The 72,089-nt window shown below is 43.7% G+C and overlaps 1 protein-coding gene across 5 annotated transcripts; it reads left to right on the top strand.

Annotated features, from left to right (window-relative positions):
• The first annotated feature begins 13,279 nt into the window (after positions 1–13,279).
• On the top strand, positions 13,280–71,011 carry LOC147423725 (uncharacterized). Of its 5 annotated transcripts, XM_086500984.1 has the most exons (15): positions 13,496–13,581; positions 13,720–13,810; positions 13,913–14,035; positions 15,138–15,265; positions 15,546–15,693; positions 15,779–15,891; positions 15,983–16,066; positions 16,192–16,240; positions 16,327–16,418; positions 67,097–67,196; positions 67,277–67,392; positions 67,576–69,014; positions 69,098–69,235; positions 69,307–69,944; positions 70,030–71,011. In XM_086500984.1, the coding sequence occupies exons 3-15, from the start codon at positions 13,934–13,936 to the stop codon at positions 70,123–70,125; spliced, it is 3,243 nt and encodes a 1,080-aa protein (XP_086357110.1). In that variant the 5' UTR covers positions 13,496–13,581; positions 13,720–13,810; positions 13,913–13,933; the 3' UTR covers positions 70,126–71,011. The 5 variants fall into 5 exon arrangements, with proteins under 5 accessions (XP_086357111.1, XP_086357109.1, XP_086357108.1 ...); XM_086500985.1 differs by lacking the exon at positions 13,720–13,810 and having other exon boundaries at positions 13,280–13,581; XM_086500983.1 differs by lacking the exon at positions 13,720–13,810 and having other exon boundaries at positions 13,444–13,576.
• The last annotated feature ends 1,078 nt before the right edge of the window (positions 71,012–72,089 follow it).

The following is a 72,089-nucleotide window of genomic DNA, read 5'->3' as shown; positions in this document are numbered from 1 at the left end:
CCACAAGTTCGTTCCTTTGCCTCATAATCTCCTCTTGTTGTTGGTGAGAGTTGATAAGGATGCTTATTAAAAGGTGAACTAACTGGTAGAACTTCTATGGAATGATTATCGTGTTCCCTTTTGGGAGGTAGCTCCCTATAAATTCATCTATAAACACGTCTTGAAACTCATCTAGGAAACTAGATAATCCTAAATCCTCTTTGCTTTCATTTTTAACTTCATTAGGAACGCGTGCATCTTTCTTAGACTCCTTGACAAAAACCATGCAAGAAAGAGAGCTTTTCATGAATTTGTCTAAAGTTTGAGTTTGCACAAGAGGTATAGGTGTTGCCCGCACTATTCGTGTCAAGTGCAACATCCTTGCCTCTAAAAGAAAAGAGGACTTTTCTCTCAAGAAACTTCATAGTGGCAGTCATGCAATCAAACCATGGCGCCCTTAGGGTAACATCTCCATGCTTGAGTGGAGAGATGAAGAAATCTTCTTTCTGCACATGGAAACTTAGCTTCCCAATCAACAGAGTGATTGGGCCTCTTGCCCTTTGAAAGCTCCTGCTTGTACCACATCTCCCATCTCGAAGTCATGAGTTCCTAGCATGGTAGCTAGCTCAACAAAAATGAACTCGTGGGTAGAGCCATGATCAAACAGTATGAAAGCGTCATGCTCTCTTACTTTTTCCCAAGCCTAAGAGAGTGGTGCTCCTTTGCAATGGCCTTCTTCTTTTAGGGCTTCCACCATATATGAAAGGAGAGAGTTTTCTTCAGGAGAAACACAAGAGAAGACTATAGGTTGTGCCGGGCTGATTTATTTACACACTTACACATTAAAACATTAAAAATCATGCACATAATTGAAAGAGATTACCACAATCAAGATTGACAACTCGATGAGGACTGAATTTGCTTGGAACCGCCCCCCCTCCAAAAGGTCTCTGTATTGTAATTCTCTATCCAAGAGAGCTTTGATTACAACACAACTTGTGCTCTTGCAGAGATTTCATTAAACCAAAAAGATGGTGTTCTTCAAGATTCCATGGTATAACCCTCCTTCCTAAGCTCTAAACACCCCAACGAGGAGAAAGAACTGCAAGGTAAGAGGTCGATGAGAGTGAAGAAGTACTTTTTAAGCAAGAGAATTTGTATTCCATATACGCTTACTCAAGGGAAATCTCTTAGCATAGATTATCATAATAGAGTAGTAGAGATGAAGAAGAAGAAGCTTTCACTTGCTTGGATTTGTAGCCATAGCCAAGTGCTTGAGCATAATGATCTCCTCTTGAGCTCCAATCAGAGAGGGAGAGAGACAGAAAGGGATTGCTTTGCTAACTTGGGCACTTGAGAGAGTGTGTGAGAGGATTAAGAGAGTAAAAATCCCAACGAGCCCCTCCTTATATGCTCATGCAAATTTACATCCAGTCTTCAATTGGAATGCATATCACTTGGCCAATGACAAGTGAACACTCCATAGTGAAACTCATGCATGATCACACACTTGTCCACACTTGCTATGCATGAAAAAACACGCCCCTCCTTCTCTAAGACTTTTCTTGGAAAGTGTACACACCACCCATACTCACACATACACACACACTTGTTGAGTTCACACAAAGCAAGTATGTGCTACCTTGGACATGTGGCCTAGCCAAACTTAGTAAAGAAGGAGTAGAGTCAAATTTATAAATGAAGAAGGGATGATCTAACCTTAGACTTTACCTTTTCCATTTCATTTTTTAAAAATGATAAACTTACCCTTTAATGAATTAGCTTGGTGCAACACCTTTGCACAAACCTTGGAGGCTTATGAAGCTGACCCGGGCTACATCCTACCTGCTAATTTAGGACCTGCTAAATTAGGATGAACTTTGGTTTAAAAAAAACTCCCTTGGGCTTTAAATCTTCACCTCCTGTGCAAACCCTTAGCACAGTGCTTTGGACGTGCCACCAAGCTGCTCCCAAAACCTCATAAATTTAGACATACTAATTTGTTGCATGCTAGAAGTTTACCCTAAAGCTTCCTAGACTTCATACTTGGAGTCTAAAGAGTTATTCTAATGACTTGACTGTACAAGAGGTATAGGGAGGATTCTCATCTCAACTTATGCCCGTTAGCTCTCTCAAAGTCAATGCATGCCGTTGTATAGGCTGTAGTGGTGTGCGAAGGCATATATCCCTGCTAGAATCAACATGTGTAATTCAAAGTAATTTCTAACCTTTTAAAAGTGTTTTCCATCTTCATTTGGCCACTTAAGTCCATAAAAAAATTAAAAGAGAACAAGTGAAATTGATTAATTGCTTACGGATCAGCTTGGTCAAAGGCTTGGGACCAAAAGGAGAGAAGTCCATAAAAGAGCAAAGGTTCCCAAGCATTCAGATAGTTTAAACATTGGTTTCTCACCTAAGCTTTCACCTAGATATTGTGGTCAATTATGAAATTGGTGAACATGCTTATAAACTTGATCTACCAGCACATTCCAGAGTTCACCTTGTTTTTCATCTTAGTCGTCTAAAGAAACGGTTAGGGCAATCTGATAATGTCATTGACTTAGACGTTTTAGTTCACATGATTGAGCCACCCGCGAGCTAGAAAGGATTCTAGATCACCATCAGTTGCGAACAATTGATCATGTTCACGAACAAGTCTCGTCAAGTGGAAAGACAAACCTGAAGAGGGTGCCGCTTAGAAAAACATTAATGTGCTTAAGTAGCAATTTAGTGCTTTTATTTTTATTTATTTTTAGAACAAAATCTCTTTTCCGAGGGAGGAGTAATGTCATGACAAGGGTAGGGGGGGGGGGGGGGGGGGGGGGGGATGGAGCCAATTCAAGGGTTCCCTAAGGAAGACCAGGGGTATATAAAGGGATACCATTGGGTGGAGAAGCTAGACTCAGACCCCCTCTTGCCCATTAGTTTAGCATGTCAATAAGTTAGACTTGACTGCACACGCAATGAAACTGAGATACTGCACTGTTTGCAATTTATTTTATCCATGGCCATTGAGGGCTCTTTGTCGTAAGTGTTTGCACAACAATTTAAAAGTCAATGTTGGTTTGTAAAATTTTGCAAAGGAGATTAGCATGGTACCTATTGTGAAGCCAAATGCAAGAAAAGTGGTTTGTAGTTGAAATGCACTTTTTCGCCCCCATGCTTACCACTCTAGTATATCTTCTATTGCACATAGTTGATTAGGTGGAAATAGTAGGGACTGTGCATTCAAGATGGAAGTTCTTCCTAAAGTGCTTTATGAAGATGCTAAAGGGATTCATGCATCAAAGGGCATGCCCAAAGGAAAGGATGGCCCAAGGTTGGTTGGTTTTAGAGTCTTTACTGTAGATTGGAGAGTAGCTCTAAATGTTTGAGCATAGAGACGACACGCTACGATGGACAATGGATAATGAGTGTCTGACTAGAGTTGTTATGGTGGGCCCATGCACAAAAAAGAGAATGAACATGGAGCTAAAGGAAAAATTAAATTGATTTTGTATGGAGAAGTGGCGTACTCGATACAAGCTACACGACATGCTTTTAGAAGGGGAAAAAAACCATCTATGCACTATCCAAGTGAGCTTGACACGATGTTTTCTTTCATGAATCTAAGATGCCTACACAATGCTTTGATGAGGGCCAAACAAGAAGGTGAACAAGTGACAGGTGAGAATGGGAGTTTTCTCGAGGTTTCAACCCTTAGGTAACTCTTGAATCTATGACTCTTACAAGGGTTTGTCTTGGCTACTTGGCTATTTATCTTGTAAACCTCTTAACATAGTATGTCACACATAACAGCTTGGTCTAAAGGTCAACACTTCAGGGTTGAGCATGTTGACACAAAGCGATGCACATTTGTGGGCTCATGGCCAAATTCAGACAGGCTAGTCGACAAACATTGTCAAATGTGAATCCATTGTCACAAAAATTTTGTGTTTTGAGACGTTGCAATAAATATTGAGGGTGGATTACAGAGGGTTAGATATGGAGATATTTGATGTGAAATGGTTTAATGTGAACATGAAGGGCTACACTGCAACGATGCGTAGATGATGGAAATCGGCGGGTTTGCTTGAGGTGGACTCAAAGGAAATGTTATTTGGAACACAATTGTCCCTCTTGAGCACTATGAACAAGTATGTCAATTTCATTGGCTACAAGTAATCATGAAAATTGATTACAATTAATCTCATAAATAGACAACGTTCTTTGCACGCGATTTTCTATCCTAAGACTTCGAAGCCAAAATGGTGGTATGTCATTCAGGTTTCCCTGTGAAGTGCACGAGTCTACAAGGGCTACAATCTCCTAATCGTGATGCAAAAGGAAAACACAAACATTGCTAGACACCCAAGAAAGGATGCTTGAAGCAAAAGTTGTATATACAATCGTGATAGAAAATGTAGAGGGGAGCAATGTTGATGACCTCTTGGATGAGGGTGTGGATGTATTTCTAGGGGAGAGTTCTTTATAGATATAGAGATTTACGTTGAATTGTGGCTAGATGAGATGAAGGCTTCTTGAAGCCAGTTCATTGAATTTCAACATATTTGCTCTCGTTACAACTCAACATATTTTAGTGCAATGAAAGCAATTTTCTACTTGTTTTTTAATGAGCATTAAGTTCAATTTTTTAAGTCCAATCATTGATCAAGTTGATTGTAATGTGAAATTTAGCTGGTTGTTTACTCAAAGTTCACTTTGTTGACCATGTAGGCTAGAGTTATCATCCACTTTGCTTGTTTCTCTCTTGTACGATTTCTTTAGTACATCCAATTACACACATGGGGACACCTCGTTCATGAGAAAACCTAGATGCTTGGTATGACACTCTCTCTTGAGAGCATCGTGCATACCTAGAGTTTAGGTAGGCACCCTTGTAGTCATCCCCTATCGAGGAGCACATCATCGCAATGCTCTAAAGTTTTGGTGTTTAGTCAATGCCAACATGAGACATCATGGATATGCCACTCTATCGATGGTGGAGGTTGTCAGGACACGGGTCCTACGGGCAGGGCCCTACCCTAAGGGGGGTCACGGACCCCGGCCACGAGCCAGCTAGCAATGTGGAAAGGGGATCCTAGGGCTAAGAGCCTATATATACGGGCGGTTGGGTGGAGGATCCAGGTCTCTAGCTCCTGGGGTTCTTTCATTGGTATCAGAGCTTGGTGAAGATCGTGGCCAAGCTATGTTTAGCATGAATTTTTTTTGCATGCATGGCGTCGAGGCCATGGAGAGGAAGAGGAGCAGAACTGTCGGGGAAGAGCCGCGGGTACCGGCTCTTAGGCCGAAGGGGAGATGGCGGGCGACCGGCTCAGAATTGACTGGAGGTGGTCTTGATGGCTTTGCAGGGCAGTTCTCAGAGTTTTTCGTTGCTGCAGCTCCTTGTGCTGAGGCCCGTAGCCCTCGCCATGCCCTTCTCTTCCATCGGCGCACTCACGCTACTCAGCCCTCCATGCCTTCACTTGGTTTCACATGGTGAAGCCTTAGGGCTTCACAAACCAATTAACCCTAAGAGGCCGTGCCCACAGTCGAGCTCTAAGGGCTTTGGGAGCAAAGCTTCGCAAGCTGCAAGCGGCAAGGCCGCCTGCTTCCGAACCATAAAGTCACAAGGCTCCACAAGCCGGTATGATTTCATCGCAACGCAGTGCCGCACAACTCCAATTCGACCCGGCACGACTTGAAAACTAAGCACAGCTGCACAACTCCATGCCGGCAAGGCTGAAGGGTACAAGCAAGCAAGGCTGGTTAAATAGGCACGGCCGCACGGCTTTAAGAAATCCGGCAAGGTGTTAAGCTTCGAGCCGGCAACGTTTCAAAGCGTGGCAGAGCCGCACAACTTTGAGTTTGAGCACGACTCAAGCCGGATTTTGATTTTGTTGGTTCTTTGAGCACGGCTCCAGCGGGATTTCTATTTTTGTTGGTTCTTTTGCACAGATCGCAAGGTAACTCAACTAAAGTTTTGTTTCTTTCCCAGTTTGATGCTCGTTGCATGATGCTTTGCTATAAGCTAGCAAAGATGAGACGTACTTGTTTCATGTTTCTTTTCAAGAGAGAAGAAAACGGCAGGTATATATAGTCTTTGGTCAATGTTTATGCTACCTTGGGAATATCTTTTTTGCACAATGATCTATACCATGCATGCATGACAGGAAGGCCCTTATAGAGCGGCCCAGACCTTGTATGCTTGATGAGGGTAAGCCTCTAGATGCATGAAGTGGATAGTCCCTTGTGTTTGCAAATACTTGGTCAAGTCAATCATGACACATGGCTAGGAGCTTGTGGTCTATGCAAAGCATAAGCAAATGTTTGAGCTTTAGTAGATGCTTGCTATGGGCGGTATGCATGGCATACTCATTCATAGCTTGTACCATGCATTAATGCATGCACCACATGTGGAGCATGTTTGGTGGCTTGCAAGATGCAAAGCCTATACATATTTCGACAAGAAAGGCTTGTCAATATGTGAAGCTAGGCTATGAGCCAAGCTTGGCTAGCCACGGGCTTTGAGATGATAAGTTAGGAGTTTCTCTCATGAAGTCTCAGAACTTCACTGAAGCTCCCTACGTATACACAAACTTTGCAGAAGACTACAAGTATAGTGTAGACAAGAAGTTCTAGCATCAACAAGGATGGGCATTTATTTTGTCCCTTTATTTGGAGATATACTATGGATTTGGCGAGGTCGTCGTCCACTCATGGTTTCATATCTATACAAGCATCAACAAGGATGGGCATTTATTTTGTCCCTTTATTTGGAGATATACTATGGATTTGGCGAGGTCGTCGTCCACTCATGGTTTCATATCTATACAAGCATCACATGCACGGCATGTTGGTGTTTCTTGATACACGACTAGAGCTGCGAGATTGTTGTCCATCCCTACATTAGTGCAAGGCACAAACAAGATTCGATAAGCACGGCTTATGTTACTTGAAACTAGGTTATCAGTCAACTTTTGATTTGATCAACCTCTGAGTTTCTCACATAACAAGCTATGAGAGCTTATGCAAATGGTATTGATTTGTATAGTGTGTATGAGCCAGAGTAAGCTATGAGCTTGCACTATTACAAAACTTTCTTCCCGTGCATCTTCTGCAACTTATGGTCCATAATTTCAAGGAAATGTGGACACCTACGGAAATCTAACCGCAAGCAAGACCTATGGCCAAGATGGTCGATTTGCATGTTAATCCTTGTGATGCACAAGCTGCACAAACATTTTAAAGAGAAGACTATGGCAAAGATAGCTGTATTGTCCTTCTCTCAGTGGCCAGGAGGCTGTGAGTGTGTATGGAATGGAAGCCATACACCAACTGCTTACAGAGTAAACATTTATTCGACACGGCTTGGCTAGGGGCTAGGAGCGTCCAATTATTTCTCTCTGGTTGCAAATTCTATTGCATAGGAGAAATGTCTAAACCATTCTTGGTTTTGATGACAACATTTATGCACTATACGAATAGTGATTTTTCTAGGGCATGGCCCTATGCAATTGTATCCGATGATACAATCCAGCCGTTCTCTTTGTATGACAAAGTGGAATCTTCTCTAATAGCAGCTATGAGCCTTGAGTTCAAGAGCATTCTTTTTACTACAGAGTATGTGATTGGATTCTCTTTATTGGCCAAGTCTATACATTTGTATAGTAGTCATGCTGCTGCGTTCAAGCTCTGGATTGCTCCGGGTTTTCACAAAGCAAAGTTACCTGCGAGGACATACCCTCCGAAGCCGAGACATGCACGGCTCTGGATTGCTCCGGGCTTCTACAAGGCAAAGTTCACGATTATTTCTTGGGGGCTTGAGATTGCTCAAGCTTGCCCTTGGAAGATTGTACGAGCCTACACGGCAAAAGCGGTAAGGGATGCATGGCGGCAAGGCCGTAAACAAACCACTCGAGCCCGCCGAAACGCAAACAAGCAAGGCTACAAGTAACACTAACCCGCCGGTGTTGAGAGCTTGCATGCTCCGTGCACCGAACATGTGGATTTTTCTTCGACGGGAGGAAGGCTCTGAGCCTCGCCAAGATACACTTTTTATTTTGCATGCATGTTATCAATTTTGCATGTAAGATTTTTTGTATGGTATTCTTAATGATTCCTCAAACATGGTTTGTGTCCATGACCATGCATACGGGTGCCATGTATGTATTCATGTCTTTCTCTTTACATAACGATGTAAGTGTTAGAATGGCGGTTGTTCGAGATGGCCGAGGAGGCATCAAGCAAGTTTTTGTTTTCATGTTTTCAAATGGCTTGATTTTAAGCCTAATTCCACTACAATGATGGAGTTCCATGCACAGCATGAGGATATGCTTATGTTTTCTTCTGGCATTCATTTTGCCTACTCAAGTCCTTGGTAAAGTATGTGCCAAGTTTTTGCTTCCGCAAAGCGTAAATTTTTGCTCAAGACAGTGTAAGTTTTTACTCCGAGCAACTGTAAGTTTTTGCTGATGGAGATTGTCAGTTTTTTATTCCAAAGACTGTAAGTTTGTAGGCTACCTGTTGGCGGTGTTTAAGATGTAAACTTACTACAAGATTTCTCTGCCATATACTTCGGTTGTGAGCCAAGTTGTCAGGATCATGGCTAGGCAAGGCCTTCCATGCTAAGTTCGATACGAATCAACAAGAAAACCACGGCTTTGACGTCTCCCTAATTGGGATGTCCATCCAAACTTGTGTGACCAAGCATGTTGTCACACATCGCACCATGCGAGATGGATTTGGTGTAGTTGGCTACGAGTCATAGTTGTCACCTTATGAGATATGCATGGCACACACCCATCTGGAGCTACCGGGTGTGTTCATGACTTGCACAAGGCAAGCATTGACTGCCTACTTGCTTCTCCACAAGTAGACGGAACCCTCGGCAAGCACGGCTTGTCCGATGAGAAGCTAGGATGTTTACCTAGAGTCGTTAACGACGAGTTTTCCTCGTGATCAATTAACAGCTTCTCTCCTGAAGGTTTAATTGTTCACTTTCAAGATAAGTGTCTACCCACATAAGTGTAGGACACACGGGATTGGAAGCTACTTTAAAGATCACGATATTCTCTTCCAAGGCTGGTCTCTCCATCTCTCCACCATTGACTATCTTATTATGGAGCATTGGCATTTATTTTGCCCAGTCTTATTGGCGATATGATCATGATTTTTTCTCTGGCATTTAAGATTGCCTACTCATGTTTTACTCGCTCATTTATGATTGAGCTTATTTGGATCAACAGATTCTTGGCATTTATCTTGCCTTATGATCCTTTTTTTTATGCACGGCATCTCCTACAATTACGACGATTTAGTTACGTCCTGCTGTCGTATTCTCCCTACGAGGATAAAGATTCCACCCTAAAACCCAAAGCAACCAAATTCACGGAATTTGGAGGGAAAAAAGTTTGTCCAACCACGTATGTATTCACGGGAATCCTCAAATGAAATAACAGTTGTTTCACTCTGTTTACCAGATTCACGGAATCTGACGGGGCAAAGGTTGTCTGAGATAGAGAAATTCACGGAATTTGAGTGTGGAGAAAGTTATGGGGTCCTCTCACTCTTGTCGCAGAGTGTTCAAGTATCCTCCGCACACAGTAGTTGATTGAGCTTTGCAGTTCAAATACTCAGGGATGTTGCACACTGCCATCCCTCTGGAGACATATTCATACGATGTTTATGTGAGACTCCGGGACTGACACTGGCGCCCTTTTCTTTAATGATGTGTCGCGACAAAGTCCCATCGTGCTGGTCAATCCGTTTTTGGACCATTATAGCACAAGGTATCAAGAACAATGTTCATGGCCAGAAACTGTCGGATACGTGGACTTGTTACAGTAACAAGTAAGTACAACTTTTTATGGAGGGTTGTAGTTCCATTTGTGTGTTTCACAGGCTAGGATACGTGCTTGTTGATGCATGCCCACTAGGTGTATGGGCCCTAGTGGTCAACAAGTTCTTATCTAAGGCGGCATGGAAATACCTTAGTTACGTGTTTTTTGTTTCACGGATGAAACATCTTTTTCACACGCGAGAAAGTCTCCTTATGCTAAGAGCATACTGACTTTGGTATCTAAATATTAGTATTATTCTAACAGATACGCTACAAGCAAAGTCTACTGCTATGAGCAATATGTTGTTAGAGAGCATACATCATCCAAGCATACTCTGCTATGGCTATGATAATGATTGTCCACTCCCAGATGTGTTAAGAAGCACACACTGGAAGATATGCTAAGGAGCTTTACTACGAGATATCCATATGCTAAAGAGCATAACTAAGAGACTACAGGTCTGCTAGGAGCATAGCTGACCAGATGTGCTGAGAGCACATACCCTACGAGGTGCTACGAGCATAGATGCCCTTATGAAGGTTAAGCAATTGTTCTAGATGACTTGTGAGGATTCAGTCTCCCACTAGTTTTCGAGGACGAAAACTCTTCCAAAGGGGGGAGTAATGTCAGGACACGGGTCCTACGGGCAGGGCCCTACCCTAAGGGGGGTCACGGACCCCGGCCACGGGCCAGCTAGCAATGTGGAAAGGGGATCCTAGGGCTAAGAGCCTATAAATACGGGCGGTTGGGTGGAGGATCCAGGTCTCTAGCTCCTGGGGTTCTTTCAGAGGTAGATGCCATGGAGATAGTGCCACCAATGCCATGTCCCCACCATGCAGTTGCAAAGGTCCCATACCCTTATCGTCCCTCGCAAACTCCACACTTGCCACAACTTCGCCCTTCGCTAAACGATTTGCACGGCCATCATATACCCCTTAAGTGAGTGCCACTCTTGTAAAGCCCACTCCACAATAGACACCTTAGGAGACCCCATGCTAAGACATCTAATGCAAACCCCTCACTGCTTTCGCAGAGAGCGACCAAAGGGTCGTTCTTATAGTATACATCTACACATGAGACATCATGGGGTAGATGAGGATGTGAAAGCTATGCTTACTTTTCTTGCAAGAGCTGTGCAACCTAACCTTCATGCACAACATTATGAAGAAATGGAGGCAAATTGTCAATTCAAAGTAGGAGCAAGTGATTTCCATCCTCCATGGTGAGTTTCTCATGCCTTTCCCCGCTTACCGCTTCTCCACCAAGGAGATGATGAAGAGGATGTGGGGCTTCATGTCGCACAAGCATTCAGATGCTTGATAGGCCTTCAAAGAGGGATTGGGCAAGCCAAGTTGCCTTGACAAAGAAGATTGTAAGTTTATCAAGGAAGAGGGCCGCAATTATTGTAGCCTATGGTACGAGCAGAGAGATGCTACGTGGGCGCAAGTGGAGGCAAGGTCTTTGCATCACTTTGAGAGAGGCAGTTGGTCTACACTCGAGGAGGAGTTTGTAGGTATTACTCCATAAACTACTTTGTTGAAGGTTTGTGAAAATTTTAATTACTCAATTTAATATTTAGCTTGCACTCCATTACTAGAAGGGAGCATCGAAGCTGAAGCTAGTGTATGGCAGGAAGAAAGGCTTGCATCCGTTTATCAAGAAGTTGACATTACTTCATCTTTTAACGTAGCTTATATTTTGGTTGTTTCTTTGTAGTCGTTGTTGTTTCCTAACTATTGTTTGTCAACGCTTGTTGATTTGGAGTCTCCATTATGGAAGGAGTGCCCCGAGATGAGCTGACATTGCTTGAGTAGTACGCAATGCAGTTATATGCAAAATTTATATGGCCATGCACATATTTGGGACTACATTATCTCCCATTTTGCAATCAATTACCTTTTTTTGTTCAATGTACATATGGTTTTGTACATTATGAGGCGCTCTATGCACTTGATATATTGTATAAAGCATCAATTTTGCCCGTACAATTTCAAAGTAATAAAGTATACGATTTGTTTCAAATTAATGAAGTATACGAGTTAATTAAAATCTCATTCTTGTAATCTCACTCATTTGCACTTTTAAGTTATGCTTTGTGAGCATTTAAATTCGAGATGTAGTCTTTGTTAGAAAACTTGAGGAGGCATGGCCTCAATTAGAAGGCTCTGCTACCACCAATAAATTTTCTCAAAATATGATCAATATGACTGTCGGTAATTATGGTTTTGTAGTGTCGATATTACCATTGCTTTACACTTAGTAAATACCAATGGTTATTTTGGCGCTAATAGTGACAATAGGGGCATAAAATGCTTTCACACTTAGTATATACCGATGGTTATTCTGATGCTAATAGTGACAATAGCGCTAATAGAAAATGAAAGAGTCGCCATTTCTGTTAATAACATGAAGAGCCTTGTCGTGCGTATGACAAAGTCTATAAATTGAGAGAGATATTGAGAGAAAGAGAAGAAGAAGAAGAAGAAGAGAATTTTTAATGTCGTACGAAACTATCCACACACACACACACGCACAGAGAGAGAGAGAGAGAGAGAGAGAGAGAGAGAGAGAGAGAGAGAGAGAGAGAGAGAGAGAGAGAGAGAGAGAGAGAGAGAGAGAGAGAGAGAGAGAGAGAGAGAGAGAGAAGAAGAAGAAGAAGAAGAAGAAGAGTAGAAGAAGAAGAAGAAGAAGAAGAAGAGAGTTTTAACGTTGTAGGAAACTATCCCAAGAGATCTTAAAGATCTAGCCGTTGAGGAGAGTTGAACTCAAGACATGCTATTCAATGTGTGTCTGAGAGAGAGGAAGAGTTACAATGTTTCTTTATGAAAAGCAAGGCAATGCTAACCACTGATTTACATGAGATATAATAAGCCATCTATTGACACCTTTATTTTGCATGTATATTGATCTCTTTCATCTCAAAGTACCATCACTTGCCATATCCTTTCTCACTACCCTTTGGTAGACCTCTTTTATTTCTCCATTCATTTAAGTATCTTTGCTCTTAGAATCTTCTCGCAAAAGAAAATCTTTCATATAGATGCAATTGTAGGGTGCCTTTCCAATTATGTAAAGCAATCTACTTATTAGGTGTGCTACTTAAACCAACTATGCTCCTTGCAAAGGTTGTTGACGTTTATGAATCCAGCCTAAGGTCCATGTTATATATCATGTATGCACCACTATTGAACTTGTTAAAATTCTCTCTGTCTTTGTCTATGCTTAATGAAGCTAGGTTGAGATGTTCAATTCTCTCTCCCTCCCTTTCTTACACGTTCTTAAAAGCTCGGCTTGTTTCATCTTTACGTATGTGTCCCGACACGTTTGACGCGAGGGGTGGCGGATTCAAGTTCTCTAAGAACACCTTTGTGGTATACAATGGACATCGTTTACCTCTCTGGGGTTTGCAACTTAAGTAGTTGAGGGCAGTGGGAGGTTTTGAAGTAAAATTTGCAGATTTCCGCCATAGCCGGGCACCTTCTCTTTCTCTTTTCTTATCCTTTCTTCCTCTCATTATTTGTATTTTTTTTCTGCGTCGGCGATCCCCTCTCCCTCCTCTTGTGCTCTGCGTGCTTTCTGTCCAGCCCTCCTTCGTACCAAATCTCGCTCGGCAGATTCTCACGATCGGGAGTTCGTGAGCGCGTTCGCGCTCTCTCACACACACACACGCGCGCGCGCGCACACAGGAAAGAAGAAAGACTTGCCAACACCCAGGCGACTGCTTCGGAGCAATCGATCAAGCAGGAGACAGCCCCGTTTCAGCAGCCGTGCTTCAGGTGAGGTAAGCTGAATGCAGAAAAAGATAGCGACACAAGGGAGAGAGTGTGTTTCTGTGAGAACGAGAGCGGAGACTTGCCGCTTTGATTAACATCCTTTTTTTTTTCGATCGATCCTTCGGCTTCTTGAAAACACTTTGCAGTCCATCGACTTGGTGATCTCGTCGTTGGGCAGCCTTGCGATCTTCTTGCTTTCTGCCCTAGAGACTCTGCTACCCGTATATCTCTCTGCATGTGAGATACTCACGTGTCTGGGAGATTCAAGCTTTGCCTTCTTATTCATTTGTATTTCAAGAACGGGTGTATCTGTCACTGATGGCTGCGTTTTTTAGACAGCTTTTCAAGACATCACCAATCATGGAGGAGATGGGTGAAGATTGGGAGAACTGCTGTCCTTTGTGCATGGAAGAAATGGACTCTACAGATAGACAGCTTAAACCCTGCCGATGTGGGTACCAGGTTGGTCACTTTGCTTATTCCCTGACAAAGGGTTCCTCATGCAGTGCATTGTGTTCGTGTTAAATAATCTGCCTGTTGCTCTGGGTCTAAGCGGATTTGGTTAAATAATCGTGTTTTTATTGCATCAATTTTGCTTGTGCTTTCTCATCCGTTGTCGATGATTATCTCGTTTAATCTTGTTGATTACACTCTCGAACCTTTTGACACCAGTTTGATTAGATTTTAAGAGTTGTATTTAATCAGCAAGAGATGCAGTTAACAAGACGGTTCTATTCCTTAGTGTCAATTGTCTCGTGGGTTCATACATCGCATTGCAACTGAGAAAAGACCTTGTGTTTCTATTAACTGTTGGGATCAAGAGAACATACAGGGCAGGGATAGTCTTAGCAGCATTGCTGGTCACATCTATTAGGTGGCAGGAATGCCAAACTGGCAAGTAGTGCAAGAAGCATGATGGAGGAGCAGTGCAGCTAGGTGGTCTTGATAGGCAACCTGTTTTGCGATCTGCAGTGTGATTTGCACATGAGATCAATGCTAGCGGTCAGTGATTGGAGCTGCGAATGTTTTGGAAATGGTCATATACGATAGATATTTGCACTAAGTAACTAGCTGAACACTAGCAATCAAGTTGAAGTTGGGTCCGGTAACTTCTATATTCTCAAGGTTTCTCTCTTCCTTCATTTATCAGCCTTCAAAGATATTCAAATTTTGGAAAGTGTAGTGCGGTAAAGCTAGTCAGTCTTCAACTTCTATTCTTTTAGTGTATGTGCAAAATTTCCAACAGTCGAGCTTCTCTGTGAGGATGTTTCAACTTTTTTTGGAGAGGAAATATTTTTTGGCTATGCATAGTGCATTTAATCCAAGGAAAATGCCATCACGTGGAAAACCTCTGTCAACAAGACAATAGTGTTCAGCAGTTTTGTAGCCAGGAATGGCATATTAGCAGAAGCTTATGTTTTTTTCTGGTCGTCTGATTGAGTGTCCAAGGCTTCAGAACTGGCAAATGGATTAATCTTGTTATGTGCTTTAAAGTCTATGAGATGTGTAACTTTTTTTTACACTTGAGAGATTATATCAAAATAACCTGTTTGATAATCCACAGATTTGCGTCTGGTGCTGGAACCACATAATGGAAATGGCAGAGAAAGACAGCACAGAAGGACGGTGTCCTGCTTGCCGGACACCTTATGATAAGGAGAAGATAGTGTCAACTGCAGTCAGTTGTGACAGGTGTAGCTTCGAATCGAGTGCATTTATTGAGCTTAAATTTCCTGCTTTTACTAGTGCTGAATTGTCTTTGCCTCATTGTTTCTCTCAAGTTATGCATTCTCTCTTCACTGTATAGGCTTAATGTGCGAGTTATTTTCACTTGTGTCCAAACGAGGCTACCTATATGTACGTGTATGCCTACACATGCAATGCGTGTGAATAATTTAGATTGCCTGGCCACACCTGCTTTCTGATGCTTTGCACATCAAGTACCAACCTTATTTTCTCTTTTTCTTTGTAGACTCGGTGATATCAATGAGAAGAAACAGAAGCTTGGTAAGGCTAAGACTAAGGCTGCGGAGGGAAGGAAGAATTTAAGTAATGTTCGAGTGATTCAAAGAAATCTTGTTTATGTTGTTGGAATACCTGCAGCTTTGGCAGATGAAGAGGTAGGTGCCAGTCTTCCATAAAGCTCTTAATCGTCCACTTGAATTTAGCCTGCAGGTCTAAATTTCTTTTGGTTCCATACCTTAGACACTGGAGCGGAAAGAGTATTTTGGCCAATACGGAAAGATTCTCAAGATCTCAGTCTCCAAGACTGGGAGCCATAGTTCTCAGCATTCATCTGCAGGGTCCAGTGTTAGCGTGTAAGAATTGGTTAGCTTGCAATTTGTACAAAATCAATGTAGCTGTTGCAACTCTTTTATTCAGAGTGTTTTTTGTCGTTTATCTATGCAGGTATGTGACATATGTCAAGGAGGAAGATGCTATGCGGTGCATCCAGTCTGTAAACGGCTATGTCTTGGATGGAAAAGTGCTTAAGTAATCCTTCCTTTTTTGCATCTCTCTTAGTTTTTCGTCTATTCTATGTCTCTTAGCTGAGAGCCATAGGGCTACTTTACTTAATTCTATTTAAAGTACTCATGGAATCCAAAGTTGCATTGCAGGGCTTGCTTTGGAACAACAAAGTATTGCAACGCCTGGTTAAAGCACATGGTAAGGCTCGTCTTTTTAGGGTGATACTTGCTTGTTTGCCTTTTGCCTGCCTATCTCATGCAAGTCATTAATGGTGCTGTTTGCAGCCATGCAACAATCCTGATTGCTTATATCTTCATGATGAGGGCACACGGGAAGACAGTTTCACCAAAGAGGAGATGCTTGCAAAGTATGGAAGGTACAAAGTTGGATTACTATTTACTGAACCAGAACAAAGTTTTCTCACCGCACACACTCACATGATGGGTTTCGTAACTACCTTATATCGCACGATCATGTTCTCTCTCTCTCTCTCTCTCTCTCTCTCTCTCTCTCTCTACCTTATATCCAGACGCCCATGATTGCGAAGGACTACACAAAATTGACGGAGGCTACATCAAAGGATTCGGATCACTTTGGCCCGACATGCACGATGCCCTGTTAGACTGCTACCATGGAGGAGATCGATGAGATCCGCCAGCGGGTGCTGGATCTCTTGTGATTTCGCTAGACAAAATGGCAAAATAAAAATACTATGAAATCCTAAACTGGTAGGTGTGAACTAAGCAGCTAGCAACTCCTTGAACCAGATAAGAGGCATTGTTGGCACAAGTAATAGTATTCCCATGAGGGATAAACTCAAGAGAGGTAAAAAAATCACGATGTGAGATAATGTGCTTTGTAGCACCATTGTCAAAATACCACACATGTGAATCTGTAGCAACTAACATGCATGGATCATGGGCAGCAGGATCATAAGTACACTATGCACTAAAAGCCCACTTTGCATCTACGTCAGCATCACAATCTTCTTTCAGAGAGGACTCTAGAATTCAGTAAGGGCTACATGCAGGTTGGAACTTATGTGTAGTGATGTTTGTGGGCCTATGCAAACCTCCATCCTTAGGCAATTACCTATACTTTGTTAATTACTCCAGGCATGCATGGGTGTATCCGCATAAAGCTAAGTCCGAAGTGTTCATGTGCTTCAAGAAGTTTTTGGCTATGATTGGATATGTCTCTAGATGTACTATGGGCACCCTTCGTTCACATCGAGGGGAAAGTATATGTCTCATGAGTTTAATGCATTCTTGGCTAATCGTGGGATAAAACACCAATGTACAATGTTGTATATACCTTAGCAAAATGGCGTTACTGAAAGAAAAAACAAGTCGGTTATGGAGATGGCACTGTGACTTTGTATCAGATCCACCACATTGTAACGTTCTGGTCTCATAGGTCACTTTGGCCTTTTGAAGACGTTAATATAATATTTCATTTCGTTTCATTTTTCTCTCTCTCTCGCCGCCCTTTTCTTTGGGACATCAGTGGAGATGCCACATTTATACATTGATTGGTCTCGTAGGCCCATTTGTTCTCTAGAAGATATTAATGAAATTTTTTTTGCTCTCTCTCTCTCTGTGATAGATGTCTAGGTACCACATTATGCCAAATTGTCCCCTCTGAACGAAGTGATGCCTTAGTTTTATGGTTAAGCTATGTCTGATTAAAGAGGATGCTTATGATCGATTGATGTGTATTGTTGCACGGGCTGAGTGTGATTTGCATGTAGAGAGTGGGCACTATGAATGTAGAGTGTTCTCTATGATTAGATTGCTAAGAGAACTTCTTAGAGCATTTGAAGGAACCATGTGAAGGTGCGAGACACCCTTTTTGGATTGAAGTTAGGATAGAACTTCTATTCTGCAATTTTTAGGATACACACAAAAATTCTACCATGCCTTTTGCAATTATATTCCTTGAGCAAAAAGTAATGTAGGCATTGATAGAGATTATTATAAGTAAGAGAAAAGTAAACTGTTAGATTGATTGTGACGGGTTTTAGGGTTAGGGTTTTTGCGTCGAGGTTATAAACGCATCTGATTAATACGTCCGTTCGGCCAGTCGTAGATTCGCTCTCCTTAGAACGGTGGTCCATGCCAATCTCTACATCAAAGCCATAATTTTCTGTTCTGTGATAGTTTCTCTATGCATCCGTGTGTGGCCTTGGGCCTTTAAATATGAGCCTTTGGGGCCCTCTTTGGTAGTCTAGAGCGCACAGATTGCAGAGGAGGTGCTCCCTGGCCAGAATTTTTTGTCCTGTGACAGTTTCTGTAAGGTGCAGCGGCAGTGAATTTTGAACTTTGCTCAAGATGAGTGCTCCGAACTGCGCTCAAGGTTCCTTTCACTTACGGAAGGGAGAGCCTTCCGTTCCTTTAGTGAGAGAGTGCAAATGGTCACAAAGTGAAAGAACTCCGTGAATGAAGGTGCTGAGACTGAGAGATAGAGAGGAGAATACGACACCAAAATGTTGTCAAACCCTCCTCCAAGTGCTCCACTCTCTATGGCGAGAGGTCTATGCTATGGATTGCACAAATCTCGTACTATGGTCAAATGCAATGGACTTGCTGACAATGTCGACGACGACGAGAGGGGATTAAATCTGCAAATCTGCTATCTGCTGAAATCCGACTCTATGACGGCGATGATGACGACGCGTTGATGAGGCGCTGAAAACGCGGATGTTGAAATCTGCGAATAGTGGGCTGAATCTGCAAACGCTGGTTGATTTAACCATGCGGCAAGGATCTACTGCGGGAAGGTGAGATCTATGAGGTTGGGGACTTGATCTGTGGTGTCTAAGTGCTGAGAACTGAAAATGCTATTGCTAGGGATGGTTTTGTCCTCAGGAATCTGCAAAACGTTGATGTAGATCTGCAATTGCAAAAATGCTAGGCTGATCTGTGGTTTGCAAAAACGCCAGGGCTGATCTATTGTTTGCAAAATGCCAGGGCTGATGTGATGAAAAACGCTAGACTGGTCTTGAGCCAAAACGTTGGTCTTGCTCTGGTGTTGGCTGGAAACGCTAGGCCTCCTGCCGGTCTTTCTGAGAAGGTGCCTGTGAGTTTGTGAACTCCTGCTGCCTCTTCTGCCAGAAAGTGCTAGCGCTAGTTTTCTTATTTAGTCACTTGCAAGATTTGCCCTACCCAGTTTCCCAACAAAGTCACTTATTAATAATAAGTGAAAAATGGCTAAAATAGGGAAAATGGGTTCTATGCACTGTAAAATGCTCATGATGGCTATTGACTGTAATTCTGCTGATCATGTTGTGTGTAACCAGTGTAACAGACTTGGACACTCCAAGTCGAAAATCTATCCCGACACCACAAATAATCACTTCAAACAGTTCACAGTTCACAATTGATTCGACACTGGTCTGATGGAGTTTCGTTCCTAGAGATATTGGCCCCATAGACTGGCGCCCCTTTCGGTATTTTTTTTTATATTAATCTACATCTCAAAGTACAAGCGAGCCTTCGGGTCTCACTCTCAGACTCTGTGTCCAGATGCTCTGCAGAGCGGGAGTCTCAAAGACCAATTTAAAGAGTTGTAAGGGATGCCAAAAGCAAAGCCCCAAAAGCTGTTTCAAAAAGCCTCTTAAAAAAGATTATAAAGCTTTCTCTCTCACAAGCCCTCTTTTAGGGAATTGAAGTAATGCCCAAAAGCTACTAAAGCTTTTGCGTAGGATTTTCTCCTACGTAGACAAAAGTAGCTAGAAAAGCAAACTGCCGTGTACTGCTACAACGTTATCAGGCCCATGAGATGCGTCGCAAATCACGGAGGTCCATACATGTAAGCACGACGTCCGAACTGTAGGCCACGTCAGCAGTGTCACGTCACATTCTGTCCGTAATTTCCGGGACTGCTGCCAGGGGGTGTGTGTGCGCGAGTACTAGACAGCCACGTCACCAGTTTGTGACATACCCTCCTCTTGAGAGCATTGTAATTGCCCTCGATTACGCCTGCAAAACAGACATAAGTCATAAATTGTCTAAGCAGACACTGACTGTTAGTATCGACGCACTAGGAACACACATCTAGCACATGTACCAATCGATAGTCACATCACAGGACATCACTAGACAGCACATGACATCACATGACAAATCACATTCAACATTCATTCTGATCTTAGACCATGATTTATCAGCAATGCAGTTAGCAATTGCATCTAGATCCACTTAGGACCTTATAGATGCCCGATTGACTAACCCCTATTGCAACCATGTCTATTCGAGATCATTCAGACCAAAATGCTGCAGTCATTTCGCCTATCAGTTCCTGCACTTAAAAACAAGTCAAGAACAAATTAGTTTCATATTCGGGAATTCCAATTCATAAAGTCATATAGCAGAATATCGTCAGCTCTCAGTATCCCTGAAGCTCAAAGAGAGTCGAGACATCAGTGACTCTAGTATTCTAAAAATCAAGGCATCTATTGACAAAGGAGTGGACTAACTCCCCTCTTGTGCAACCCACTGCACCAGATATTCGGCCAAGCTGAATTCGGGGTTTCATTTGGGGTAGACTATGCTAAACCAAAAGCTTCAAGGTAAAGGTTCACAATCTGAGGAGTATCTGCTAGGTCCTCCTCCTCCATCCACTTCGCATCCAATGCAGGAAAGTTCTTGAATTTAACCAAGAACCGCCTTTGTACTTTTACCCTTATTCTTTTTGTCTATACGTGCCAAAATCTGTTTAGGAACAAGGATCTCCTCGTTTTCTTCCACTTCGGGTTGCTCATTAGGCTCCCCATCTTCGGGCACATCACCTTTAAAAGGTTTCAAAAGACTCACATGAAATGCATTGTGAATCCTCCAAGTGTCAGGCTGTAACAAACTGCTGACGTATCAAAGCCTAAAGAATGGAGCCAACTTACAGATGTGGCCGAGGGGCCTAAACTGTCACAAAGTGATGACGTGGTTGCTTGAGAGCAGAAACCCTAACCCTAATTTATGCCAATAACCCTAATTGTTGAAACCCTAATTTTGGAAACCCTAACCCTAAAACTGCAAAAACCCTAACCCTAACTCTAAGAGCAGCAGTCGAAAATTGCGTTGGTTGATGTCCTGGTAGGTTGTACGGATTTTCGTGATTTACGTTGGCAGTTTTGGCATTGCTTTTTGGAGCAGAAGCTTTTGAGTTTTAAAGGCTTTTTATTGTAACTACTTTTCAGGCCAAGGGCCTTTAAATATGAGGCTAGGGCTCATTCTCTGGCACGCTTCCTAGAGAAGGTGCAGAGTTTGGAGTACCGGCTTGTACTGTGTTGATGCAATATAAAAAAATACCGAAAGGGGCGCCAAGGTTTGGGGCCAATACTCTCTGGGGTGGAATTCAACCACTCCGTGTCGCGTGTCGTCTCTCTCTATTTCAGTTCAGTTGTTATTTGAAGTGCTAAAAGTCTGTTCAATCTGTTCTTTTCTATTGGCACGTGGTGCTCGTCCTGTGACAGTGGTATTAGAGTATCAGGCGTGCGCTAATCTGAAAGCATACCGGTCCTACAAAAGAGCAAACAGAGCTATTGGACTTCTATTGGAGGGATCTTCGCCCTCCAACCCGGACTTATTAGCCACTCCCACCCTTACTTCATCGCGCATCGGGCGCGCTCCCGTCTTCACCGCTCAGGTCTTACAGGGCATAAGCCATTAAGATCACTTGCAAAGAAGGATCCCATATTTGTTTCGAGTCACTGTTTTTCTCAAAAGCAGTGCTATGCAGATGTTGATGTCTATAGCTACCAAGCCGTACACTCCAAGTACTTGGCAAGCTTTTAAGATTTTTTTTTTTTGGTCCGAAGTTATATGGTTTCTAACATCTTCCTTCGGAGTGTAACTTCTGGTAAAGTGGAGTATCCTGAAATGCTTGCCATGGAAACCCTAGCAGATTATAACTTGAAATTTCTCGACATCTCTCAGTAGATGTCTCTTCACGAGCAGATGACCTTGGAGGTTTGGTGTGATTGCTATCTCTTGGGACTACCATCTCCGCCAAAGAAACACTGTCTGTCCAAGAGCTGATGGACCATGATGTGCTCGGCTACGACCTCATGGAAGGAACTTAACCCTAATTTTTGGTGCAGGTTTCAAGATGGAAAGTCAATCGACTTTTCGAGCTCGACTGATGTAGAGATTGCTTTTTAAGTTTGAGTTCTGTTTGATCTTGTTTGGTGATCCTGTTTGGAATTTATTTGAAATGGATGGTATCTGTTTTGAACCTGTTTTGGTGCTTATTTGAATTGTTTGACTCTGGTTTGATACTGGTTTCAATGATTGGTGATTTTACTCCCGAGTGGAGAAGTGAGAAATACTGCTTTGGTATTGTTTGAACCTCAGAACGACGCAGGCAGATGCCTGGGGAGCGTTTCGTTGTATGTTTTAAAACCTCGGAACGACGCAACCAATGCCTGCGGAGCGTTTGGTTGTACAGTCTGAGTTCATGGCCCAGACCTTTTTAGGTTATTTGCGGGGGGAGTGATAGGTAGTCGTTGAGTAGCTTCATACCTCAGATCGTTTGTCTCGGGGGAGTGCTCAGCGGCGTTGTTTGTTGTGTCTTGTAACATGCATATGTAAGCATTTGTGTTGCATTGTGATGTGTCAATTGCTGAATATTCCTAATTGGATGAGATTGCCTGGGTATGTAATTTTTTAGTGCATCAAGACACCCGTGGAAGATCAGTACGGTGTGGGTGTGATGGTTAATTTTACTACGCCGGAATATCAAGAGTTTTGATCTGGACGAAAGGAGAAGCTAACTCCTTGATCAAAAGAGCAAAAAGGAGAAGCCAACTCCTTGATCAAAACAGCCAAAAGGAGAAGCTAACTCCTTAATAAAAAGAGCAAACTGATTGTCTCTCGGAAATTTTTGAGCTAACTTGTTGTTTTGCAGATATGCTGTGATCGCGGACGATTACTCTCTTTCAAGAAGGGGAGATTAACAAACTGCTGACGTGTCAAAGCCTACAGAATGGAGCCAACTTACAGATGTGGTCGAGGGGCCTAAACTGTCACAAAGTGATGATGTGGCTGCTTGAGAGCAAAACCCCTAACCCCGATTTCTGCCAAAAACCCTAACTGTTGAAACCCTAATCTTGGAAGCCCTAGTCCTAAAAATGCAAAAACCCTAACTCTAACCCTAAGATCATCAAGGAGATTTTCGAAAATTGTGTTGGCTGATGACGTGGCAAGCTGTACGAATTTTCGTGATTTACGCTTGCAGCTTTTGACATTGCTTTTTGGACCAGGAGCTTTTGAGTTTTAAAGGCTTTTTATTGTAACTCCTTTTCAAGCCAAGGGTCTTTAAAGATGAGGCTAGGGCTCATTCTCTGGCTCGCTTCCTGGAGAAGGTGTAGAGTTTGGAGTACCGGCTTGTATTGTGTTGATGGAATATAAAGAAATACCGAAAGGGGCGCCAAGGTTTGGGGCCAATACTCTTTGGGGTGGAATTCAGCCACTCCGTGTCGCGTGTCGTCTCTCTCTCTCTATTTCAATTCAATTGTTATTTGAAGTGCTAAAAGTCTATTCAGTCTGTTCTTTTCTATTGGCACGTGGTGCCCGTCCTGTGACACATGCAGTTTCAGTCGGAAGGAGACATCATTGATCTTTTCAAAGATTTGGAAAGGTCCGTAGTATTGCATACTAAGCTTTGGAAAAAGCCTCTCCTTTCCCTTTTTCTTTCTCAAGTGTGCCTTCTCAAAACGTAAGAGCACCCAATCATCCTTCTTTAATTTCAAATCGCGTCGATGGCGATCTACTGCTTTTTTTATCTTTCTTGAGTTTTCTGCAAGCCTTGCAGACCTTGGCAAAAGCCTTGTCTAAGTCGCGCGTGTACTCATGAGCTTCAAAAATCTTATCTTTCGTGCTTAGGAAGGGTGGAACCTTCGCAGCACCTTCAATAATCTCAAATGGCGCCTTCCGCGTCGAAGAGTGTATTGTGTTGTTGTAGGCAAATTCCACCAAAGGTAGATACTTTTCTCATCGAGTCTTCTAATCCGACATATAAGACTTCAATAAATCTAAAACCATTGAATTGAAATTCTCAGATTGCTCGTCAGTCTGCGGGTGGAAAGAAGACGAGAACTGCCATCGTGTGCCAATGTTCTCCCAAATTGCCTCCCAAAACAAACTGGTGAATCTGGGGTCCCTCTCGGAGACAATCGTCTCAGGCATGCCATGTAATCTGAAAATCTGGGCCACAAACAGTTTCGCTAAGTGATCTGGCTTGATTGTTTTCTTCACTGGAATGAAATGAGCCTGCTTGCTAGATCTGTCAATAACAGTCCAGATACCATCGTGACCACTCTGTGTTCTCCGGAGATAAAAAATGAAATTTATTGCAGTACTTTCCGAGGGGCGGGTGGGTATGGGCAAAGGGTGCAACAATCTTTGTGTTTTATGCCTGTCAAATTTGACCTCCTGGCATACCAAGCAACTGCGCACAAACTCGTGCACATCGTTCTTGAGTCTCGGCCAAAAGAAGTATCTCTCTACCCCTTTCATGGTGGTAGCTATGCCGCGGTGACCCGTAAAAGGCGGACAGTGGCATTCAGTCATAACCTTTTTCCTCAATGGCTGTGTAACGTACAACATGGTTTTATTTATCAAGTAGCCATCCCGAATGGAATATCCCGCTATTGTCTCCCCATCCCGTATCCGTGTGAAAACGTCTGCAAAATCGGTATCCGTGGCATATTGATCGACCATATCCTCGAAACTCTTATGATGTATCGCGGAAATATCCAGAATCAACGGCTTCCGAGACAAAACATCTGCCACCAAGTTCTTCTGTCCCTGCACATGGACAATCTGGAAGTGAAACTGTCACAAGATGTTCGCCAACCGCATGTGCTTTTCCGATAGTTGCTTCTATGACAAGAAGTAGCGTAAACTGATGGTCTGTAAAGACAGTAAAATCCGCTCCGTGTAGGTAGTGCCGCCACTGAGTAAGAGCATGGATAACCGCCAAAAGCTCTTTCTCATAAATCTGTGCTGCAATTTTGGCTTTGAGAACAATTGGCTCTCGTAAGCAATGACATGGCCTTCTTGCGTTAAGATTGCACCCAAACTACGACCACAAGCATCACAATATACTTCAAATGACTTCTGCAGGTCCGGCAAAGTCAAAACTGGTCTCGTAGTCGATTTCTCTTTCAAAGATTGAAAGACAGTCACCTCTGTGGGTCCCCACGAGAAAGGGACTCCTTTCTGTGTCAAGATATGCAAAGGGGAAGCAACCTTTGCAAACTTTTGAATGAACCGCTTGTAGTACGAACACAATCCCAAGAAGCTTTTAACTTCATGGACATTCTTCAAATCGGGCCAATCACGGATAGTCTCGATCTTGGCCGGATCCATCTGCACTCCTGCTGCTGACACAATGTGTCCCAAAAAGAATATTTCTGGTAGGAAAAATTCACTTTTCTTTGCATTAATCACTAACTTGTGATCTCGTAATGCCTGAAAGACTTGAAGTAGATGATCTCTATGTTCTGCCTCATCCTTGGAGAAAACAATGATGTCGAGTGCCAACAAATAGCCTGTACTTTCGAAAAATCATGTCCGTCATCCAATTAAATGTTGCAGGAGCATTGGTTATGCCAAAAGGCATCACCAAAAACTCAAATAACCCAAAAGTCGTCCGAAAGGCCGTCTTATAGACATCTCCTGTCGTGATTCGGATGTGATGATATCCACTTTTCAACTCGATCCTGCTAAAGCACGAGGATCCTTGTTCTAGGAATCGGAAATCTGTTCTTGATGGTGATTTTGTTGAGAGCTCTATAATCGATGCATATTCTCCAAGATCCGTCTTTCTTCAAAACCAACAACACTGGAGAGCAATACGGTGAAGTACTAGGCTGGACAAGACCCCTTTCCAAGAGGTCTTTCACTTGGTTCATAATCTCTTCGTTCTGGGCTCGGCTCACACGATAAGGTGGCCGGTTCGGTGGTGTGCTTCCATGTATCAGATCAATGGTATGATCTTCAGTGCGAGCGGGTGATAACTCACGTGGCAAGCCCTCTGAGAAGCAATCAACATGAGAGTGGAGAAAATCTTGGCGTTCTTTATCAAGTTCAGACATATTTGTCCTATTCTCATCACTCAACTCTTTCATAAAGATCGAGTAAACAAACAGACTGGATTTCATTAACTTTGGAATGGCCGAAGCCGATACAATAGTGACAAACTCGTCCTGAAGTTTAATGTCAAGTACAATGGTACTGCCCTTCTTTGTGGTCAATGTCGCTTTGCTCGCCCGATAGTCGGCCACGGCGTTGTTCTTGTGGTACCAAGGAATTCCCAAGAGAACATCACAACCTTCCAAAGGCATTATGTAAAAGTCCTCATGGTCGCTTTCCTCGCCCGATAGTCGATCATGGCGTTGTTCTTGTGGTACCAAGGAATTCCCAAGAGAACATCACAACCTTCCAAAGGCATTATGTAAAAGTCCTCATGCCCCAAATACCCCTGACAATGCAACCGAAGTTTGCCCATGACAAGTGTAATAGCTACGTCCGTGTCGGGTGCCGCTAGAACTGCCTCCGCAAGTGGTCCCATCCGATCGGGAGTGATCTTGAGCCGCGCCGCCAATTCCGGTGAAATGAAGTTGGCCTTGGCTCCTCCATCAAAGACGATAAGGACTTCTTGGTCTTTCACTTTGCCCCAAGCTCGGCAAAGTTTTGTACTCTCGTCCAACGTGCTGGGATTGATACCCATGTAATCTGGAACCAGTCTTGTTTTTATCTTGTCTTTTTTTCCACGTTCCTCAGCTGTTCTCGAACTCTCAGGCCTTTCGTCGTCCTTGTCGTTTTGTTCTTTCGGTGCCTTTTTTACGGCACTTCACGAGATACGTCCAGTTTCCCCGCATCCAAAGCACTTCCCTTCCTTGATGAAGCGAGCTCTCTTCTGAGGAGTGAGTTTGGGTCGTGCATCCTTCTTTTTTGGGTTGCTCTTCCTCTTTCTACTTTCATTTGTCGAAGTTTGTTCGGCTCTTTGCGTCATGATCTCATCGGTGGGGTAGGTCAAACTGCCTGAGTGAATGGCAAAACCCCGTTTCGCATGACTCATCAACTCCTGAATGGAAGCTGACTTTTGTTTCAAGCAATGATCTCGGATCTTTGTAGGAAGACCCAAGGTAAACCGCTCAATCTGTTCCTTGAACGAGATCTTCTTAATTGAAGAGGCGGCTAGAAAAGAGCTCCAGAATCTTTCGCAATAAGCGTCCACTGTATCCTTCTTGGTCATCCGAAGATGGTTCCAAGCAGTTTGTATGTCGCGTTCATACTCTTGAGTTAGCCATGAAGAAATAAAAAGCCTCTTGAATTTGAGTCATTTAGCTGGCGCAATCTTGTTTAATAGAAGCGTGGACTACCAAGTTTGAGCATTCTCCTTAAGTAAGATGCAACTCTCCGAATCTTAGAGTGCTCTTAGTAACGCCCTCCCTCGAAACCGATGTCAAACTGCTGTACAAAAGACACAGACACAGCCTTCGAAGCATCTCTATAACCAGAAAACGTGTCAAATTTAATTGACTGTCCACCTTCCTTAAACTCTCGAACTTTCTTGCTTTTGTCTTCCAGAAAGTCATACTAGTTGGCTTTGTAAAAGTTCTCTTCTTTGCATAAAAGCTGCTGTCATCAGAGTTCGAACTATCTGTAGATGAGTCCTCAATAGAACTGTCAACCACGGGGCGAGATTTAGACTTCTTTGCCTTTTTCTTTCCCCTTCCGAAGCGTTGCTTTTTGCTTCGCTTTTTACCTTTTCTGTCTTCTCACTCGAGTCAGATGAGCTAGAAGAACTGTCAGAAGAAGAAGAAGAATTGGGTACTCCTTCAAATCGAACATGCTTCTTCTGTTTCTTTGCCTTTTCAAAAGTAGACTGACGATCCAGATAACCCGGGAAGTCAGTGCTTTTCTTTTGTTTTTTGTCGTGCTTTTTAACTTTGTTCTGCGCGTCAAAAAGTTGAGCAATTCGTGCATCAACCACCTTTTCTAATTCTCTCTGTGTATACGTATTTCTTGGGAGTAGGAGGTTTCTTGAGAGCGGGTTTGGGGGGTGGCTTTGTGGTTTTCCACTGCGTGTGCACCTCTTTGAAAGAAGTCTGGCTCATTCCAATTTCGGGTCCTTGGCAAAATTAAGCATCATCTTTGTTGCATCAACGATCAATTGTCGACGCTCCGCGTGAGTAGGCCGAGGCGGGCCGTTCTCCTTGCCTGAATCGTTGTTGTGATCCCTTTCCGCAATTCGGATGTAGAGGGAGTCGACTGACCTTGTCGGAAGCCATAGGTGTTGCGTAAAAAGATCGGATTTCCCGTATGAGAGAAATCGGCCACGCTCTGATACCATTGTAACAGACTTGGACACTCCAAGTCGAGAATCTACCGCGACACCACAAATAATCACTTCAAACAATTCACATTTCACAATTGATTCGACATTGGCCCAACGGAGTTTCGTGCCTAGAGATATTGGCCCCAAAGACTGGCGCCCCTTTCGGTATTTCTTTTTATATTAATCTGCAACTCAAAGTACAAGCGAGCCTTTGAGTCTCATTCTCAGACTCTGCGCCCAGATGCTCTGCAGAGTGGGAGCCCAAAAGACCAATTTAAAGAGTTTACAAGGGATGCCAAAAGCAAAGCCCCAAAAGCTGTTTCAAAAAGCCTCTTCAAAAAAAATATAAAGCTGTCTCTCTCACAAGCCCTCTCTAAGGGAATTAAAGTAATGCCCAAAAGCTACTAAAGCTTTTGCGTAGGATTTTCTCCTGTGTAGACAAAAGCAGCCAGAAAAGCAAACTGTCGTTATTGCTGCCACATCATCAAGCCCGTGAGATGCGCCGCAAATCGCGGAGGTCCGTACATGTCAGCACGACGTCCGTACTGTAAGCCGCGTCAGCAGTGCCACGTCACATTCTGCCCGTAATTTCCGGGCTAGTGTCGAATCAATTGTGAATTGTTTGAAGTGATTATTTGTGGTGTCGCGGTAGATTCTCGACTTGGAGTGTCCAAGTCTCTTACAACCAGAGGATATGCAACTACTCTTAAGTGTCTGGACATGCACGGCCTGCGAATAGACTCTTAAAGGTGCCAGAACACTTCCTAAGCTTGTTCTTCCTAAGCTTACCTTAACCCTAGACCTGAAGTAGCTTGTCCACATGCACATAGGGTTAGATGTGCACGTGTTGCTAATTGGACTATTTTCTTATTTTTAATGATTAAATCTCTTTTTTAGGATATTTTCTTATGTGCACTAAGAACTGTTAAAAAGATTGTAGCTACAGGAACTGCCATCAGGAACGGACAACTCTGATGTGTCCTTTGATGGGTGACGGTAAACATCGCGAAGGAGTTTCCGTAAGTTCGCTGGAAAGGGCTTGGTTACGAGTGCCTTTGATGCGTCACATGATGGGTGACGGGTGTATCAGTAAGGGGGCATCCCGTAGGCTAAGGACGAAATCCGAACTGAGTAAGAAAATACGCGTAAGAACGCAAGCACAAGAATAAAGATGGCTTCAATGAAGCTTTTTACGAAAAGCAAGAACAATCGCGGGAGGACAGATGTTTTCCCGCGAGGAGTCTGTGTCTGCATTGCATCTGTGTCGTGTCCTGCACCCGGGGACGCCTGGAATGTGTTTGTATAGCATTGTTTTCACTAACTAAGTGAGTTTTTAAAGTTTGAACAGGTTCACACTTTATTTTATTAAAGTGGCGGGTCACTTTTAAGTGACCAGGCTTTTATTAATAAAATAAAGCAAGCAAGGCCCTTAAAAAAAAAGCCAGTGCTAAAACCTACACAAGGGGGTTGAATTACGATCTCTCTCTCCTCTCTCTAAAAAACACGATTTTCTCTCTCCTCTCTCTAGGAGTGCCAAGCTCTGCTTTTGGACCCCTATTCCTGTCGGGTGTCAGACCCTATAGAAAGGGTAGCCAGCGTTTCAGTTTACAGGAGCCGGAAGCAACAGGAAGTGCAAGCGCTGGGATTCTGGAGCAGAGATTAGCGACGGAATTTGCAAGTGCTCGCGTGACGACTGAGTACGGAGGTTGATTCTCCGAGCAAGGAGCGACAGGTATAATGTGTTGATACGCATTGAGAATTGCTGCTTTGTGTGGTTTGATTTGCAGAATCTCCCGTCTCACGAGAAGTACGGCTTCACGCCTAAGTCCCTTACGGGAAAGTACGGCTTCGCGCCTAAGTCCCTCACGGGAAGGAACGGCCTTGTGCCCAAGCCCTTTACGGGAAAGCACGACATTCGGGTCTAAGACTACAGAACGGAGAGGTTTCCTCGGGTTCTCGTGCTTGTATAAGAATTCTCCCTGAATAAAAGAATACTCTTAACAGGGGGGGGGGGGGGGGGGGGGGGGACCAGCCCATCTTCTGGTCCCCAATACTGTGTCGATCTTCTCCCTTCTCTCATGTTTTCAAAGAATTATAATTTTCAGATTTTCTAAGTGCTTGTGTACGCTCCCGTTTTGTGACAGTGGTATTAGAGCTCGGACTCCTCTTTTCTGCAAAGAAGGACGATTCCGGGAAGAACCATGTCGAGGCAAGGGAGAAGCGTTGAAGAGGAGCTTCAACAAGTGCAAGCTCAGCTTGCGGAGTTGCAACAAATCTTACTGTTGCAAGACATCCAAAAGCTTTTGGGCGGAATGAAGAAAACGAATGGAACTGATGCAGCCAAGCATCCAGACAACCGTGTTGGCGTGAGACCACAGGAGGCAAGAGAAGAAGAATGTGCCGAGGTGCACAAAGGATCTACGGATCGGAATGAACGGCCTACTTCAAGGAAAGGCAAGGAAAAAGCGCTCTCTTTGCTAGACGAGAGTAAGGACATCTCTATCTCATCTCCATCTTACCCTCCTGATTATACTTCTACTTCTCGATCATCTCGTCATAAGAAGGAAGCCGCTACTATTGCCACTACCCTACATCAACCTACAGATAAACCTCGATTCAAGAAGCATGGTCGCAAGTCTCAACATCGCATGAGAGTCTTCAAATCAGGCGACAAGGACATCAAGTTCGAAACCTACAACGGACGGAGAGACGTCTCCAAAGCACTGTCCTTCATCAGACAGTTTGAAGTCGCCTTTACCAATGGGCACTTCACAGTAATATCCAAATTATGCCATGTGGGGATGCACCTCAAGGAAACGGCAAGTAATTGGTGGTTAGCCAAGATTCTGGAAGGTTCTCAGGCCAGAACTTGGGAGAGCTTCAAATCTGAATTTTATGAACAATTTCTCCGCCTGACTTCGAGCAGGACATACGGAAGGAATGGGACTGGCTTGCCCAGAAGGAACAGGAAAGAGTAACGACCTATGTGGACAAGTATTGGTCGGTTCTTCTGAAGGTCACTCCCTTCATGAAGATTGCCGACGAGGAAAAGAAACGAAAGTTCGAAGTGGGTCTCTAACCGCAGCTTCGAAAGAGTATGAAGGTGTATCCGCATGATACTCTTCAGAGGATGATGGAGTCAGCAATCATTGCTGAGGATTTGCACTCAACTGGGACGCCCAGAAAGATGGAGCATAGCACTTACCGTGCAAGACAAAGAGGGGTCTACGATGACCAAGGGGGCCAAGGAAGAAAACGTCCTCCATCTAGAGATGATGATCATTCTAAGAAGCCAGAGGGCACTGGCAAGCGAACTAAGTACCTTTCTCCTACTCAACTTCAAACTTTCAGAGAGGAAGGAAGATGCTTCTACTGTGGCGAGAAAGGACATATGAAACGTGACTGCCCGCTAAAGCAGCAACGACAAGAGCAAGCCTGTACGAGGCAAGAGAAAGCAAGGAAGGAACCCGCACCACCAAGCTCGAACTCCATTCGAGATGTTCAAGGAAACACAGAAATAGAGAAAGGGAAGCGTCAACTTCTGAAGGGTTGGGGGTCTTTGAACAACGAGCGAGTACTGATTCTTTATGATCCAGGATCCACGGATAACTTCATCTCCCTGGATACTGCGGAACGTTTGTGCCTCACATCGGCTCAGCTTGGCACATCGGTTACATCCGGATCGGCATTCGAGGGGTTGACAACCAATGCAACTCCCGTGCAAGGACAGCTCAATCTTCGGATTGGTGAGTACAAGGACCGCGAATCATTTTTGATGGCACCTATCGAGGGATGTGATATCATCTTGGGTATGCCATGGCACTTTCACATGACACCTATTCCCGATTATGTGGAAAAGACCCTCACTTTTGATCATGGGGATAAAGATTTAAGCTGATGCAGGAGATTGGCAGTTCCCAATTGTAAGCCATATCTCCATTAAGAAAGAAATGAAGAAGTGTGTTTCTGCTTACTTTATTTTTGCAAAGGATAAAACTAGTAGGGACTCTCTCTCTAGTTTGGAAATTAAGCGTCTTCAATTTATTGAAAAGTACAAGGATTGTTTCACGGAAACACTTCTTGATGAACTCCCTGCGGTACGCTCGGAAGATCACCACATAGATCTCATACCGGGTAGCTCGCCTCCCAATCAACCCCCTTATCGGGTAAGTCTTGTTCAGCAAGAGGAAATTTTGAAGCAAGTCAACGAGCTTCTAGAGAAAGGGTTAGTACGGCCAAGTGCTTCACCCTACTGCTCTCCAGTTCTACTGGTGCAGAAGAAAGATGGCACGTTTCGAATGTGCATAGACTATCGGTCTTTAAACAAGATCACAATCAAGAATCGCTTTCCGATCCCTTGGATTGATGATATACTTGATAAGTTGCAGGGTGCAAGTGTCTTTAGTCGCATAGACTTAAAGAGTGGGTATCATCAGATACGGATCGCCCCTGAGGATGTCCATAAGACTGCTTTCCGGACAACCTTTGGACTATATGAATTCTTGGTAATGCCTTTCGGCTTGACCAATGCTCCTTCGACGTTCAATCGCATGATGGACCGCATTTTCAGCCCGTATCGAGCTTTTACGGGAGTATTCTTTGACGACATACTCATCTTCTCTACGTCAGAAGAGGAACATCGGAAGCACTTGGACTTAGTGTTTCAAGAATTGCGAAAGCATGAGTTGTATGTGAATGCAAAGAAGAGCGAGTTCTTTCTCTCTGAGATACACTATCTCGGCCATATAGTCTCCCACAATAAAGTGAGTATGGATCCTGCCAAGATCCGAGTGGTAGAAGATTGGCCTATTCCCACTACGGTACATGATGTACGTAGCTTTCTGGGATTATGTTCATATTATCGAAGGTTTGTCCGAGGATTTGCTCATGTAGCAGGACCACTTCATGACTTGACAAAGAAGAAGATTCCTTTCAGATGGGGATCGAGACAACAAGGAGCTTTTGATCGGCTCAAGTACTTGCTAAGCCATGGACCTATTTTGATAGTGCCTGACTTAAGGAAACCATTTGAGGTTCATTGCGATGCTTCAGGTGATTGCATCGGAGCAGTGTTAAACCAAGAAGGCCATGCAGTGGCTTATGAAAGCAGACGGCTTAAGGATGCAGAGTTGCATGCATCAATCTACGAAAAGGAACTCACGGCTGTGATTTACGCCTTATCCAACTGGAAGCACTACCTTCTAGGAGCGGATTTTGTGATCAAGACTGATCACCAGAGTTTGCGGTATTTTCTTATGCGAAGGAAACTATCTGAGAAGCAGATGAGGTGGGCAAACTTTTTGTCTATGTTTCACTTCCAGATCCTTCACACGGCTGGGAGTAAGAATGTAGTCGCAGACGCACTGTCTAGGCGGCCAAGGGTGAACGCTATCACTTCGGTGTATCACCAAGAATTAGAAGCACTACCGGATTTATATCCGAATGATCCAGACTTCTCCACCATCTGGGGAAAGCTACATCGTGGAGAGAATGAGTTTCCCTATTCCATCGGGACGGTTATCTCTATCACCATCAGGCCATATGTGTGGCGGAACCATTAAGAAAGAAGATCATGGATGAAGCACACGCTTCGCCTTATGCGGGTCATCGGGGTATTCTCCCTACAACCTTAGCAATGGAAAGATATTTCTTTTGGCCTAGCCTTAAAGCAGACATTGATAAGTATGTCAGGGAATGTTTGGTTTGCGAAAAAGTGAAGTATGATCGGCATAAGACGCCCGGGTTGCTACAACCTTTGCCTGTGCCTAATGAACCTTGGGAAAATATTGCCACGGTCTTCATCATGGACCTCCCTAGAACTCAGACTGGAAATGACGCGATCTGGACGATTGTGGACAGGTTTAGCAAGCAAGCACACTTTATACCAGTCAAGAAAACGATCAAAGCAGATCATATGGCTAGGGTCTTCGTGGCACAGATCTTTAAGCATCATGGAATGCCTAAGTCAATTGTGAGTGATCGAGATCCTTGCATGATAGGAAATTTTTGGCGTGCCTTGATGGATAATCTTGGTACAAAGCTGAATTTTTCATCTGCCTACCATCCTCAAACGGACGGGCAAAGTGAGATAGCCAATTCCATAGTATTGGATATGTTAAAAGCTTATGTGTCAGACCGACAATCTGACTGGGAGAAATATTTGCCTCTTGTCGAGTATGCGTATAACAATACCATACACTCATCGACGGGGAAAGCACCTTTTGAGATTCTTTATGGTAAGCCTTTGCTTCCACCCATCCTTTTAACTAAGGATAAGATCTTTGCAGCAGATGAATTTGTTCGGAATTTGGACACCGCCTACAGGCAAGTTAGGAGAGCTATTCTACGCTCTCAGGAAAAGCATAAGAAAGCTGCAGACAAGTACAAAAGGAATCTAGACTTAACAGTTGGACAGTTAGTCTTACTTAAGTTTGAGAAGGCAAGACTTAAGAAACAAGCGTCTCATAAGGGGAAAGTGGTAAAACTTTCTACCCGTTATTATGGGCCGTTTAAGATCACTGAGCGAGTGAATGATGTCGCTTTCCGATTAGAGCTACCGCCTAATTGGAAGATCCATAATGCTTTCCATGTCAGTTTACTCCGGCCGTATGTAGGACCGCCAGCCTAGCGCTGAGGAACCTCCTGAGGTTGAGGAAACAGAAGAAATACTCCAACCGTAGCAGATAGTAAGTCATCATGAGCGGTCTCTCAAATCCGGAAAGATAACACGGAAGTATTTGGTTCAGTTTAAGAACTATTCGAATCTAGATGCTCAGTGGATGACGCAGGAGGAATTAGCAGCTTATCCCGAGATACTGGAGGTATATGTCCAAGCACTACAGTTGAGGTCAATTGTTTAGAAGCCAGAGGGATGTTGCTAATTGGACTATTTTCTTATTTTGAATGATTAAATCTCTTTTTTAGGATATTTTATTATGTGCACTAAGAACTGTTAGAAAGATTGTAGCTACAGGAACTGCCATCAAGAACGGACAACTCTGATGTGTCATTTGATGGGTGACGGTAAACATCGCGAAGGAGTTTCCGTAAGTTCGGTGGAAAGGGCCGGGTTACGAGTGCCTCTGATGCGGTGACGGGTGCATCAGTAAGGGGGCATCCCGTAGGCTAAGGACGAAATCCGAATTGAGTAAGAAAATACGCGTAAGAACGCAAGCACAAGAATAAAGATGGCTTCAATGAAGCTTTTTACGAAAAGCAGGAACAATCGCGGGAGGACAGATGTTTTCCCGCGAGGAGTCTGTGTCTGCATTGCATCTGTGTTGTGTCCTGCACCCGGGGACGCCTGGAATGTGTTCGTATAGCATTGTTTTCACTAAGTGAGTTTTTAAAGTTTGAACAGGTTCACACTTTATTTTATTAAAGTGATTGGTCACTTTTAAGTGACCGGGCTTTTATTAATAAAATAAAGCAAGAAGGCCCTTTAAAAAAAAGCCAGCGCTAAAAGCTACGCAGGGGGGCTGAATTGCGATCTCTCTCTCCTCTCTCTAAAAAACACGATTTTCTCTCTCCTCTCTCTAGGAGCACCAAGCTCTACTTTTGGACCCCTATTCCTGCTGGGTGTCAGACCCTATAAAAAGGGTAGCCAGCGTTTCAGTTTGGAGGAGCCGGAAGCAGCAGGAAGTGCAAGCGCTGCGATTCTGGAGCAGAGACTAGCGACGGAATTTGCAAGTGCTCGCGTGACGACTGAGTACGGAGGTTGATTCTCCGAGCAAGGAGCGACAGGTATAAGGTGTTGATACGCATTGAGAATTGCTGCTTTGTGTGGTTTGTTTTGCAGGAATCTCCCGTCTCACGAGAAGTACGGCTTCACGCCTAAGTCCCTTACGGGAAAGTACGGCTTCACGCCTAAGTCCCTCACGGGAAGGAACGGCCTTGTGCCCAAGCCCTTTATGGGAAAGCACGACATTCGGGTGTAAGACTACAGAACGGAGGGGTTTCCTCGGGTTCTCGTGCTTGTATAAGAATTCTCCCTGAATAAAAGAATACTCTTACCGGTGGGGGGACCAGCCCATCTTCTGGTCCCCAATACTGTGTCGATCTTCTCCCTTCTCTCATGTTTTCAAAGAATTATAATTTTCAGATTTTCTAAGTGCTCGCGTACGCTCCCGTTTTGTGACAGTGGTATCAGAGCTTGGACTCCTCTCTTTCTCTGCAAAGATGGACGATTCCGGGAAGAACGGGAAGAACCATGTCAAGCCAAGGAAGAAGCGTTGAAGAGGAGCTTCAACAAGTGTGATGTCTGACTGCTGAAAACTGAAAACGCTGGTTCTAGGGCTGAATTTGTCGCGAAGATCTGCAAAAACGATGGGGTTGATCTGCAAACCAAAAACGCTAGGGCTGAAAACTGACCTTGCGGGGAAATCTGCTAACGCTAGGAAATTTGTTGTGTTGCTGTGGGAATCTGCTAACGCTAGGGTTGATCTGCTGTATACTGTCGCCGAAGTTGTCTTGGGGGTTGGTCTTGCTGAGAAGTTGCCTGTTGAGCAAGGTGCTCCTGCTGCCTCTTTTGCCAGAAAGTGCTAGCGCTAGGTATGCTTATATACAACTTAGCAAAATTGCCCTACCTACTTTCTAACAAAAGTAACTTAATAAATAAGTGAAAAATGTCAAAAATAGGGAAAATAGGTTTAATGCACTGGAAAATTCCCCTGAAGGATTCAGAATGGGAATGCTTATGATCATTCTAGGGGTGTATCAGGTCATGCCATGTCATCGGTTTGTGACATCTGCTCATTGCTCCCAGGCAAATCTGGAAGAAGAGAGACCCCAGTTACATATTTAAAGGTTCTAGGCCTTTTCAAAAGCAGTTACATGAAAAGCTTCAGTCTCAAAAGCATATGGCTCTATAGCTAGCGCTCCAAAAGCTGCTAGTGCAAATTGCGGATTTCTGTACAGTGCGACGCCAACAGCTAGCAGAATTTGCGGAAGCATCCGTACAACCCTGTCACGTCAGTACTTTACGCAATTTGATCTTTTTTAATAACTCATGTCCCCAGGGCCCCATCGGACGGGTACCCTAGAAGTTGGAACAACTTATAATCTTTTTTAAATCTGTTAGTTTCCGGGTGGACATGCCGTGTCACAAAGTGATGACGTGGCTACCGACAATAGAAACCCTAATTTTTGCCAAAAACCCTAAAATTCTTGCAAACCCTAATTTCTGAAAATCGCGGAGGTGGATTTTTTTTGTTTTGTTTTTTTTGGTTTTTTTTTTGAGCGATGCAAATCTCAGCTTTTGGCTACGCTTTGGAAGATAGAAAGAGAGAAAGGGATAATTGCTTTTTGTTGCTCTCATTGAGAGAGAGAGAATCTGCTTTTGCTTTCAAGCTTGTGGGGCTCTGCTTTTGGGCATCCCTTGTAATCTTTATATACACGGTTTAGGGCTCACTCTGCAGAGCATGTGGACGCAGAGTCTAAGAGTGAAACCCTAACCGCTCTTGTACTTTGACATTGATTAATAAATAAAGAAATACCGAAAGGGGCGCTAGTCTTTGGGGCCAATATCTCTAGGCACGGAACTCCGTCGGGCCAGTGTAAATCTATTGTGATTTGTGAATTGTTTTGAAGTGGTAATATGGTGCCGTCGCGATTGATTCTTGACTTGGAGTGTCCAAGTCTGTTACAGTGGTATCAGAGCACGGCCGATTTCTCTTCTACGAGAAATCTGATCCCCAATTTTTTTTTTCCGCGGCACCTATGGCTTTACGCAAGGATCAGTCGACTCCCTCTGCATCTGGAGATGCGGGCAGGGATCACAACGAAGATTCAGACAGAGAGTATGGCCCGCCTCGGCCTACTCAGGCGGAGCAAAGAGAGATGAAGCGTTGTCAATTGATTGGCGATGCAACAAAGATGATGCTCAATTTTGCGAAGGATCCGAAATTGGCAAAATATATGAGCGAGACTTCTTTTCAAGAAGTGCATGCACAGTGGCAGAAAACCACTACACCACCTCTGGAACCCGCTCTCAAGAAACCTTCTAATCACAAACAGTATATCGAGAAGTAATTACAAGAGGTGGTTGATGCACGGATTGCTCAACTTTTTGACGCGCAAAAGAAAGCCAAAAAGCACGGCAAAAAGCAGAAGAAAAGCGTCGACTTCTCGGGATATTTGGGTTGTCCGTCGACATTTGACAAGGCAAAGAAACAAAAGATGCGTGTTCGATTTGAAGGAGTACCCAGTTCTTCTTCTTCTTCTTTTGACAGTTCTTCTAGCTCTTCAGATTTGAGCGAAGAAGACAGACAAGGTAGCAAGAAACAAAGCTTCGGAAAGGGCAAGAAAAAGGCAAAGAAGGCTTAATCTCGCCCAGTGTGACTGACAGTTCGACTGAAGACTCGTCTACAGACACTTCAGATTTCGATGACGGAAACTTTTATGCGAACAAGAAGAATTTTTACAAAGCCAACCAGTATGACTTTCTCGAAGATAAAAGCAAGAAAGTCCGAGAGTTTAAGGCAGGTGGCCACTCGATCAAGTTTGATACTTTTTCAGGATACTCGGATGCTTCGAAGGCTTTGTCTTTTATACAACAGTTTGACATCGCTTTCGCGGGAGGACGCTATTTAGAGCACTCCAAGATTCGGAGAGCTGCCTCTTACTTTAAGGGGAATGCTCGCACTTGGTGGTCCACGCTTCTTTTAAACAAGGCTGCGCCAGTTAAATGGCTAAAATTTAAGAAGCTTTTTATTTCTTCTTGGTTGACGCAAGAATATGAACGAGATATTCGAGCTGCTTGGAACCATCTTCGAATGACCAAGAAAGATACAATCAATGCTTACTGTGAAAGATTCTGGAGCTCTTTTCTACCCGCCTCTTCATTCAAGAAGATCTCGTTCAGAGAACAGATTGAGCGGTTTACCTTGGGTCTACCTACAGAGATCCGAGATCACTGCTTGGAACAGAAGCCAGCTTCTATTCAAGAGTTGATGAGTCATGCTAAGCGGGGCTTTGCCATTCACTCTGGCAATCTGAGCTATCCCACAGATGAGGCCATGACACAACGAGCCGAACAGACTTCTGGGAATGAAAGCAGAAAGAAAAAGAGCAACCTAGAGAAAAAGGATGCACAACCGAAGCTTACTCTTGAGGAGAGAGCTCGCTTCATCAGAGAGGGGAAGTGCTTTGGATGCGGGGAACATGGACATATCTCCGCGAAGTGCCCCAAAAAAGCACAGAAAGAACAGAATGATAAAGACGACGACAGGCCTGAGAGTTCGAGAGCAGCTGAGGAACGTGGCAGAAAAGGCAGATAGAAAAGTAGAACTGGTACCACATGGCGTGGGACCTGCACGGAATCTAATGAATGAAAGTATAAACTTTGCCGCTTTCGGGGCAAAGTGAAGGATCAAGAAGCTCTTTTGAAGGAGCCAAGGCCAACTTCTTTTCACTTGGAATTGGCTGCTCGATTTGGAATTACGCACGACAGACTAACGCCACATGTGGAGGTAGTTCGACTGGCACTAGGATGGGATGTTGCCATTACACCGAGCATTGGCAAACTTCGTTTGCAATGACAGGGGTGTTTAGGGCACGCGAGTGACGTTCTACTCAGGATCCCTTGGTACCACAAGAACTACACCGTGGTTGACTATCGGGCCGAGAAAGCGACTTTGACAAATGACGGGGTCAAAGATTGTACTTGATGAACTTCAGTTTCTTTACTCATTCTTTTGGGAGAGAACTGAACGATGGATAAAGGTTGAATATGTTTTGACCTTATCAAAAGAACGCCAATATTTTTCTCCACACTTATGCCGATTGTTTTTCAGAGGGCCTGAAGATCAGACCATTGACCTGATACCGGGAAGCACGCCACCGAATCGGCCACCGAACCGTGTGAGTCGAGTACAGAATGAAAAGATTATGACCTAGTGAAAGACCTCTTGGAAAAGGGTCTTGTCCAGCATAGTACTTCACCGTATTGCTCTCCACAGTTGTTGGATTTGAAGAAAGACGGATCTTGGAGAATGAGCATCGATTATAGCGCTCTCAACAAAATCACCATCAAGAACAGATTTCCGATTCCTAGGATCGATGATATACTCGACATGTTACAGGGATTCTCGTGCTTTAGCAGGATTGACTTGAAGAGTGGATATCATCAGATCCGAATTACGCCGAGAGACGTCTACAAGACAGCCTTTCAGACGACTTTTGGGTTATTTGAGTTTTTTTTTGGTGATGCCTTCTGGCTTAACCAATGCTCCTGCGACATTTAAACCAGATGATGGACATGATCTTTCAAGAGTACATGCTATTTGTTGGCACTTTCTTTGATGATACCATTGTTTTCTCCAAGAATGAAGCAGAACACAAATATCATATGCTTCAGAAATACATTTTTTTGGGACACTTTGTCTTAGCAACAGGAGTGCAAATGGATCTGGCCAAGATAGACACTATCTGTGATTGGCCCGATTTGAAAAATGTCCATGAAGTTGAAAGCTTCTTGGGACTGTGTTCGTACTACAGACGGTTCATTCGAAAGTTTGCAGAGGTTGCTTCCCCTTTGCATATTCTTGATACAAGAAGGAGTCCCTTTCTCGTGGGGATCCACAGAGGTGACTGCCTTTCAGACATTGAAAGAGAAATTGCCTACTGGACCAGATTTGACTTTGCTGGACTTGCAGAAGTCATTTGAAGTATTTTGTGATGCTTGTGGTCGTAGTCTGGGTGCGGTCTTAATGCAAGAAGGCCATGTCATTGCTTACGAGAGCCGATTGTTCTCTAGGCCGGAAATGACAGCACAGATTTATGAGAAAGATACAGATTTTGCAGATTTATTTTCACACAGATACGTGATGGAGAGACAGTAGCCGGGAACTCCCTTCGGGAAGGCTACTTGATGAGAAAAACCATGTTGTGCGTTACGCAGCCGTTGAGGGAAAAGGTTATGACGGGTCACCACGGCATTGCTACCACCATGAAGGGGATAGAGAGATACTTCTTTTGGCCGAGACTCAAAAAGGATGTGGAAGAGTTTGTGCGCAGTTGCTTAGTATGCCAGAAGGTCAAGTTTGACAGGCATAAGGCGGAAGGATTGTTACAGTCTTTACCCATACCCACCCGCCCCTGAGAAAGTATTGCAATGGATTTCATTTTTGATCTCCCGAGAACACAGAATGATCACGATGATTTTCCGATTACATGGCACGTCTGAGACGATTGTCTCCGACAGAGACCCCAGATTTATGAGTTTGTTTTGGAAGGCAATTTGGGAGAACATTGGCACGCGGTTGTAGTTCTCGTCATCGTTCCACTTGTAGACTGACGGGCAATTTGAGATTGCCAATTTAGTGGTTTTAGATTTATTTAAGTCTTGTTTCTCGGATCAAAGACTCAATGGGAAAAGAACTTACCTTTGGTTGGAATTTGCCTATAATAACACGATACACTCTTCTACGGGGAAGATGCCATTTGAGATTATTGAAAGCGCTGCGAATGTTCCATCCTTCTTGAGCACGAAAGATTAGATATTTGAAGCGGATGAATATTCGCGAGATTTGGATACGGCTTTTGCCAAGGTTTGCGAGACTTTGCAGAAGTCTCAAGAACGATAGAAAAAGGCAACAGATCGCCATGGTCGCGATTTGAAACTGAAGGAGGATGATTGGGTGCTCTTACGTTTTGAGAAGGCATGCCTATGAAAGAAAAAGGGAAAGGAGAGGCTTTTTCCAAAGCTTAGTATGCGAAACTACGGACCTTTCCAGATCACTGAAAAGATAAATGATGTCTCCTTTCGATTGAAACTGTCAGATACTTGGAGGATTCACAATGCATTCCATGTTAGTCTCTTGAAACCTTTTAAGGGTGATGCCGAAGTGGAAGAAAACGAGGAGACCCTTGTTCCTGAACAGCTTTTGGCACATAGGGATACGAAGAAAGGTAAAGTCCGAAGGCGGTTCTTGGTTAAGTTCAAGAACTATCCGGCATTGGATGCGAAGTGGATGGAGGAGGAGGACCTAGGAGATACTCCTCAGATTGTGAAACTTTACCTCGATGCTTTGGATTAGCATAGTCTACTCCAAACGGAACCCGGAAATTCAGCTTAGCCAAAGATCTTAGCCAAAGATCTGGTGCAGTGGGATGCACAAGAGGGGAGTTACTCCGCTCCTTTGTCAACAGATGCCTTGATTTTGATACTAAAGTCACTGATGTCTCTTTGAGCTTCAGGGATACTGAGAGCTGACAGTATTTTGCTGGATGACTTTATGAAATGGAATTCCTGATAATGATACTGATTTGTTCTTGACTTCTTTTGAGTGTAGGAACTGATAGACGATATGACTGCAAGATTTTGGTCTTATTGATCTCGAATAGACATGGTTACAATAGAGGTTAGTCACTCGGACATCGATGAGGTCCCGATTGGACCTAGATGTGATTGCTAGCTACATTGCCGATAAATCATGGTCTAAGATCCGAATGAATGTTGAATGTCATGTGATGTCGTGTGATGTGACTGTTGATTTGGTACATGTGTTAGATGTGTGTCCCTAGTACGTATGTGCTAGATGTGTGTCCCTAGTACGTAGGTACTAACAGTCAGTGTCTGTTAAGACGGTTTATGGCTTTTGTCAGTTTTGCGGGCGTAATCGCGGTTGAGTACAAAGCTTTCAAGAGGGGGGTATGTCACAAAGTGATGACGTGGCTACCGACATCAAAATCCTAATTTTTGCCAGAACCCTCAAATTCTTGCAAACCCTAATTTCTGCCAGAAAACCTTAATTTTCGGAAATCGCGGAGGTGGAATTTTTTTTTTGTGGTTTTTTTTGGGTGATGCAAATCTCAGCTTTTGGCTATGCTTTGGAAGATAGAGCAGAGCATCTGGACGTAGAGTCTGAGAGTGAAACCCTAACCACTGTTGTACTTTGACATTGATTCATACATAAAGAAATATCGAAAGGGGCGCTAGTCTTTGGGACCGATATCTCTAGGCACGGAACTCCGCCGGGGCTAGTGTAAATCTATTGTGATCTGTGAATTGTTTTGAAGTGGTTATTTGGTGCTGTCGCGATTGATTCTTGACTTGGAGTGTCCAAGTCTGTTACATGCCGCGTCATCATTTTGTGACATACTCCCTCTTAAAAGAATTGTAATCGCCCACGATTATGCTTGCAAAATCAAACATAAGCAAGAAACTAGTTTAGTAGACACCGACTTTTAAGTACTGACGCACTAGATGACACAAATCAAGCACTTGAAAAAAAATCACATCACATAAAGTCCATCGAGATATCGGACCATGATCTCATAGTTACACGGAACAGGAACGGGAACGGGAACGGAGGCCGGAATGGTAGCCTTTAGGGAAAGGGAGAGGGAGAGGGAGAGAGAGCCTCGAGGGAGAGGGTGAGGTAGAGAGCTTGAGAGAGAGAAAAGGTTTAAAGCCCTTCTTTATATAAGAGAGGATGGAAATAACACCCCCCCAAAAGTTCAAAAAACCTGTCCCAAACGGTCATTTTTTAAAACTTTGGTGTTTCGTATTTTTCGTTCCGTGTTTCGGATGCCGTTTCGGCCGTCGTTCTGGTTATGCCCGGGAAGGAAACGGCGTTCCAGTCCCGTTCTCGTTTCGAGGAGGCGTCGGGCTTGTGAACGCGTTCCGGGAACGGGAGGTCCCCGTTTTGCCCGTTCCCTGTTACATTGCATGATCTATTAGCAACGGGGCAAATGGTCAGGCTAGATCTAGGATCAGATTCGTGGCAATGTGTTTACCAATCGCATCTAGATCCACATGGAACCTCACTGATGTTGGATTAAGTAATTCTTATTGCGATCATGTCCATAGATTCTCAAGTCCGAAATGCTGAGTCATTTCGTATTTCAATCCTGCACTCAAACACAATCACATGAGTAAGTACTCAAAATCAGATTCATTTCTGGGAATTCAACTTCACAAATCACACTTTGTTCATACGGAACAGAGCGTTTCAATCATGCAGTCAAGTCATCTCATCTGTTTAGAAATCTCGATGCACTTAACTCCTTGTGTGGCCATCTCATCCCTCGGGAACTCTTGATGCGCTCACCACAGTATCCAGTCATCTCATTCAATCATTCATCATCATCATTCAAAATTTATGATTCTTATCTTGAATTGTGATCGGGTTCATTCTAGAGCTGTCATTGCTCCCAATTGCATTCAGATGCAAATTCCTCAGCATTTCATTTTCGATTTCACGTGCAAAACAGGTAAAATTTCAAGGAGATGACTCACCTCGTTGCAAAAGAATGGATGTCCAGCTCCATGCTTTCCAATGCTTACAGATGCGTGTTTCTCGCTCCTATTACTTGTTATTTGTACACAGATAACAAGACCTCTTAAAAAACATTAATTCCATACATGCTGAAATTTTCTGAAGAAACCCCTATTTTCCAAAGTTGTTGGACATAAATACTGTTCACGTCAATGCGTAAAGCTTGTCGAGAGGATCAACTTTGCCTTCTGTCGCATATCCAAATTCTCAACCGTCGAAGAGATTTTTAAAAACCTTTGCAATACAGAAAAGCGTCCACAAATTACAGCTTCGTACAACATGCCACGTCAGCAGATTTTCTCAATCACCACGTCAGCAATTGTTCTGCGTTTCATGGGGTTGCCTTGATGCACATTCTAGGGGTGTATCGGGTCATGCCACGTCACTGGTTTGTGACATACCCCCCTCTTGAAAGCATTGTAATCGCCCTCGATTACGCCTGCAAAACAGACAGAGGCCATAAACTGTCTTAGTAGACACTGACTGTTAGTATCGACGCACTAGGAAAACACATCTAGCACATGTACCAATCGACAGTCACATCACACGACATCACAGGACATCACTAGACATCAGAGGACATCACATGACAAATCACATTCAAAAATTCATTCGGATCTCAGACCATGATTTATCGGCAACGTATTTAGCAATCGCATCTAGATCCACTCGGGACCTCATAGATGCCTGATTAACTAATCCTTATTGCAATTACGTCTATCAAGATGTTTCAGACTGAAATGCTGCAGTCATTTCGTCTATTAGTTCCTGCACTTAAACAAGTCAAGAACAAGTCAGTATCATGTTTGGGAAATCTAGTTCATAAAGTCATACAGCAGAATACTGTTAGCTCACAATATCCCTGAAATTGAAAAGAGACATCAGTGACTTTAGTATCAAAAATCGGAGCAATCTGTTGACAAAGGAGTGGAGCGACTCCCCTCTTATACATATCCACTGTAACAAATTCCGTCCAGCTAAGTTCAGGGTTCCATTTTGGAATAGACTGCTAAACCAAAATGCTTCAAGGTAAAGGTTCACAATCCGAGGAGTATTTGCCAAATCCATTTGCTCTATCCACTTCACATCGAATGCAAGATGGTTCTTGAATTTAACCAAGAACCGCCTTATCATTCTATCTTTTACCTTTCTTTCTTTATGTGCCATAATCTGTCCTGGAACGAGTATCTCCTCGTTTTCCTCCATTTTGGGTTGCTTATTAAGCTCCCCATCATCAGGCACATCGCCTTTAAAAGGCTTTGTCAGGCAGCTTCAGTCTAAAGGAGACATCATTGATCTTTTCGGAAATCTGGTAAGGTCCATAGCATCTCATGCTAAGCTTTTGAGAAAGTCACTCCTTTCCCTTTTTCTTTCTCAGTAAGAGCACCCAATCGTTCTCCTTCAATTTCAAAGCGCGATGATGTCAATCTGCTCCTTTTTTTGAGATTTCTGCAAAGCCTTCTGGACCAAGTCCAGGTCCCTCGTGAAGTGGTCGGTTTCAAAGAAAAATCTTATCTTTCGTACTAAGAAAGGGTAAAACCTTCGTAGCAAATTTAATAATCTCAAATGGCACCTTCCGCATCAAAGAGTTAATCGTGTTTCTGTAGGCATATTCCATGATAGGTAAAAAACCCTTTTCCCATGAAGTCTTCAAATTCAAGAAGAAGACTTCAACAAATCCAGTACCACTGAATTAGCAATCTCTAATTGCCCGTCAGTCTGCGGGTGGAGCGATGACGAGAACTGCAATCGCGTGCCAATGTTCTCCCAAATAGCCTTCCAAAACAAACTTGTGAATGTGGGGTCTCTGTCGGAGACAATCGTCTCAGGCATGCCATGTAATCTGAATAACTGGGCAATAAACATCGTGCCCACGTTGTGTTTTTTGGAGATCAAAATTGAAATCCATTGCAATACTTTTCCAGGGGCGGGTGGGTCTGGGTAAAGGCTGTAACAATCCTTGTGCTTTATGCCTGTCGTCAAAACTTGACCTTCTGGCATACCAAGCAACTGCATACAAAATCGTCCACGTCCTTGAGTCTCGGCCAAACAAAAGTATCTCTCGACACTTTTCAAGGTGGTAACAATGCCGCTGTGACCCGTAATAGGTGGACATTGGCATTCGGTTAGAACCGTTTCCTTCAACGACTGTGTAACGCACAACATGGTTTTCTTCATTAAGGAGCCATCCCGAATGGAATATCCCGCTACTATCTCCTTGTCACAAACTGTTGACCTGTCAAAGCCCTGAAGAAGGGAGCCAACTTGTAGATGCGGGTCGAGGGGCCTAAACCCTAAGAAGAACAAGTAACAAAAGAAGAAGTCCTACCACTTATGGGGACCCCGTCCGATGGGGCCTCAAGTGACATAAAGGATTAAAATAAAGCAGGACTCACACACACACAGAAAAGGACTGGTGGAGCAACTGATGACGTGGCAGCTCTAACGGACTTGGACACTCCAAGTCGAGAATCTACCACGACAGCACAAATAACCACTTCAAAACAGTTCACAATTAATTTGACACTCGCCCTACGGAGTTTCGTGCCTAGAGATATTGGCCCCAAAGACTGGCACCCCTTTTGGTATTTCTTTTTGTATTAATTTGTTGCAAAGTACAAGTGGGTAACCGGGACTCACTCTCAGACTCTGCGTCAAGATGCTCTGAGAAGTGAGAGTCCAACTACCTATATAAAGGTTTACAAGGGATGCCAAAAGCAGAGCCCAAAAGAAAATCAAAAGCTCTTCCAAAAAGCTAAAAGAGGTTTTCTCTTTCATGCCATACTTGGCCACAAATAAAGCAAAAGCTTTTAAAAAATAACAATAAAAGCTTTCTGTCTCTCTACCTCCTTTCGTAGGGAAATAAAGCAAAAAGGGCTCTCTCTCTCTTGCAAGTGCGTAGCCAAAAAGCAGAAAAAGTTGCCGCCCAAAACTGTCTTGCTTTTTTTGTACGTTGCTGCCACGTTAGCCGGTCACGTCAGCCTGTCAGCCTGCCACGTCAGCCTGTCATGTCAGGGTTCTCGCGGGGCTGTTTTCAACAGAAGGCAAAGGCAGCCACGTCATCATTTCTACATCATCTGTCAGAGTGTGTGTACTGTGCAACCACCAGTCACCAACTGGGCAGCCACGTCACCAGTTTGTGACATACCCCCCTCTTGAAAGCATTGTAATCGCCCTCAGTTGCCTGCAAAATAGACAGAGGCCATAAACTGTCTTACCAGACACTGATTGTTAGTACCAACGCACTAGGAACACACATCTAGCACATATACCAATCAAAAGTCACATCACACGACATCACATGACAAATCACATTCAACATTCATTCGGATTTCAAACCATGATTATCGGCAATGCAATTAGCAACCGCATCTAGATCCACTCAGGACCTCACAGATGCCCGGTTGACTAATCCCTATTGCAACCATGTCTATCGAGATCATTCAGACCGAAATGCTGCAGTCATTTTGTCTATCAATTCTTGCACTTGAACAAGTCAAGAACAAGTCAGTATCATGTTCGGGAATTCAAATTCATAAAGTCATACAGCAGAATACTGTCAGCTCTCAGTATCCCTGAAGCTCAAAGAGACATCAGTGACTCTACTATCAAAATCGAGGCATCTGCTAACAAAGGAGCGGAGTAACTCCCCTCTTGTGCATACCCACTGCACTAGATCTCCGACCAAGCTGAATTCGGGGTTCCATTTGGAATAGAGTATGCTAAACCAAAAGCTTCGAGGTAAAGATTCACATTCTGAGGAATATCTGCTAGGTCTTCCTCCCTCCATTCGCTTCGCATCCAATGTGAAGCAAGTCTTGAATTTAACCAAGAACCATCATTTTGCTTTACCTTCTTTCTTTCTTTTAGTACCAATTTCTGTTCTGGAACAAGTATCTGGTCGTTTTCGTCCAATTCGGGTTGCACATATGGCTTCCCATCATCGGGCACATCGCCTTCAAAAGGCTCCAAGAGACTCACATGAAAATCATTGTGAATCTTCCAAGTATTCTGGCAGCTTCGGTCCAAAGGAAAATCTGGAAAGGTCCACACTGTCTCATGCTAAGCTTGCAAAGAAGCCGCTCCTTTCCCTTTTTCCTTTCTTAGGCGTGCCTTCCCAAAATGTAAGAGCACCCAATTGTTCTCCTTCAAATTCAAGTCGCGACAAAGTCGATCTGTTGCCTTTTTCTAAGATTTCTCGAAAGCCTTCCTGACCAAGTCCAAGCCCCTCGTGAACTGATCAGCTTCAAAGAAAAATCGTATCTTTCGTGCTAAGGAAGGGTGAAACCTTTATAGCAAATTTAATAATTCTCAAATGGCACCTTCCCCATCAAAGAGTTAATCGTGTTTCTGTAGGCATATTCCACCAAAGGTAAAAACCTTTCCCATGTAGTCTTATGATCCAACAAAGAAAACTTCAACAAATCCATGTACCAATGAATTGGCAATCTCCGATTGCCCGTCACTCTGCGGGTCGAATGATGACGAGAATTGCAACCGCATGCCAATGTTCTCCCAACGAGCCTCTTAAAGAAACTCGTGAACCTGGGGTCCCTGTCGGAGATAATCATCTCAGGCATGCCATGTAATCTGAAGATCTGGGCCATAAACAATCGAGCCCACACTGTGGGAGATCAAATTTGAAATCCATTGCAATACTTTTCCCAGGGGTGGGTGGGTATGGGTAAAAGGCTGTAACATTCCTTGTGCTTTATGCTTGTCAAAACTTGACCTTTCGGCATACCAAGCAACTGCGCACAAACTCGCCCACATCCTTCTTGAGTCTCGGCCAAAAGAAGTATCTCTCCACACCTTTCCGGGTGGTAACAATGCCACGGTGACCCGTAAAAAGTGGAGAGTGGCATTCGTTTAAAACCTTTTCCCTCAACGGCTATGTAACGCACAACATGGTTTTCTTCATCAAGTAGCCATCCCCAATGGAATAGTCCGCTACTATCTCCCCTTTCTGTATTCAACTGAATACATCTGCAAAAATCTGTATCCATGGTGTACTGACCGACCATATCCTCGAAGCTTCTAGGATGTATCGCGGAAATAGCCAGAACCAACGGTTTCCGGGGTAAAGTATCTGTCACCAATACTTCTATCCCTGCACATAAGACAATTCGGAAGTAAAAACTGTGACAGGATGTTTGCCCACCGCATCTGCTTTTTTCCGATAGCTGCTTCTGTAACAAGAAGTAGCGTAAACTCCAACCATCTGTGAAAAACCGTAAAATCGGCTTCGAGTAGGTAATGTCGCCACTGAGGAAGAGCGTGGATAACCGCCAAAAGCTCCTTCTCACATAACTGTACTGGCAATTCCGGCCTTGAAAACAATCGACTTTCATAGGCAATGACATTGGCCTTCTTGCACTAAGACCGCACAAACTACGACCACGAGTATCACAATATACTGCAAACGACTTCTGCAAATCCGGCAAAGTTAGCAACTGGTGCTGTAGTCAAATTCTGTTTCAATTCCTGAAGGGCAATCACTTCTATGGATCCCCACGAGAAAAGGACTCCTTTCTATGTCGACAAATGCAAAGGTGTAAGTAACCTCTACAAACTTTCTGATGAATTGTCTGTAGTAAGAACATAAGCCCAAGAAGCTTTCAACTTCATGAACATTCTTCAAATCGGGCCAATCACAGATAGTCTCTATCTTGGCCGGGTTCATCTGCACTGCTACTGTTGAGACAAAGTGTCCCAAACAAGTCTCTGGGCTTGGCTCACACGGTAAGGTGGCCGGTTTGGTGGTGTGATTCCAGGTAGCAGATCAATGATATGATCCTCAGGACGAGTTGGTGACAACTCGCCTAACAAGCCCTCTGAAAAGCAATTGGCATGAGTGTGGAGAATAAAAATCGTGGCGTTCTTCATTCAAGTCAAAACATATTCGACCTTCAATCATCATTCAATTCTCTACAGAAAAGTGAGGAAAGAAACTGAAGTTCATCAAGTACAATCTCTGAGTCCTTCTTTTGTCAAAGTCGTTTTCTCGGCCCGATACTTAACCACGGCGTTGTTCTTGTGGTACCAAGGGATTTCGAGTAGGACGTCACAATCTCCCAAGGAAATTATGTAGAAATCCTTGTGTCCTAAACACCCTTGTCATTGCAAACGAAGTTTGCCAATGATCGGTGTAATGGCAACATCCCGTCTGGGTGCCACTGAAACTACCTCCGCCTGTGGCCTCAGCCTGTCGGGCGTAATTCCAAATTGAGCCGCCAATTCAAGAAGTTGGCCTTGGCTTCTTCAAAAGAGCTTCCTGATTTTTCCCTTTTCCCTAAAAGCGGCAAAGTTTGTACTTTCATTCATTTGATTCGGTTCGGGTCCCACGCAATGTGGTACCAATTCTGCTTTTTTTTTTTGCCTTTTTTGCCACATCCCTCAGCTGCTTTGGAACTTTCTGGCCTTTCTTCATCGTGTTTGTTCGATGTCTTGTTAGGGCACTTCGCCAAGATATGTCAAGTTTCCCCGCATTCAAAACACTTTCCCTCTGATATAGATGATCCTCTCTCGACGAATTAGCTGGGGTCGTGCATCCTTTTCTTTCGTTTCTGGGATGCTCTTCTTCTTTCTACTTCATTCCCGAAGTCTGTTCAGTTCTCTGCATCATGATCTCATTTGTGGGGTAGGTCAAACTGCCTGAGTGAATGGTAAAATCCCGTTTCGCATGACTCATCAACTCCTGAATGGAAGCTGACTTTTGTTGTAAGCAGTGATCTTGGATCTGTGTAGGAAGACCCAAGGTAAACTGCTCAATCTGTTCCTTGAACGATATCTTCTTAAATGATGAGGCGTGTAGAAAAGAGGTCCAGAATCTCTCGCAATAAGCGTCCACTGTATCCTTCTTGGTATCCGAAGGATACAGTGGACGCTTATGGTTGAAAAGTATTATGTAGATGTAGACTTCTTATGGTTGAAAAGTAAGAATGTAGATGTAGACAAAGGAAGAAAGAGATTCACCAGGATTGTAGATGACATTGACATCATATCTTGGTTAGATTTTCTTTTGGACAATTTATATATAACCATCGGCGACTCTCTTTTCAAGCAAACAATTGGTATCCCTATGGGCACCAATTGTGCTGTTTTTCTTGCTAATTTCTATCTTTTTACTTATGAGTTCGATTTTATGGAGCGTCTTGTCCTTGCTAACACTTGCCCAATATTTTTGCACAAGTTATGCAATGTAAGACGCTTTGTAGATGATCTTTTTGTCCCTGACGTTCCTTCTTTTCAAGATTTTATGTACTTGAATTCGAGTTCTGTAGGTGGAGGAATTTATCCCAAGGAGTTTTGTGAACTCAACTGTACCATAAATAGTGATTGTTGTGCCTTTTTAGACCTTAAGATTTTTCAGACTCCCTTGGGATTAGAAGTAGATATCTATGATAAGCGCCTTGAACCAGAATATGCCAATCTAAATATCATCTGTATGCCTCACATTTCTTCGAACATTTCTCTTTTAGCCAAGTACGGTGTCATTTGCCCTCAATTATTTAGATTTTCTCGTCTTTGTTCTAGTAAATCTGCTTTTGTTGTTCAATCTTGCCATCTTATTTCTTTACTAGTTGAAAAAGGACACTCATTCAAAAGAATCATGAAAAAAGTTCATTCATTTTTGTATCATAGTAAGTTTATTTTTAATGTTTCTTCCTTTGGAATGTTCAAGATAATCAGTAATAAATTCAATAGAAGTGGGGAGCTAAAAAGCCCATTTATTGTTTGACTTAATAACACCTTATGTTGTTTTGATCTTTAGCGATTCTAGTATTTTTACTATAGCTTGACAAATGCTAGCCTTTATCATGGTTGAGTATGCCCATCACCTCCGGAGGGTGATAGAAACTCAGCTCGTTGGTTATGTAGAGTACGTTCAAAGCATGAATGAGCTCTATATAAACCTGCACCTACTCTTGGGCACTGACGACGTGAGTAGGGATGTCATAGCTGTTGTCCAAGCTATGCATGATAAAGGTGATAATCTTATTCTTCCTGTTTGGACAAGCAATGAAGTTGAGATCACATATTGTCAAGTTTGGTTCTTTGCTCTTCGTAGGTTTGTAGTAGTATTCATTTTTCGATTTCGTATTTAGCTTACCTGAGGACTTAAGAATGTGTTCCGTTAGAAGTTGTTGTGTGAAGTTTGATTTCTAGGATTAAGTTTTTAAGATGTCTTATTCCTTTTTGCTTAAAGTTGAGTACTTGTTTTAAGCCAAGTAAGTTGCGTCAACTTATTTTACACATGCCTTTTCTAAAAACATTTTTAAGTTAATAATGTTTTGTTTTATTTAGTTTTGTTTCGTAGCAAACAAAGTGATTTAGTTAGTCTGTTTGTTTGTTTTTGTTTTTCTTTTCTTTTCTCGTGTCCCTTGCTTTTATAGTTCTATGAGTGCTTTATTCCCTCTTATAATTCGTGAGTTCAGACTTTTCTGAACTTATGAAGGTATATCCTTCTTGGTATCCGAAGATGGTTCCAAGCAGTCCTTATGTCGCGATCATACTCTCGAGTCAGCTAAGAAGAAATAAAAAGCCTTTTGAATTTCAGCCATTTAACTCGCGCAGTCTTGTTTAATAGAAGCGTGGAACACCAAGTTCGAGCATTTCCCTTAAAATAAGAGGCAGCTCTCCGAATCTTAGAGCGCTCTGAGTAATGCCCTCCCGCGAAAGCGATGTCAAACTGCTGTACAAAAGAGAAAGCCTTGGAAGCATCTCTATAACTAGAAAACGTGTCAAATTTAATTGACTGTCCACCTTCCTTAAACTCTCGGACTTTCTTGCTTTTGTCTTCTAGAAAGTCATATTGGTTGGGTTTATAAAAATTCTTCTTCTTTGCGTAAAAGTTGCTATCATCAAAGTCTGAACTGTCTGAAGACGAGTCCTCCGTAGAACTGTCAACCACGGGGCGAGACTTGGGCTTTTTTTGCCTTTTTCTTGCCCTTCCCCGAAGCTTTGCTTTTTGCTTGGCTTTTTGCCTTTTCTGTCTTCTTCACTCGAGTCAGATGAGCTAGAAGAAGAAGAAGAAGAAGAAGAAGAAGAACTGGGTTCTCCTTCAAATCTAACATGCTTCTTCTGCTTTCTTGCCTTCTCAAAAGTAGACTGACGACCCAAATAACCCGGGAAGTTAGTGCCTTTCTTTTGCTTTTTGTGGTGCTTTTTAACTTTGTTCTGCGCATCAAAAAGCTGAGCAATTCGTCATCAACCACCTCTTCTAAATCTTTCTCTGTATACTTCTTGGGAGTAGGAGGTTTCTTGAGAGCGGGTTTGGGGGGTGGTTATGTGGTCTTCTGTCACTGTGTATGCACCTCATCGAAAGAGGTCTCGCTCATATATTTGCAAATTTTGGATCCTTCGCAAAATTGAGCATCATCTCTGTTGCGTCGCCAATCAATCGTTGACGCTCCATCTCTCGACGCTCTGCTTGAGTAGGCCGAGGCGAGCCATACTCCTTGCCTAAATCTTCGTTGTGATCCCTTTCCGCATCTCGGGATGCAAAGGGAGTTGACCGATCTTTGCCTGAAGCCACAAGTGCCGCTGAAAAAAAATTAGGGATCGGATTTTCAGTAGAAGCGAAATCGGCCGTGCTCTGATACCACTGTAACGGACTTGGACACTCCAAGTCGAGAATCTACCGCGATAACACAAATAACCACTTTAAAACAGTTCACAGTTCACAATTGATTCGACATTGGCCCGACGGAGTTCCGTGCCTAGAGATATTGGCCCCAAAGATTGGCACCCCTTTCGGTATTTCTTTTTGTATTAATCTGTTGCATAGTACAAGTGGGTAGCCGGGACTCACTCTCAGACTCTGCGTCCAGATGCTTTGAGAAGTGAGAGCCCAACTACCTATATAAAGGTTTACAAGGGATGCCAAAAGCAGAGCCCAAAAGCTGAAAACCAAAAGCTCTTCCAAACAGCTAAAAGAGGTTTTCTCTCTCATGCCATACTTGGCCACAAATAAAGCAAAAGCTTTAAAAAAATGAAATAGAAGCTCTCTCTCTCTCTCTCTCTCTCTCTCTCTCTCTCTCTCTCTAACTCCTTGCGTAGGGAAATAAAGCAAAAACGGCTCTCTCTCTCTCTCTCTCTCTCTCTCTCTCTCTCTCTCTCTCTCTCTCTCTCTCTCTCTCTCTCTCGCAAGTGCGTAGCTAAAAAGTAGAAAAAGCTGCCGCCCAAAACTGTCTTGCTTTTTCCGTACGCTATTGCCTCGTTTGCCGATCACGTAAGCCTATCAGTCTGCCACGTCAACCGGTCAGCTTGCCACATCAGCCTGTCATGTCAGGGTTCTCGTGGGGCTGTTTTCAACAAAAGGTAGTGAAACCGGCCTGTTCAATCCAAAAAGGGCGGTAGACTTTACTTCAAACCTTGATTTAGCTTTCACCCATTATTAGTCGTCTATTCTACATGTACTTTCAAGACACAACACAGGGGAAAGGGATACAGGCTGCTAAAATGCACCTGTATGAGAAGACCCACACCAGATTGGCCCCTAACTTAGGCGCCCCCTTGCGGTATTTCTTTATTGTTTAAAAGAGGGAATAAACGCTGTGGTTCCCTACAAGCTGCCCCGCACAAGCTTGGCTGAATTTCAACTGTTCCGGCCCGATTTCGGCAGCATAACTGTACCAGGACCCTTCACAGTCAGTATTCCCACGCATTGAATGACTTTCACGACGCATACGGGCACTTTGCAAAACCTCGTGAGAATCTGCAGCACGCTGAATTCTCTGTTTTCAGCCCCGAAAATGCGCCAGATCACCTGTAGAGCGGTCCCCTCGCGTTCTCGAACCTCCTGGGGGTATTAGGGACCGTTTAGGGCCAAAATCCTAAACCTGCAAAAATACACAGCAGGCTGTAATTTACTGTTTCGGGCTCCGTTTCGCGTGCCGGTCGCATCAGTAGCAAGTCCTCGACCTCCCGCACCTGTAGGGCTACTTGCCCTTTGAATTGGACGAGATTTCTGGCGTGAAACCTCTCCGAATTCACCTGTACCTGCGGGGGATTAGCCGCTAGCTAATCCAGTACCTGTGCAAGAGGCTCTTGCCTCGGCAATCGCGCATGAACCCACACAACTGTACATTGGTCAATTGAAAAGCCCACTAGAGGGGCATAACATACTGCCATAGGGGAGAGAGAGGGCAGTGCGTAGCGTGCAAGGCATCACTCCTGGCACCACACTGTACATAGGAGGGAAAGGAAGCACTCCATAGCTCTTAACCTATGACAAAATCTGCAAATGAGCCTCTCCCAGCTTAAAATTCAGCGCCACCTTCTCTTGCATGAAGAAAGTGCACCAGAATGTGCCACTTGGCGCATTTACAAGCATTTTCCCGTTTCGGGGTTGCCGCCTAAAAATATCCTGACCGGTTGCCCAGTTGACTTCGCGGCAGAGTAATAAAATGTTACCCTTGTCATTCCGGAGGTAATGACGCGGATACATTTTTAGGTCCCAAAATAGCAGTTCCCTAAATTTTAGGAGATGCTGCCATTGTATCTTTCTAGGTCATCCGACCCTCTTTGTACACTACAGCCACATCAAAAACTGAAATGTAGCCTATGTAGCAAAGGATTCCACTTTGGCTAGTCAATGACCCCACTTTGGCTAACCATAGTCCTTGTCCAATCTTAGTGCTCTCTTGCCCTCAAGCCTGGACTCCCTTTGGACAATTTCACACTAGCTATGCAATGCAGGGCAGTTAGATTTCCCGAGGGGTGTTTCCAAAAAGTGAAAGTAACTAAATAATAAGAAAGAAATCAACAAAAAGAATAGATAGTAGTCACACGTTGGTGACTCTTGAAATCTCAAACGTCCTCGTTTGTATCTATGTCGTACATGCTCACAGTCAACATCGATGTATTCAACACCTGTCAACACATGTACGACACATACATGCTCATTGTCAACCCTGGTTTATTCAACACCTCGTCGACACATGTATTGCCTGCGTGTGAACCCTGTTCCAATGACATAGTGGTAGCTTCGCACTCTGCCATTGCTTTGAGTCACTAACTTTCCAATGACAAAATGGTAGCCACACATTTTGTCACTGTCTTTTAGTACACGTTGGATCCCGTAACACTTTCGAGCATACCTAAACCGACAGTTTAAGAATGCAGTTACACATGTTACTCTTTAATAGAAGCAATTACTGTATCCTTGACAAACTGACAAGAAATACTCACTTCTATAACACTAAGCACACTTATGGACATTCCATAAGAGCAATTGCCAAACTGACAATCTGTACAGCTCTAGCATTCATGTAATAGGTATTTCATTTGAGCTCACTTTAAATACCATGTACATCATTTCTTTCAGAAGCCATTGTCACACTGACAATCCATGTAGCTTTGAAACTCAAGGGTCAAGGTAGGTTGCAAATCGAAGGCTTCAAGGTAAAGTGATAACACAGTTGGTGACTCTGCAAGTTCACCTTCTTCCATCCACTTAGCATCCATTGGTGGATAGTTTCTGAACTTTACCAAGTAACGCCTAGCAACCTTGCCTCTCACTTTTCTTTCTTTATGTGCCAAAATCTGTTCCGGGACCAAGATCTTGTCAAGTTCCTCGACTTCCGGCTGATCTTCAGCTGGCATAGCTTCTGGCACATCACCCACATAGGGTCTGAGAAGACTCACATGAAACGCATTGTGAATCTTCCAACTCTTAGGCAATTTCAGCCTATATGCAACATCACTGATTATGTCGCACACTTGAAAAGGCCCATAGTAACGCATGCTGAGCTTTGGAAACAATCTCTCCTGGCCCTTCATCTTCTTTAACCTTGCCTTTTCAAAGCGTAGAAGCACCCAATCACCAAGTGAAAATACCACTTCACGACGGTGACGATCAGTTGCTTTCTTTTGCTTTGCTTGAGTCTTTTCCAAGGCAACTTTGGCCTTCTTGTACATTTCATCCATATCCTGAACATACTTATCTGCTTCAAATATCTTGTCCTTTGTATGCAGTATGGGAGGAACTTTCTTGCCACCTTTAACTATCTCGAAAGGTGCCTTGCCAGTTGATGAATGCACTGTATTATTGTATGCATACTCCACCAATTGCAAATATTGCTCCCACTTTCCTTTATGCTCTGACACATAACACTTCAGCAGATCTAGGACAGTAGAATTTGCCTCTTCTGACTGCCCATCTGTTTGAGGATGAAATGACAAAGAGAATTTGAGCGTTGTGCCGATATTCTCAAACAAGCCTCTCCAGAACAAACTTGTCATGCGTGGATCACGGTCGCTAACAATCGACTGTGGCATGCCATGATACTTGAAAATATTGCTCATAAACAAGCGTGCCATCTGATCTGGCTTTATCTTCTTTTTGACAGGAATAAAATGAGCCTGCTTGTTGAATCTGCAAATGATGGTCCAAATACCATCGTTTCCTGTCTGCGTTCTCGAAAGATCAAAGATAAAATCCATAGCAATACTTTCCCATGGTTTATCTGGACTAGGTAGTGGTTGCAATAACCATGGTGCCTTTTGCCTGTCAAACTTGACCTTCTGGAAAATTAGGCATTCTCGCACAAAGGCATCCACATCTCTTCTCAATGTAGGCCAATAGAAGAATGTCTCAACCGCTTTAACTGTAGCATCGATACCACGATGCCCTGCATACGGTGGGACATGACTCTCTTCCATAACTTTGCGTCGCAATGGCTTTGTGACACACAATCTGCCATGCATCATCATGAACCCATCTTTGAGAAGATAGTGTTCATGACGTTGTCCATCCATTAGTTGCTCGAAGACCCTTGCAAAATCTTCATCATTTGCATACTGTTCTCTCATATCATCAAGTTCATGATGATAAGGAATTGACACAACTGAAATTTGTGGCTTCCTTGACAAGGCATCAGCCACAACGTTCTTCTTGCCTTCCACATGCACAATCTGAAAGTGGAACATGGACAAGATATTTGCCCATCGCATATGCTTCTCAGATAACTTTGTCTGTGTCAAGAAGTATGGCAAGGTCTGATGGTCCGTTTGGACAACGAAATCTGCACCTAGCAGGTAGTGTTTCCAACTTAAGAGCGCATGAATCACAGCCAGTAACTCTTTCTCATAGACCTGCATGGTCATCTCTGGCCCTTGCAAAATTCTGCTCTCATAGGCTAATACCCTGCCATCTTGCATTAGCAATGCACCAATGCTACTACCACAGGCATCACACTGGACCACAAATGACTTCCTAAGATCTGGCAACACAATGATTGGATCTGAAGTCATCTTTTCCTTTAAGAGATTAAAAGCTGAAATCTCTTTCTGTGTCCATCTAAAGGTGACTGCCTTCTTTTGAAGAGCATGTAAAGGTGAAGCAATCTCAGCGAAATTTCGTATAAACCTTCTGTAATAGGAGCATAGTCCCAAGAAGCTTCGGACATCGTGCACCGTCTTCAAATCTGGCCATGACTTGATCGCTTCAACTTTAGCAGGATCCATTCTGACACCATCCTTTGAGACAATGTGTCCCAGAAAGTGGATCTCTTCCAGAAAAAATTCACTTTTCTTTGCATTGATGAACAACCTATGACTGCGTAGCTCTTCGAACACAATGGCCAAGTGATGCCTATGCTCCTCTTCATTCTTTGAGTAGACTATCATGTCATCAAAGAATGTACCAACAAACTGTTGGTGTGGACGGAAAAATCTGTCCATCATCTTATTGAACGTAGCAGGAGCATTTGTGAGACGAAAGGGCATCACTAAAAATTCGTAAAGGCCAAACGTCGTTCTAAAAGCAGTCTTGTGCACATTCTCTGATCTAATGCGGATGTGATGGTACCCACTCTTTAGATCTATCCTGCTAAACATAGCTGCTCCTTCTAATTTGTCCAGAATGTCATCAATTCTAGGTATAGGGAACCTATTCTTGATGGTATTCTTGTTCAGTGAACAATAGTCGATGCACATATGCCATAAGCCATCCTTTTTCTGCACCAACACTCGAGAACAGAATGGGGATGAACTGGGCTGAATCAGCCCCTTTTCTAACAGCTCCTGTACTTGGCTCATTATCTCTTTCTGCTGAGCCGCACTAACCCTGTACGGAGGCTTATTTGGTGGGCTACTGCCTGGCACCAAATAAATCGCATGGTCCTTGGGTCTCTCTCGCGGTAATTAAGACGTAATGAATCGGAAAAACAGTCACTATACTGTTGTAAAAACATTGACCTTTCTTTATCTAGCACAGATAAATTTGATTCATCACAATCTGACACTTGACGTGCAAAAACCAAGTACGCAGAAAGATGCTTTTTCATTACAGAAGTAATAGCAGAAGCTGATACTGTGGGAATAGACTCCCCTTTAAGCTTTACATCCAGAATGTGAGTCTTTCCCCTGCTCTGTACATTGATCTTTTTGTTGTAGGCATCCATGATTCCCTGTACACGAAATAACCAAGGAATACCTAACAACACATCACATCCGTCCAGTGGCATGATGTAAGATTCTTCAGCATCTACATAGGACTGGATGTAGGCGCAACTTTCCGATGATGGGTGTCACAGCCTCTGTATGGCTAGGACATGCCAAACCTGCCTCTGTTGTATACCCCATCTCTTCAGGTCTAATTCCCAACTTTGAAGCCAATTCTGGGGAAATGAAATTGGCTTTGGCACTTGGATCAAAGAAGATAAGCACTGTTTGATCCCTGACCTTTCCCCATGCTCTGCAAAGCTCACTTGCATCTGAATTTGGCTTGTCGCCCACCATATCTGGCACTAGACCAGCCATGGGCTTCTTTCCTTTCTTGTCTTCCTTGTCTTTAGAATTAGCTGGCCTTTTCTTTGTAGGACAATTGTAAGCAATGTGGCCAGGTTGCTCACAGATGAAGCATTTTTTCTTTGACCTAAGGACCTTCTTTTGCTCTTCCGACTTGCGAGGAAAATGTCTTTTCCATTTCTTTGCTGGTCCCTTTTCTGATTCAGCCGTAGCTTTGCCTTTCCCTACGTTGGCTGGCTCTTGAGTCCCTTTTGGAACCTCATTGTGAACGTGCTTCTTCGTTGAATTTTTCTTGGCTGATCCTTCCTTTACGCCAGTATTGAATTCACAATCTTCTCCCTTGAGCAAACCATTGCCAGTGTTTGCTACCTCGATGAGCTGCGTCAAAGTAGTGACTTTGGTCTTCGTGCAGTATTTTCTCAATCCTTTGGGTAGGCCACAACAGTATTTTTCAATATGTTCTGTCAATGGCACAAACCTATAGGAAGTTACTGGAAGTAGAGCTTTCCAAAACTTTCGATTGTAGTCATCCAGATTCTTGCAAGTGGCAGCATTAAGCTGGTGCCATTCTGTCATGACATCTGTTTCAAAGTCATCAGATAACCATGCTGCTGTAAAAATCTGCTTGAAGTAAATCCATGTGGACGGAGCTTGCCCTTGAAGCAATAAAGTTGTCCACCATTGTCCCGCATTCCCTGTCAAGAAAGTGGATGCCTTGCGGACCTTTGAAGCCTCTGTAAAGTTTCCCCCTGCATAGGCCTTGTCAAATTGCTGGAGGAATGAGAGAGCCTTCTTCCTGTCATCAAACCCTGTAAAGGTCGTGAATGTCACACCTTTGCCACCTTTTTTGTACGGAGTTGGCTTCTCCAGCGGCGTTAAGTTGTCATACGGAAGTGACTGAAACATGGGAACATTGTTAGGGTTCATCTGTGTTCCTTGGCTGCTATTAAGTTGACCTGGAAATGCCATATGTGGCTGTTGATTTGTAATTCCAGCCATACCAAAATTTGCTTCTGGCATCCCAAATTGGCCCTGAGTGCTCTGAAACCCTGGTTGCATACCCATGACACTGTACATGGGGTTAGGCGTCATCATTTGAGCACCCCCGAACACTGTTCCTGGCGTGTAAAACTGATTTCCAAGTGCATAACCAGCCATGCTTTGGAATACCGATCCACCTCCAAAATAGCCAGGGTGTACTGAAGGTGGTGGGAAGACTTGTTGCATAGCCTGTAGGTTGCTTCCCTGTCCATTAGAATCAGCTATAGGCTGCTGAAAGGTGGCGGGCTGAACTGGTACAGCTTGAAAGACTGGCATCTCAGCCACCTATTCTTGCACCTTAGGCACAGGTTGTGGAGACTGCACGTTCTCCGTCAAGTGTACAGGTGTTTCCATTGACTGTGTAGTATGCATCACCTGTGCTCGAGCCTTAACAGGCTTTTGAATATGATCTAGTGACCCAACTTGCTGAAACGGAAGAGGAGGTTGCAGAAAGGCTAAAAACCTCGGGTTCTGCATTACTTGTGTGAACATAGCCAGAGCAGTAGCCAACTGGGTCTTGAATATATCATCATCCGTCTGTGGTGGTCTTGAAGACTCACCCACTTCATGTGTCTGTTGACCCTGTGAAGAGGAAACCTCTTCAGTCACATCATTTGGTCTGTCAGCCATAATTGCAATTCCTTGTGTCTGGTCTATGATCCCCTGTGTCTTCAAGCCCAAACTGACCAAGGCTTACTTCTATGGGAAAAAGTGATTTGATCCCGTCGATGGAACCATGAAACCGGCCTATTCAATCCAAAAAGGGCGGTAGACTTTACTTCAAACCTTGATTTAGCTTTCACCCATTATTAGTCGTCTATTCTACCTGTACTTTCAAGACACAACACGGGGGAAAGGGATACAGGCTGCTAGAATGCACCTGTACGAGAAGACCGACACCAGATTGGCCCCTAACTTAGGCGCCCCTTTCGGTATTTCTTTACTGTTTAAAAGAGGGAATAAACGCTGTGGTTCCCTACAAGCTGCCCCGCACAAGCTTGGCTGAATTTCAACTGTTCTGGCCCGATTTCGGCAGCATAACTGTACCAGGACCCTTCACAGTCAGTATTCCCACGCATTGAATGACTTTCCCGACTCATACAGGCACTTTGCAAAACCTGGCGAGAATCTGCAGCACGCTGAATTCTCTGTTTTCAGCCCGAAAATGTGCCAGATCACCTGTACAGCGGTCCCCTCGCGTCCTCGAACCTCCTGGGGGTATTAGGGACCGTTTAGGGCCAAAACCCTAAACCTGCAAAAATACACAGTAGGCTGTAATTTACTGTTTTGGGCTCCGTTTCGCGTGTCGGTCGCATCAGTAGCAAGTCCTCGAGCTCTCGTACCTGTAGGGCTACTTGCCCTTTGAATCGGACGAGATTTCTGGCGTGAAACCTCTCTGAATTCACCTGTACCTGCGGGGGATTAGCCGCTAGCTAATCTAGTACCTGTGCAAGAGGCTCTTGCCTCGGCAATTGCGCATGAACCCACACAACTGTACATTGGTCAATTGAAAAGCCCACTAGAGGGGCATAACATACTGACATAGGGGAGAGAGAGGGCAATGCGTAGCGTGCAGGGCATCACTCCTGGCACCGCACTGTACATAGGAGGGAAAGGAAGCACTCCATAGCTCTTAACCTGTGACAAAATCTGCAAATGAGCCTCTCCCAGCTTAAAATTCAGCGCCACCTTCTCTTGCATGAGGAAAGTGCACCAGAATGTGCCACTTGGCGCATTTACAAGCATTTTCCCGTTTCGGGGTTGCCGCCTAAAAATATCCTGACCGGTTGCCCAGTTGACTTCGCGGCAGAGTAATAAAATGTTCCCCTTGTCATTCCGGAGGTAATGACGCGGATACATTTTCAGGTCCCAAAATAGCAGTTCCCTAAATTTTAGGAGATGCTGCCATTGTATCTTTCTAGGTCATCCGACCCTCTTTGTACACTGCAGCCACATCAAAAACTGAAATGTAGCCTATGTAGCAAAGGATTCCACTTTGGCTAGTCAATGACCCCACTTTGGCTAACCATAGTCCTTGTCCAATCTTAGTGCTCTCTTGCCCTCAAGCTTGGACTCCCTCTGGACAGTTGCACACTAGCTATGCAATGCAGGGCAGTTAGATTTCCCGAGGGGTGTTTCCAAAAAGTGAAAGTAAATAAATAATAAGAAAGAAATCAACAAAAAGGATGGATAGTAGTCACATGTTGGTGACAGGTAGAGGCAGCCACGTCGTCATTTCTACATCATCCGCCAGAGTGTTTGTACTTTGCAGCCACCTATCATCAACTGGGCAGCCACGTCACTAGTTTGTGACAGCAGTTGTATGGAAATTCTGGAAATTGCGTTGACATGATGACGTGGCAGAGTGTACGGATTTCCGCGTTTTGCGTTGACTGCTGTATGGAATTCCGTGATTTACGCTGGCAGCTTTTTGGCATTGCTTTTGGACCAGAAGCTTTTGAGTTTGAAGGCTTTTCATGTAAAACTGCTTTTGGGGCCTATGGTCTTTAAATATGAGGCTAGGGCTCATTCTCTGGAATGTTGCCTGGAGAAGGTGGAGAGTTTGGAGTACCGGCTTGTACTGTGTTGATGCAATATAAAGAAATATCGAAAGTGGCACCAAGGTTTGGGGCCAATACTCTCTGAGGTGGAATTCCGCCACTCCTGTTGCGTGTCGTCTCTCTCTTTCAGTTCAGTTGCTATTGAAGTGCTAAAAGTCTGTTTAGTTTGTTCTTTTCTATTGGCACGTGGTGCCCGTATTGTGACAGTGGTATCAGAGCATCAAGCGTGTGCCTTTTAGAAAGCATACCGGTCCTACCAAGGATCAGACAGAGCAAGATTGCACTTTTAAAAGTTCATTGGAAATTTTAGCTTCATGCTCTGACCCTTGACTTATTAGCCACTCCCACCCCTACTTCATCGCGCATCGGGCGGGCGTCCGTCTTCACCGCTCATGTCTTACAGGGCATAAGCCATTATGATCACTTGCAAGCGAAGGATCCAAGATTTGAAGAGGATGGTAGAAAAGAGCTCCAAAATCTCTCGCAAGAAGGGTCCATAGAATCTCCCTTGGTCATCCAAAGATGATTCCAAGCAGTTCGTACATCTGATTCATACTCCCGAGTCAGCCAAGAAGAAATAAAAAGCCTTTTGAATTTCAACCATTTATTGGAGCTTCCTTTCTCAGTAGAAGGGTGGACCACCATGTTCGAGCATTTCCCTTGAAGAAAGATGTAGCCCTCCTAATCTTGGAGTGCTTTGAGTAATGCCCTTCAAAGAAAGCTATGTTAAACTGTTGTATGAAGGCCAAAGCCCTCGGAGCATCTCAGAATCCAGAAAAAGAGTCAAACTTAATTGACTCTCCACCTTCTTTGAATTCTCTTACTTTCTTGGTTTTATCTTCGAGAAAGTTATATTGGTTGGCTTTATAAAAATGCTTCTTCTTTGCATAAAACATGTGATCGTCGGAGTCCGAACTGTCTGAGGATGACTCCTCTGTAGAACTGTCAGAAACTGGGCGAAATTTTGGCTTCTTTGCCTTTTTCTTGCCCTTTTCGAAGCTTTGCTTTTTGCTTCGCTTTTTGCCTTTTCTGTCTTCTTCGCTCGCGTCAGAAGAGCTAGAATAATTCTTAGAAGAAGAAGAAGAAGAAGAACTGGGTAGTCCTTCAAATCGTATACACTTCTTCTGCTTTCTCACTGATGCAAAAGAAGATTGACGACCCAAATAAACCCGGGAAGTCGGTTCCTTTCTTGTGCTTTTTCTCTTGCTTTTTGGATTTGTTGTTTGCGTCCAAAAGGCGGCTAATTTGTGTCTGGACCACCTCTTGTAATTTTTGCTCTGTAAACATCCTCGGAGAAGGAGGTTTCTTGATTGCCGGTTTGATGGGTGGCTTTATGGCCTTCTGCCACTAGGTGTGGACTTCTGCGAGGGATTGCTGAGACAAAAATTTTGCAAATTTTGGATCCTTCTCAATTTCAATCATTTGCTTTGTTGCCTCGTCAACCAATTGTCAACGTTCCATCTCTACAATCTCGAACTGAGTAGGCCCAGGTGGGCCGTACTCTTCCTCTGTTTGCTCATGATAATCTTCTTCGTGATCTCCTCCTGCATTCGTAGATGCAGAAGAAGTCGACTGTTTCTTGTTGGAATCCATAAATGCCGCGAGAAAAGGATCGGATTTCTCGATAGAAGAGAAATCGGCCGCGCTCTGATACCATTGTAATAAACTTGGACACCCCAAGTCAGATTCCACCACGACACAACATAGATTCTCTTCCAAACAGTTCAGAAAATTGACACGGCCCGGCATAGTTCTGTACCTAGAGGTATTGGCCCCAAACACTGGCGCCCCTTTCGGTATTTCTTTTTGTATTAATTTGTGTTCAAAGTACAAGAGAGCGGGTAGGTGCTCACTCTGAGACTTTGCGTCCAGATGCTCTGAGAAGTGAAGCCCTACCCACTTATTTATAAGTACAAGGGATGCCCTAAAAGCAGAGCCCCAAAATCTCTAATTTAAAAGCTTTTTAATCTTTAAAAGCAATTTGTCCAAAAGCTGCCATTAAAAAAAAATCAGCCAACGCTTTTTTCGAAAATCTGTACAGGCTGCCACGTCATCTGTGCTGTAAAAAGCGGGATTCCGTACTGTTTTCCACGTCACCTTGCCAACTTTTGCGGGGGTCCATACTGCTGCCACGTGGCATTTCAATTTTCTGCCGCAATGCGTGTGTCTGGAAGTCTGCCACCTCACCACTTTGTGACAGGTTCTTCTTTGCCTTCTTCTTGTTCTTGCCGTGTCTCTGAGTCTTTCTTCGTTTTCTGCTCTTTCGGTCCTCATCACTGGAGTGGAGTCTGGAGGAAGAGCTATCCAAACTGTGAGAAGAGGATGAGGATGAATTGGACACACCCTTAAAACTTACAAGCTTCTTTGAGTTTCGTGCATGTGCGAAAGAAGACTAAGTAGCCAGGGTAGGCTGCTGCTGTCACGGGGACGTGCACCACGTGCCAACGAAAAATAACAGACTGAAAAACTTGAAGCACTTCAAATAACAACTGAACTGAAAGAGATGCACGACACACGAGACGGGGAGTGGCGGAGTTCCACCGTGAAAACCTTGGCGCCCCTTTCGGTATTTCTTTATATTACTTGAACTCAGTACAATGCCGGTACTCGCGCTTTGCACCTTCACCCAAAAGCGTGCCAAAGATTGAGCCCTTGGCTCGTATTTAGGCAACATTCCCTTCTTTCTCTTTCTCCCTCCTCTCTCGTGCTCTCCCTTTCGTTCTGTGCGCTGTTTGACATGGCAAGCAGGAGATATGTTTATGTCTGGTCGAGGTTGTGAAGGACTAGATGCTGGGAAAAAAATTGAAGTCTTCAATATTTGTATCAAATGTCTGTGTGCATGTGTGGGGTTTGGGTTATAGCATAAATGTTCATAACCAATCTGTGGCTCTACATCAGAATTACCTGTGTTGATGTTTACTTTGGTCTGTTTATGGGGCATGTGAGCACTGAATTCGTTTTTTCTTTAGCCTCTAATGATGCAAGTAAGTATCTAATTCGTTTTCAGAATTATCTGCTTACTTGGAGGGAGTTTGTAGTTCTTATAGTTTATCATGTTATTTTTTATGCAGCAAAAATCAGCATTTTCATGATCTTACCCATCCCCCTCAACGAAGATCTGGGGTTGGATTGCCGCCTCCTGTGGACGCTCCTTCTTTCTCTTCTACTTCTGTAAGGGCCGAGTGCATGAATATTGAGGACTCGTCTGTTTTTGTTGGTTTAAGCGAAACCTGACTATTGTTTCTTTCCAGAGTATTTCACAGAATGTCTCACAAAATGCACCAACTGTAGTGGGGAGTGCACCCAAGGCTGTCCCATTGGTAGCAATTCTTCCCAAGTCTAGCAGTTTGCCTGCTGCAGCCTCCTGGTATGGCTTTTAACCTCTCACACAATATAAATTGTTCTATTTTTCCTTCAATGAGAATATATGAGAGGAGCAAGTTTGTAAGATCAAATGTCTGATCGCCTGCTAAGCAGAGGCTTCACTGTTTATGCATGCTAAACGTGCTGGTTGGTAAAGGTCAGTTGTGTGTTTCTTTTGAATTTGCAGGGGATCTCGTTCTAGTGCTTCTTCTCGATCAGCTTCCAGTAGGAGTGTTGTGGGTCCTTCTGGCAGCAAACCCAAAACAGGTGCAGGCTTAATAAATTTAGCAACAGTCTCTGGAAGCTGTATTAGTGGACAATCTGTAAATAACTATGATGGAGTCAAGCATCCAAAAGCAAGCAATGTGGATGGAGCCCAGACTTCTTTCGCGGGTGCATCTGGACTTGTTGAAAGAAATCACTCTGCAGCAGAAACCTCTGAGTTGCTACAGATGGAGGCTTTTACTTCTGATGCCGATGACACAGCTCCAGATAAGGATATTTCCAGACAGGTGTTTGACGGGTTAATATCTCATAGGAAAAATGTGAGTGGTGCAGAAGCCAATGATCATATGTATGGGGCTTCAAGGGAGACAAAGATATTAGATTCTGTTTCCTCTCACAAGTTGGCTGATGTAGAGGAAAGCAGTGGGGTTGTAAATATAAGCGCGGGTTTGACAAGATTGGCACCACCACAAGATGCTTGCTTGAAGAGTCCAATGGGGTTGTTAGCATCCATGCCTATTGCAAGTACTTGCATAGACCAGGAAGACTCAGGAATCCTTAAAGAACCTGGCAGTAAGTCGCGTAGTGGCTTTCAGTTGTCACAGTTTGACTGCAGTACGGATTCAGGACTGCATGCTGGTTCTGAGGTATTACCGCGAAAGCCAGAAAGTGCTTTACGGCAGGAAGTATTTATACCTGACAATGTGCATTTGGTTCTGGACAACAATGATGGTTCTCAAAGGACAATCGATATGACTGCTTCACCACCTTCGAACATGACTGGCCTCACAATTCTTTCAAGGTCGGATCAGGCCACTGCAATTCACTCAAGTCATCCAACTGAAGCTCATGAAGACATACCATGTAGTATACCATCTAGAGATCTTTGGTCAAATTCGGTACAAACTGTGAATAGTGACGAGCAGGTGATGGTACAAGCACAGGATTCTTTATTCACTCAGAGAAGTGCTTGGAAGGACAAAGGAGAATTTGAAAATTTGAAGGAGCCTGTCAATGGATTAAGTGAACACGAGCTTATTTCTGACATGTTTTCAACAGGGTTTGACCTTTGGAATGATGGAAGTCCCCAGGACTTGGCGCAACTCTTATTTAATGGAAAGAAAGTGGGGTTTCCATCTAAAGCAGCCGTACAAGAGTCCACAACCTCGTGGAAGCCATCTTCTGGGAGCAAACAATCGAGATTTCATTTTGCTAGGCAGGATGAAGTCAATGAGCAAACTCTTTGTTCAAACAAACTTCTTCATCAGGCAAGAAATGATAGACAGTTGTGGCCTGAACAGCTTGGTAGAACTACAAGCGGGAATGCTCCAGCTGGTTTAACAGAAGTCTCACCTAGTGAACAGTTTCCAAGCAGGCTTCCTGCTTCAGTGGAGTTGTACGGTATGAAACTTAACCAGCTTCTTTGCTCAACATCTCTGCGCTTGTAGTTTGGATTTTTATTTGTATTTTTGCTTGTAATTCAGGTGGCACAGCATCATCTCATCTTCCAAGCTCAAAGAGCCCAATGATGGCCCCTCCAGGATTTTCATCTGTTAGAGCGTCAGCCATTCCTCCGCCTGGATTTTCCCAGCACAAGGCAACAGATTTGAGAAGAGTAACAGGTAATATTTCAGATGGTTCTGTAAAAAAGTTTTGTAATCACCTTATCATTTTTTGAATTTTTTTTATACAGAAGCCAGTCATGATCCCCCTCGATCTTTGGCACCTACTAGCAGCTTCAATCATTTGGAAGCGGCAAACAATTCGGCTGATGTGGAGTTCATTGACCCTGCTATTATGGCAGTTGGAAAGGGAAAGTTTCCAGCTGGTTCACGAACGGCTGTTCCTTTATCAAACAGTCCATCATTGTCGGCATTTTTATCACAAACTGGTCCCTTGTCTCAACAACCAAGACCACCACTTGATTTTGAATCAAACTATCAGGCCCACCAGGACCGTTCTTACAGAAATTATGGCAGTATGAATTCAACTTCACACCTTGGCTATGCAAATCAGGATTTGGATACGTCTTCGTCATCATTGTTTCATTCTTCTTTCAATGATGCAATGAGCCAGTCAAGGTTGATGGGACATTATCATGATGCTGTATTTCCGAATGTTGTAATGCAAGAATCGGTATACGCCAATGGCGGACATAGTGCACCAAAGTTAAGATTCCAGCATTCCTCTTCTGATGATTGGAGCAGGCTTTCGGAAATGAATGCGGCAGGACAGCAATCTGTCAATGATGCTGTTGGACGACTGGCCATGTCTCAGATCTCTCTTGACAGAGTTCTGCAAAATCGACTGGAAGAGTTGTCTCTTAGCAAGGTAAAAGAATTGATTTTTTCTTGACAAAAGAATTTTGGCGCGCTCCCTGTTTCTCATTGCATCTCAATTCACATGTTAATTACAGGATTTAAGCTCCAAGTATTATGGTGATGCTGCCATTCCAACTGGTTATGATGAGCAGGGGCCCTTAAGCAGTGCAAGAATTGGGCGATATTTTTAGTGATATTCAATTATGAGTATTCATATGAAATGAACTACAGCAGCAAACTCATAGTGCTACTGCACAGCGAAATTTTTGGGCTGATCGACACCATGCAAGCCTTGTGGCAATGCTGGTATGCTACATTTATAAGGCTAAAAAGCGACAGTCCATGCCTCGTTACCGAGCGTGCCAGAGATAGGGTGGCTGTGATTGTTAGTGATATTGATGCTTTGTGCTGTTCCAGAAAGCTGGGGGTGTATGTGTCAAGCCTCGCCACAAGACTATCATTGGCGGCCATCTTCTAGCAAGGCTCACAGATTGGCATTTGAAAGCCCCTCCGCCGAGCACCACAGCAAATGCGAAAGCGCAGTGGCACAAACAGTTTTGAGAATGGAAGATCAAAGAGCATGTGGCAGTGGCAAGATAGTGCTTTGCAGGTTGAGGCAAGCCTACAGGTCAGTCCAATAGCTTGGCTTGCCGGTTCTGATGAGCGTGTAAAGCTACAGTAAAGATGCCTTGCTGGTTCTTATGAGCGTGTAAAGCCACAGTAAAAATGCCCTCGGCAAAAGGAAGTACTCCCACTCCCAAAGATTATTCTTATAATCCTTATTTCACATTCATTAAGGAACAAATGACAGCAGGGATTTCAGGTATTTAGTGTGCAGTAAAGAAGTTTTCAGATGGTTTTCGGTGTTTTGCTTTGGTGTAACATTGGATGTGCCATATTGCAAGGATGAATGGTATTCAGGGTTTAATTGCCCATTCTTAGTTTGAGCTGTATCTGCTGAGTCACTTATTAAAGGAAATTGTGCCATGATTTTCTATTTCCCATTCTTAGTTTGAGCTGTATTCGCTGAATCACTTATTAAAAGAAATTGTGCCATGATATTCGATTGAGAGCGCACACAGTTGAAAGATGTTTCTCTCTGAGTATTAACCAGCATTCAAGAGGTTGGATGCAATTTCCATTGTGCTTGATGGGCACATGAATCTTGCATTGGATACCTCTCCTCGAACTGCCAGCAGTGACTACTAGTTTCCTCCCTGGTTTAGTGTCTCCATTTGAACATTTGTGCTGTAAATAAAACACCCTTTTGCGCAAGTGGCCTGTTAGGGATATATGTGTGTGTGTGTGTGTGTGTGTGTGTGTATGCATGCATTGTGGGTAAGCTTTGTGGCTTGCCATATTGCCAAATGGCTCGTCATTGTAACGATTTTATGTCTCTGCGAGGCAATCTTTAAACCCTAATATTGCCTCCTTGCGGGAGACCATCTTTTAGAACAGTAGACATTGCAGTTCTAGGGGAAGAGTGACCTTGTCCACCGCATTTAAAACATCGGCTATCTTTGCGATAACGTTCAACATCTTCAGGAGAGCCGGTTTTTACCTTGGTAGCCTTGTTCGTCTTTTGGCTTCCCTCTTTTGTTGTGGTTGTTCGCTTGCGGTTGTCTCCCTTTCTCTTGAGGCTTCTCTTTCACAAACTTTGGTTTTGACCCCTTGTCTTCGTGTTGAAATTTAATGTTGGAGGCTATCATGGTGTGATGAATAACCGCTGATATGGTTCTGGGTCATTGCATGTTGACATACTTGCTCCATTCTTTCGTAGCCCAGCTCAGAATTGTTGCTTCTGCTCAGAGAAGTTGATGCGTTCGTAAATAGTTGAATCCCAAAACTTATCCACATACCTTTTGAGTGTCCTCTCCATCTTCAAGCTTTAGGCTTCGCCATGCTGTGAGCACTTTATTGGCAGTTCCATGCGAAAGGAATTGCTTCATGATAGCAACTTTGCATGTTTTCCAGGTCCTTGGAGCTTCTCCTTTGGAGCATATGCTTGCGCACCTTTGACAGACTGATTTTTGGAGATACATGGCAACATGTCGGAGTTTGGATGACTCCGAGAAATTTTCATCTCCAGAAGTAGCATCAAATTGTTGTATGAAGCTCAATACCTTGTCTATATTACCAAAAGTTCCATCGAAGA

Source organism: Adiantum capillus-veneris, chromosome 26, assembly GCF_014529385.1.
Source record: "Adiantum capillus-veneris isolate H3 chromosome 26, ASM1452938v2, whole genome shotgun sequence".
NCBI classification, from domain to species: domain Eukaryota; kingdom Viridiplantae; phylum Streptophyta; class Polypodiopsida; order Polypodiales; family Pteridaceae; genus Adiantum; species Adiantum capillus-veneris.
This window is presented reverse-complemented; position numbering and strand designations above follow the sequence as displayed.

Excerpts from the sequence above, each read along its gene's own strand:
- LOC147423725 (XM_086500985.1), top strand. The coding sequence starts at position 13,934 with ATGGAGGAGATGGGTGAAGATTGGGAGAACTGCTGTCCTTTGTGCATG. Across the intron at positions 15,892-15,982 it reads GCAGGGTCCAGTGTTAGCGT|GTATGTGACATATGTCAAGG; the intron begins GTAAGAATTGGT and ends TTATCTATGCAG. Across the intron at positions 69,945-70,029 it reads AAGAGTTGTCTCTTAGCAAG|GATTTAAGCTCCAAGTATTA; the intron begins GTAAAAGAATTG and ends TGTTAATTACAG.